General features: G+C 47.6%; 1 protein-coding gene and 1 long non-coding RNA gene across 2 annotated transcripts in view; one reads left to right on the top strand and one right to left on the bottom strand.

Annotated features, from left to right (window-relative positions):
- AUTS2 (activator of transcription and developmental regulator AUTS2) overlaps positions 1 to 2,246 on the bottom strand; it is a 773,410-nt gene extending 771,164 nt beyond the window's left edge. Inside the window, 2 exon segments of the mRNA XM_032130357.1 lie at positions 1,743 to 1,838; positions 1,840 to 2,246. Of these exon segments, the coding sequence (XP_031986248.1) occupies positions 1,743 to 1,838; positions 1,840 to 2,034 (291 nt within the window). The 5' untranslated portion in view covers positions 2,035 to 2,246.
- A 14,921-nt stretch (positions 2,247 to 17,167) lies between these two features.
- LOC116454120 lies at positions 17,168 to 37,856 on the top strand. Its single transcript, XR_004244013.1, has 4 exons — positions 17,168 to 17,180; positions 27,536 to 27,539; positions 34,397 to 34,401; positions 37,759 to 37,856. It is a non-coding gene; the product is annotated as an uncharacterized LOC116454120 (long non-coding RNA).
- Positions 37,857 to 71,662: the final 33,806 nt, after the last annotated feature.

The raw sequence follows: 71,662 nt of genomic DNA, 5'->3' as shown, positions 1-71,662 counted from the left end.
ACATACATACGGAGCTGCAGGAAAAAGCACCTAACAACGATTTTGTGACATTATTTCTTAACGCAGCATGAAATCGTTAGGTCAAAATGTGCCACCTATCACATGAACATTAAAAGTATGTCAAGTCTCAGTGTGCAAGCTATTGTTTTATCTGAATGTGATATTAGCTGGCAGAACTGGGTAATGTATCTGTGCTCCTTTTTAGTGATACAGGATTACAAGAGAATGCAAGTAGTAGCCATGCTTGGCTTGGCAAAGAGAAGAGAACACAGCAATTATTTTCAAGTTGAAAATAAATAAGAAGCACAATAAAGACATTTTCTAAAATGCCCTACCAAGTTCTAAACTTGCTCTTCATTTCCTCTCCAAAAAGGACTACAGCCAAATTCTCGAGTCTGTATTCCTATAAAACCCTTAAAGACACAAACTGGGGCTTTGTTTGAGGAAAACCAGAATTTTGTTCGGAACAGAAGCATACAAATCTCACTCCTGACAATAAACATGTATTCACACTTTTGGTCTCTCCAGTTTGAGCAGGGCACTTGTGGATGGGCTCACCAGGTGAGAAACGGTGGATAAATTGAGTCTGGACATTACCTCAGCATTTGTTCCTTATTTCTTACATGCGTCTAACACCAACCATGTGGAGGTTTGTTGGAGTGAACAAATCCTCCCTTAATTACACCAGAGTAAGTTCTGTTGGAGGCATAGTGTAGATGGATACAGGTGTAACCAAGGACAAAATCTGGCCACAAATCAAAAAACAAAACAAAACAAAAAACCCGAAAATGCCACTAAGTATTCCTGGCTAAATATTTAAACAGCTTAAAAGCTACACCGATTTTTTTTTTTTTTTAAACAATCAGCTTCACCTCTGCATTTATTCTGACGGTTCATCATCGTCCCAGTTGTGACTCCAGTGCACGTAAACCCAAATAAATCTGCTTTTCACTACAGCAAACTTCTCCTGGTCAGAACTTACAAACAAAGCCCTTCAAACACACGGGCTGGAGGTTCCCTTCCATGGCAGCATCACCACCACGACCCTGGCCGGGCTGACAGCGGTTCCACGGTCGCGAGTGGGTGGGTGGAGAGAACACGGAAAGGCGAGGCCGGGCCGGGCGGAGGGAAGCGACGCCCGGGAAGCCCCGCACGGCTTCGCCTCCCTCCGCCCGGCCCGGCCTCGGCTCTCCCACCCCCTTCGTTCGCACTGGGGGATGGCTAGAGCCGCCCACCGCGGGGCCCACTCGTGACATGCCAGCAGGGAGCGCGACAGGCCGGGCGCCCCCCGCCCGCAGCAGCACCACGAGCCGGGAGAAACACGCGCGGCCGCCCCCCCCGCGGCCCCGCGGACACGAGTGGGCGGCCCCGCCGGGCCACGGCGGCGCGAGAAAAGTTTGATCCGTGGGAGGGGAGGGGAAGCGCCGCCGGGGGACCGCGCACAACTCCCCGCTCCCCGCGCGGGGGGATGCGGGCCGGGGGGATGGCCCCAGCCCCGCCGCCGCCGCCCGCCGGGAGCGGCGCGCCGGGCTGCAGGTGTCGGCGGCAGGAGGGAGAAGGGAGGGTAGCGGGGCACCCCGGGGACGGGGAGGGGGCGGCGGGACCGCCCCCGCGGGCACCCCCGGCGGGCCGGCCCGGGGACCGGGGTCAGGGGTGGGGGGGTGTCCGGGGGGGGCGCCGCGGGGGCTCCCCCGCCGCTGCCCCCACACAATGAGGCGCACACAAAGCGCCGCCGCTCCTACCTCCAGCGCCTCGAAAGTGACGAAGCTGGACATCGCGAAACCGTCGATAATGTCCTCTTCGGCCGAGGAGGACTCCCGCCGCTTCCTCCGGGGGGGGCCGCGGCCGGGACGGCGGCGGGGGCCCATTGTCTTCCTTCTCCGAGCCCGAGGAGGAGAGCGCGGCGGCCCCGGGGCCGGCGGCCCCGCCGGCAGCACAGCCGCGCCGCCCGCCTTTGGCTCGCCGCTCCCGGTCGCGCTGGGACCGCGATCGCCGCTTCTTCCGAAGCCCGTTGCATCGCGCCGGGCCATCCATGTCTCTCGCCGGCTCTCCCTCTCGCTCTCGTCCCCCCCCGCCCCACCGCAGCCACAAATCCGGCTCCCCCGGCGGAATAACGGGGGAGGGAGGGAGGGAGAGAGGGAAGGAGAAAGGGAGGGAGGAGAGGACAGCAAGGGGGTGGGGGGGATGAAAGAATCCGAGTGCGGTTCCACCACCACCAGCAGCAAGCACCAAATGTAAGAGATTCCTATAAGCGAGCCAAGGAAAGTAATGGCTGATCTCAGGTCGCCTTTGTAAAAAAAAAAAAAAAAAAAAAAAAAAAAAAAACGGAGAGAAAGGGGGAAAAAAAAGCCTCACCAAGCAGGCAATAAATCAGAATAGCGGAATGCTTTGATCAAGGGGCTGGGAGGGCGAGGATCTTCGAGAGAGAGGAAAAAAGGCTGAGAAGAAGGGGGGAAAAATAAAGAAAGGAGACCCGCTGGAAGGAGGGAGCTCAGAGTATTTCCTTGCACAAAATTTATTTTCTTTCTTCCTTTCCTCCCCAACTAAAAGAAGTTCCAGGGGGGGGAAAAATATATATGTAGATGTACGGAACTCCCTTTCTGTCTGCGTGTGTGTGTGTGTGCAGGGAAGGGTGCAGCCTTCCCCTCCCCACCAACACGCACTCCTCTCCCCCTCCTCCTTTATCTCCCTGGATCAAACACAATAATAACAATAATAATAATAACGATGCATCCAGATGCAATTTTCTCAGGCACCGACCAGGGATGGACTCGGGAGTGGAGATCAGATGCCAGCCCGGCCCCTCCAAAAACAAAACCAAACAATAAAAAAGAAAAAAAAAGAAAAAAAAAGAAAAAGAGAAAAAGGGGAGGAAAAAGAGCCCCAAAACACGCCCACCCACCCCAGCTATTAATACGGATCAATCATGGCAAATTCATCGTATTAATTGTGGCGAGGAGGGGGGTGCTGGTGGTGGTGACAATAGATCCGAGCGGAGGGAAGGCGGCCCCCAAGGAGCGGCGGCGGCCACAACAACACGGCTGGAGCCCGGGAGCGCGGCGGCGGCGGCGGCGGCGGGCGCGGCGGGGTCGGTGCCCGCCCGGGCGGTGCCGGTGCCGGTGCCGGTGCCGGGGGGCGCCCGCCGAGCCCCGCGCGGGGCGGTCGCGGTGTCGCCCCCAGCGGCCGCGCGGCCCCGCGCCGCTCACGTGACCGCCGCCCCGCCCGCTCCCCGCCCGGCGGCGCGCGAAATGCGGCGCCCCCGCCGCGCGAAATAAGTCTCGGGCATGCGCGGGGGGCCTGCGCGGTGGGGTGGCCGGCACGCGCTGTGGCACCCCCGCACGCCGCCCCTCACACGGCTCCCCTCACACCGCCCCCGGCCGTGCCCGTCCCGCGCTGCCCCAGCACCGCTCCGTCCCTCGGGCCAGGCAGGGATGCCCCCGTGGGACCAGGCTGCGCGTGGAGGGCGTGAAGTCTCCCTCTCTGGAGACATTCCAAACCCACCCGGACGTGTCCCTGTGGCACCTGCTCCGGATGACCGTGCCGTGGCAGGGAGTTGGATTGGGTGATCTCCAGAGGTCCCTTCCAACCCCAGCTATTCTGTGGTGCCGTGGTTCTGTGTCCAGCCCTTGTCCCCCTGCGCGGTCTCCTTCCCTCAGGGTCCGGGGCTGCCTCTGGTGATCGTCCCTGACGGCCTCGGCTGCTGCCGGGCGCTGCCCCTGCCCAGCCTTGTGGTGGGCTTTGCTCCTGCTCCTGGCTGTCCTTGAGGGGAGCCCGCGCCCCTCTGCCCCGGGATGGCGGCTGTGGCCCTTGCCGGGTTGACCCTCCGACATGACTGGCACAGATGCTGAGGTTGCGGGCAGAACAACCTGTGGCCGCCCACCTGCAGCTCACCTGTCCTTGGCTCTGCCCTTCCCACGCCGTGTGTGGCCTTTTGTCTGCATCAGCCTCGGCTTTGTTGTCTCCCCTCTTCATGTTCCCGGATCCGTGGTATTAGGGCATATTGCCCGTGTTACCTCAGCAGCAACAGGGCTGTGGAACGAACAAATTCACTTTTTAATCTTGTTCTTATGGTCACCCTTCTCACCTGGTGCTTCTGTCTCCTGCCCAGAGGAACCCGCTGAGGGAATAGGCGTGGAAGGAGAAGGGCGTGTGGAGCTGTTTGGTCTCGCTTTGGGGAGAAAGCATTAGGAGCAGATCTCTGGAGGAATCGGGATATTTGCTAGGAAGGGAGAAGAATAGAGGAAGAGCAAGGAACAAGATGGGGAAGAAAACCAAACTCGTGGAGTCTCAGTGTTCAGAACAGAGAAGAGGGGCTCTGGAAGCACAGCACTGGTTTTCCTCCATCTACTGGGTGATGATGCTACTGTGTAGTTTGAAATACAGTGGGGGAGATTGGAAGGGCAGGTAGAAAAAGAGAAATAATTTAATACTCCTTCTCCACAAAGAACCTTCTCTACAAGAACCAAATCTGCCTCCTGCAGCTACTAATCATTCCTCCATTGAGATCCTCAGCAAGGGGAACACGCACAGGCTGAGTGTATTTTTCCAATATTCTCCCTCTGGGCTGCTCTGACTCGGGGGATGAGGCTCTGCTTGACTGTATAATACGTTGTTTACTCTGTACCCTTAGGCCACCAATAAAGTAATATTTTTAATATGTTTTCTATGAGTATTAAGTGATGATGTGAAATACTGGGAATCAGATACACCCTCTGTATCCAGAAGGCAAGTGACACCTTTGCCACCTCTCTGCACACCACATCTCCTGCATGGCACACAGTGACTTTTAAGCTGGTGTGAGCCAGAAGAGGAGGAAGCACAAAGCTGTCGGTAACCTGAGAGTGTGAGACCGTGTACCTTATAGAAGGCCACGTTGCTCATTGCAGAGGCACATGGCTAGTTTTTAAACATTCTCAAATATCAAGCTAGAGAACATCTCCTAGCTGACCTTAGATCTGCCCGTTCAGATTTTTTTGCTGTTTAACAAATGCATTACTCTATCTTACTTTGGGTTCTTCTGTCTCATAGCCTCCTGCCAGATCTATACAATCTGACTATACAGAAGCTGCACTAGTATTGCTGAAGTGATACAATTTGTGTGTACAGCAAGCCCAAATACTACAAGATCTCTGTCTTCTGAGAAATATTAAGCTGTGCTGTGTCAAACAACTGTTACCTGTTGGGTTTTTTTGAAAATAACTGTGTAATTTTCAGGGCAATGTAATTGATTATAGTTTCCTGCATATCCATCACCATTAAAGTGACTTAAGAGACCTGTAGTCGGATACATTTCTGCAGACATTCATTGCATGGCTGAAAGTCTGCTCAGTCTGTTTTCTTCTTGAATGCATGTATGTGGAAAACAGACACGATACGTGATTCATTTTGCATTCTTTGTAGAAACAAATCCCCAGACTTGCATGTCTACGGAAAAAAATAAGATTAAAACCCATCCATCTAACTCATCCTCCATTGCAATACATTTTTGTTCTGTGTAATATTTATGTCAAGCATTAGAAATCACAGGTCACCTTCTTGGGTATGATACAGGTGAATTATCCCTTTTCTGGGTCTGATCCAGCAGGAGCCTTTCCACCAACCTTAATTGATTTGGGAGTATCACACAGATCCTCGGGAAGTTCTTTCTCCAGTGCACTGTTGCCTCCAGCTGAGTATTTCAAGTCATCTTAGCAGAAAGAATACCACAGACCTCCATGCACATTTGTTCTTAGGCTGCCTGTTAGTTTTCCTCTAGAAATACATCTTGCCTGGCATCTGGTGTGAGAAAACAGCACATTTTTTTCCCCTCTTTTTTTTTTCTTAGGCTCTGGTACCTTGCTGAGTCACTGTTTTTGTGGTTAATGACTAGTGTACTCAACTGGATACTCAGTAATTAACGCCCATGGAAAGGGTACTTCTCCAGCATGTACTAACAGACCTATAATCTTCTGATTTGAGACAGATACTAAAAGCATTCTGTTCCTAAATAATGAAGACAGAAAGGTTAACACAGACCAAAAGCAACAATTGCAATTTCCATGTCACCATTAGGCATTGGAACAAAATAAAATTTGCAACTGTAAGAACACTAGAAGCAGTTTTCTTAAGACTAGCCCCTGGCATACCTAAATGGAAAGGATATTTTGAACTAATTTGAATATCAGGAGGTAATTCATTGCTTGAGGAAATGGCAAGAACCTTGCTTCTAGCAAGAGTAACTCACACCGTGCTCTGGCATTAAGCTCCAAAGATGGAATTTTTAAGTTCAGTCCACATAGGAATCTCAGCAGAGGCAAATATGCCTTTCTGAGGTTAGCATCCTTTTAGGAGATGGGTAGTTTAAAATAGCAGAGTGTCTGTCTTGCAGACTATTATTTTTGTTTTAGAAGGGGTTTGATCTGGGAACACAAAAAAACCAAGGGAAATGGGGAAAAGAGCCTTTTTGTTATTGTTTCCACCCTGCTCATACAATGCATTTATAAGAATAGCAAATAATGAGAACCAAAATTCTAATACAAAATAAAAGCCAGGGTGATTGTGTGGATGGCAGAGGAATTGAAAACAGTTCCATAAAACTAAACCAATTTTTTCCAAATTGAATTGCTTATCCAAATTGTATTGCTTATCAGAGAGGATTGTCTGGCTTTGTAGCTAAGGGCTGCACCTGTTGTTTTAAAAGGTGTTTTCCTAGAAGGTGGTTTGAAACAGAAACAGTTACGGAAGAAGGAGCATCTGAAGTGAACCAACAAGGAAGAAGAGAAACCCATGACCTTTAAAAAACCCAAATAGTTCAAGAATAAAGGTAAAGGCAGTACTGGAAGTAGTTGAAACCCAGGGGCAGGCAGGTTTCCAGAACAACATCAAGAGAAAATACACAGAGAAGAGACAATTGTTCCTTTCACAAATGAAGGAGCTAACCCAGTCAGTGGAACTCACTGCCACACAGCAGCTCTGAGGTCCAGAATAATGAGAACTCTCCAAGTAAGCAGAATATTGGTTGCAAAGTGGCTGAAGGGGATGTACATTTTAATGCCTCAGAACCTAGAAGAGTTTCTAAAACAAAGCAGGAGACAGGAGACTGAAGTAGATGGACCATCAGCCTGATCCAATCTGCTGGGTCAGGGCTGGCAGCTGAACCTGTGTTCACTTCTCTGGTGTTTTAGTTCCTGTGTTTGGAACAATGCTGTATCCATCCTCACTGGTATCAGGAGATCAGGGGGCACACATGAAAAAGTTGGCAAATTAACTGGTCCTGAAAAGTTGAAGTTTGGATTTTTGTAGCTGATAGAAATCATTGTGTAATGGGCAGCTATTTCTTAAACATAGCTTAGAGTTCAGGAAATCTGGGAACTGGGGGGAAAAAAAGAAAAAGCTGGATGGCATCAGTGGAAGTACAGGTTTTCCCAGAGAAGATGAAAAACTAATTCATCTATGTTTCTTGGTTTTCTAATTGGTTATAATACAATTCTGAAGTAAAAATATGACTAATTTTATCAGGAAAAAAAAAAGAAAAATCAGACCATCCAGGAGATAAGAACTTCAGAGTCCTGATCCATTCACTTGCGTGGATCTATGGTAATTTACAGCAGGGGAAAGCTTGGTCCCTGGAGAACAGGACAGTCACGAGCAATAAAGCTGTGCATGTTTATCTTGTATGGCCAGACAAACTCAAGAATTTTTGGATCCTGCTGGTTCCTTGGGATTTGTTAATAAACACCCTAAACTGACTAAACGTGTGCTTCTAATTGCCTGAGATTTCTTATCCCACAGCATGAACATCGGTGAATGGCAGCATTCATAAATGCAGGGTAAAGCAGGTGTCACTGGGTTTCAGGAAGCTTCGTTTGAAAATATGATTCCAAGTTATGTGGATAGAAAAAATACTGTATTGATTGTGAAACTGTAAAGGATGGTGATAAATGGCAAGATCAGAGGTTGCATCATTGTGGGTGGAGGATCCTGGAAAGTTTGATGCTGCAGCCCTGTTTTACTGAATATCTAATATCCAAAATATCAAATAAATAGTACATTACTGAAATTTGGAGACCACACTGGATTTGGAAGAACCATGAATATTCATGTTGGTGGAGGAACAAGTAGCAGTTTTTCACCAAGAACAAGATTTAAAAAAAAAAAAGAAAAGAAAAGAATCATGGAATAGAATCACAGACTCATTAATGTTGGAAAAGATCTCCAAGATCATTGGATCCAAAGTTAGACTGATCACTCCCTTGTCAACCAGACCAGAGCACTGAGCACCATGTTCTGTTGTTCCTTCAAAACCTCCAGGGATGGGGAAGCCACCAATTCCCTGGGCAGCCCCTTCCAATGCCTGACCACCCTTTCTGAGCAGAAATTATTCCTAAGAAAGGTAATTAATTATATTCACTGTGGAAACAAAGCACAAACTGCAAATTACAGTTCTTCAGTTACCATCCTATAAAGTGGACTGATCTTCTAGGATTAAATTCTGACCTCAGTTACATGTAAATGAGAAAACTATTATTTTCTTCAGGAAATTCTGATGGGTTTACAATTTAATCACAGGATTTTTTTTAATGTAACTAAGAGATTTAGGGGCATATACCTGCCCTTTGATCCCTGCAAAAATTGTTCACCGCAGCATATTGCTAAGTAGGTAGCATATGTCTCTGCCCTGAAAATTGGTCAGCTTTTACTACCAGAAAACACCAACTGTTTATAATTCAGTGATGCTGAGTTCAGATTGCACTATCACATTCTGTACCAGTTCTGCTGATATGTCACAGCAAACAACCAAATTTACATCTTTCCTTCTCTCCTACCTTCACCAAAAAGCATGTGAAAGAAACACAAGAATGGGGTTTTTTCCACCATTTAAAATCAGTGTTTAAGGGAAACTATGTTTTAGCCCAACACAGGTTATGATATAGGGAGAACTACATGAAATTTAATAGCCTGGGTTATCCAGAAGGTCAGACTACCTGATCCTGGTCTTTTCTGGCCTTTTAAGTCTACAAATAAATTAGAAACCTGATCTCTGAAAGTTTTAATTTCAGAGCAGTCTTTGTGAACAGGGGTGGAGTGGAATTCCTAATGAATTACATCCTCCTCCAACATTCATTTTTCTCCCTGAGAAACGGTTTCTTTTGAAAAACAGTGTTTAGCTCCACATCTTCTAAATTACAAAAATTTATATCTCTTTATGTCTTACAATGTACTGTGTGCCAGCACAGCAATTATTAAAGCATTTTTATTGATATTACACAGCTCTCTATGAAATGTGAATTAAATTTATCATGAAAATTGATTTTTAATGATAGCTCAGGTTTACATTTCTGAAGTTCATACCTTTCCACTATTTTTCGTTGGCACTAGAGTAGCACAGCTACAATATCTTTATTTGTCAGAAATTGATTAGGAAATATCCTGTAGTTTACTCACCTTTATTGGTGTGATTCTGCTGATGAAAACAATGAAGTTTTCTGTTGGAGTTCATGTGCAGAGATCGGAATTGAGCTAACTGGTCCAAATCTGCACACCCAAATACCCCAAGTCCCTCATCTGCACTTAGGCATTTATAAGACTGTCTTGATTTTTAAAGCTGTTGAGTGGGCTCAGCTTTCATTCTAGTTTTATGAGAATTATGGGACACCACATCCCTGGAATCAATCTGTCATCCTCTGCCTCTTTTTCTCTATATATTATCTTTCCTTATTACTAACGACATGCTGAAGGTAACTTCTGGATTAGCAGCCTGAACATGACACTGGATGCTGAACCAGTTACACTGCAGGGAATGCTGCTTTTTAATCTGCCTGGTTCTTCAGCTGCTCCAGATGGAAAGGGAGAGAGAATTTTCTGGGCTTGCTGTTTAACATGTTGTATTGGTGTGCTTTGATGCAAACAGTGGTCTGGCATGGAACATGCAGGAGCAGAGTCTGGGCTCACAGCATGACTAGGTGTCCTCTGGCCTTAAGTAATTTTAGGACAGAAAGGTACAATGTGAAATCAAATGCAATTACTGACTACTCCAAACAGTGTTATACCAACTGAGCATCAAGTGTGCTTAGTGCTCAGGTAGCTTCCAGAAGGAAATTAGGGCTGTATTAATGTGAGTTACTGTGGATAAAACCTTCAGCTTGGCAAAAATGTAATTTATGCTTTTTCAGAATTGTTGTATTTCTGTAAGACACATCTGTGCAGGAGTTGGGGGGAGGCGTGGGATGTTTTTCATTGGCTGATAGGGGAAGGATTATTGGTTGCTGTTAAAAATGATCCCAAGAAAACTTTTACAAGGTCTTCTGTGACTAATAAAACCTGAGTCTTTGAAAATGTACAACTCAAGTTGTTGTTTAGAGATAATTCTCTTTGATCCAGATGCTTCCATCTGAAGTGCAGTGCAGAGAACAGAAAAAGGGAGAAGGAAATTTCATGGAAAGTCCCTGAAAGCAGAGGGAGAAGAAATCTGCAGTTTCTCTCATTTTGACACTTCGTGTGCTGAACTTGGGCACTGAGGAAGTCCCCTGGCCAGTGTGCTGAGATCTGGGAGGAGGATAGTCTTGTCCTGGCTGGGTGGCATACTGACACATTGGAATTTCTTCTGGAAAGTGATATCAGACACGGTGAGGTTATCTTGTTCTTGGTATAATCTCTGTAACAGTGAATACATGGTCATAGGTCTGTGAAAGTGCCTAGGAAGAGCCTGTCTTTACAAGAGTGCCCTGAGATTCAGGCAAAGGATTTTGATCATCCTCAGCAGGTTTGGCATATTCTGTAGATATAAAGGGCGGTAAAATCCTTTCCTCTATGGATTATATTGTATATTTCCAGACATTTTTTCACCTCTTCTTACACTCAGACCCAAGGGCCTGTTCATGAGCAAATGAGTGAGACAAGGGGTAAAGGCATTTTCTCACAGTCCTGCAAGGTGTGGTATGGCTGCTGCTCTTACAATGATGCAGCACCTCCCTCCAGGGAGGAATGAACATATTTTCCTGGCATCCCATCTCTTAGGTTTTTATCTCATTTTTGCCAATCTCTCTGCTCTTCTATCAGTGCTCTCCTGCATCTTGTTCATGACCACTCAACTTTGCGCTTTGCTCTGGAGAAATGGAGATTTCAGCCATCTCTGGAAAAGCAAGTTTGTTTGTTCGTAAACAATAAATCAGGACTGGCAGCTGTGTGTCAAGGGACACCAAATCCTTCTAACTACAAGAGAGAACTGGAAATCTAAGGCACCTTTAAAAATCCCAGAATGGTTTGGGTTGGAAAGGACCATAAAACTCATCTTGTTCCACTACCTGCCATGGGCAGGGACACCTTCCACTAGAACAGGTTGCTCCAAGCCCCATCCACCCTGGCCTTGGACACTTCCAGGGATCCAGGGGCAGCCACAGCTTCTCTGGGGACCCTGTGCCCAACCTACAGATCTGATACTATTGTGCAGATAGTGTACAAGCAGCCTCAATATTTACAGAACTTCAGTGATAATATCCCATTGTTTACTTGCCCAAATCTAAAATATCCCATCAGCAGACACTGTATATATTCTGATCTGAGAAGGCAATCCCATTTTATCTTCCATGAATTTGAAAATATACCATGCTCCTTGAACAAAAAATAAAAATAACAATGAGGCAGGCACAAGCAGTATAAATTAATATAGCACTATTGATGTCAACAGAGCTATGCAAATATATACTCACTGAGGATGACACATAAAATCAAGCCCTAACTTTATATGGAAAGAGATAGAAACCACAGCAGCAGTATTAACTACACTTTTCAGCTATGCTTAAAATGGATTGTGGAATAAGTCATAGTTGTAATAAGTAATTTGAGAGAGTTGTGAATTCTTCTGTGAGCTTGTTGTGTCAGGAGACAGAAGAAAAATCAAAGCACAGGCTTGCAAGTAACATTCTCCCCGATATTAACAATAAAACTGTAACATTTCTTGGTTTTAAAGAACAATTCTAACCAGTTTTTGCAGGTTGTTGTAAATTCTGCTCTGCCCCAAAAAGTCAGGGTTGCAAAAGTGCCGTACAAAATGCCACTGCAGGTAAGTGATTTGCATCAGCATGGGTCAGCTTTAGAGTTTTACTGAAAACACCATTATTGCAGAAATCATCTCTGGCTGCAATGAGCATTGTGGTCGTAGTGCAGGGAAAGTTCCCAGTGAGGTGCTGGGTCACTTGGTTAAAGACCCTAAAGACTAAATACTGAACATACCAGTATCATTAGTGCATTGCTACTCTTTTCAGCAGAAGAAGATGTTTTCTTTCATTTCTTTCTTTTCATTAAGCTGCCAGTCCAACACTGGTTTACCAGCACAAGACTTATCATATGTGTGAAGCCACTTAGTGATCTGATGAGCTCCTCCTGACACTAAGGTTCTCTCCTCTACTGTCAGAACTACCACAGAAATGGGTAAACAAAGCTAAGAACAAAAGAAAGATTACTAAATAAATCAACATCTTAGCAATTAATGCATGCACCTACCCCAGAAGTTCATGTAAAAAAAACTTGTATGAGTTAAATATTCACCTAGTATTCATTTCACAGATGGAATTATACCTCATGCCCATTAACAGAGATAATTACTGAAACACCAAGATCAGCTTAGCTCCTGTATCCTGAAAAGAACAAAAGAGAAAAGAAATCATTGCTGCAGCAAATTGTAGAAGTGTTAAAAGGCTCAAAAGAGTGTTCAACTAGCAGACAATTTTAAGTAAAGCTAATAAAATATGGCCACTTCATTATTCATTCATGAGGAAAGGCTGAGTTCAGACACTGTTTCAGCGGAGAAGCTGCTCTATAATATCCTGTCTCTTGTTCATCATTCCCACAGTCTCCATGCACATCTTGTTCGTGTAGCAATTCTTTCAGTGCACTGAACACCAACCAACCCAAGGAAGTCAAAGAAGAAATCCCCACTGTTTCAATAGACTTTAAATCCAGTCTCGATCACTGTCTTCCCAATTCTGGGATGGAGCACACTGCACAGTAGAGGAACCTCATGCTGACAGCATTCTGCTTTCCAGGGAATAACCTCTCCCTTGTTTCCCTAAATTCTTATGAAAATCCTGGGTCTGCTCCTCATGGATTTAGTTGCAAGATTCTCTTTGCCTTTGATTTGTAGCAGAACAGTAAGATCAGATGAAGAGCCACATCAAGACATTTATGATCTATTTTCTGGCTCCGGTTCTGACACGTCATGAACAGTGGTGTGCAAATTACTCCAGTCATTTGTTCTTTACTCAGATGGTCGTGGAAACAAGGATGGGATTAATTTCCCTGTTTGCAAAGTGTCTCGACACCGCTCACGAGAGCAGAGGTGAGCCAGGGCTGTGGTTCTGAGGACAGGCTGCCTCAGGCATGGAGGGCTACGGGTGAGCAGAGGTTTCCAAAGTCAGATAATTTGGATACAACCTATGGGAATTTTCATAGGCATCCAGATCACCAAGACAAGTTTAAAATATCATCTTTAAGCATCACTAGCCATAATCACTCCAGCATTTTGCCCCAGTCTTTTTCCCATGCATACCCAGGTCACCGCTTTCTCTTTGCATTCTTCCTGCCTCTTTTCAGGCAGAGACCTTCAAGCCATAAAACTTACAGGAGTGTAACCTACTGTAAAATGAGGCAAAACACCAAATAATTAAGTAAACAAGGAGCATCAGGGTCCATTGAAGAAAGGGTTTGGTTGGGCAGAAGCTGTTTTATAATTTTACTGATCTGATGCACCTTATTTTCATCTTCTTTTCCTGTCAGAGTGTTCTTGCATTTTGAAATTTAATGCCTTGATTTGACATTTTCTCCTGTCCTCCATGCCACTTGCTATAATTACTCTTTCAATTTCCAATGCAGCTTCTTTTTTTCCTGGACTGAAATTTACTTGTAATTTCTCAGAAAAAAAAAAAAATCTCCTTGTTAAAAAACAAATGCCATGGATAATTGAAGAGGGAAGGGGAGGAAAATAGGAGTGGGAGAATTATTGCTTGTAAGGGCATAGTTGAGGTAATAAAGGAAAACAGAAAGTTCCAGCTGTAAGGGTTGGTCATATCTCTCCAACACCAGACAGAGGGGATCATGAACCCCTTGAGGTGAATGTAATCCATGTGTTCTCACTGCTGGGCACTGTGCAAGCAGTGGTTCTTGCTTGGGGCCATTGCTTCTTGTAGTCCATCCCAAACCAAATAATAGCAGCAATACCTTAATCATAAGCACATATGGACCATTAGATCATGACAAAATGGTATATAGGCCTTTAGAGCACACCTGAGGAAGTTACAGTAGCAGGTGGATGAAGGACCAGCCTTCGAAGAAGCCTTTCTGTGAAGCCTTTCACAGAGCTGCCAGAGCTGTGTCCCAGCCCTGGGGCACCACAGAACCATAGAACAATTTAGGTTGGTAGAGACCTTTAAGATCCTTCAGTCCAGCCATTACACACTCATAGAATCACAAAACCACAGGATGGTTTGGGTTGGAAAGGACCTTAAAAATCATCTCATTCCACTCCCTGCCATGGGCAGGGACACCTTCCACTAGCCCAGGTTGCTCCAAGCCCCATCCAGCCTGGCCTTGGACACTTCCAGGGACAGGGCAGCCACAGCTTCTCTGGGCACCCTGTGCCAGGGCCTTACCATAAACCAATGGCTGGTACTACATGCACTGAATTTCTCTGGGAATGCCACAGCAAACCAGAGTATGGAAATGCTAGACACAGTTCCAGTAGAAAACATCCTTTCTAACTTCCTAACTTAATAGGGCTTTATTATTTCAGCCAACTGTAAAATCAAAACATGACTCACTAGCCTGACAATGTTATCTTGTCAAGATCCCAATTTCTTGACTGTCGGAGGGTTTTTTTTTCTTCTTGTTTTCTATCTGCTTTTGGTTTATCCTCAATTCTCTTTTCGTTTCCGTGTGTATTGATTTGCAATCTTCCTTTCTGCTTTTCACATTTCACACACTTAGATTTCAGTGATTTGGTTTCTTTTCTTCCTTCGTTGGTATACGTGCATTCATCTCCATGCTTAAACATATGGAGTCTCAATATCTTATCAGCTTCTCAAAACTCCCACCAAGACTTTTCTTCTTTTGTTTTTCCTTGGGTCACACTAATGCTGTTCTGGAAGCTAAATGGTGGGACTTCTTTTCAGCTAAAATTAATCAAACAGAAAAGTAGAGTACAGGGGTTCCTTTGATAACTCTCCTGGTCTTTAAGCAAGTTCACAGGCTCAGAGATTACAGCCATATTTATAGCACTGAAGAAGTGCTGAAGAAATGTTAGGGGTTTTAGCAGAAAGTCTTATTCCTTTATTTATTATTAACATATTAACATAAAGGGAAGTACAAATGCAGGAGTGTGAAATATGATTGTCACTGGGCTCGGCATTTCAAATGGATGCAATATTCATGGGCACAGCTCAGAAAAGAGAGGGTGCAGCTGTCTCCAGGCCTGGGGTTTAACACAGAGCAGCTGGGCTTGCACAGGCCTTTCCATGCAGCAGACTTTGAGCTGCTCTCCAGATGCTTCACGAGCGATGTCAGCTTCAGGCACAGCATTTCTGGGACTGTGGGACGCTGCCCACCCTTCTGTGTCTGTCTTGCCCTCAGCCATGGGCATGAAATTGCAGCCCAGAAGGGAAGACATCATAGCCCCTCTGCGTAGTGCCTCCCAAGGGGCTAAATGGTGTTTGTGGTGTCCTCCAGCGCAGCTTGTACCCAGCACCACAGCTGGAGGGGAAAATGTACCTCCTCCTCCTCCCAGGATGGCATTCAGGAAGCTGCTGTATGCTGTATGGTGTGTAGTACCAAGCATTTAAAACTAGGTTATGGTAAAAGCAATTCTACATCTGTTTAACCTTGCTGCTATGAGAAATCCCATTTCATAGAATCCCAGAGTGGTTTGGATTGGGAGGGACCTTAAAGATCATCCCGTTCCACCCCCTGCCATGGGCAGGGACACCTTCCACAAGAACAGGTTGCTCCAAACCGCATCCAACCTGTCTTTAAACACTTCCAGGGATTTCAATATTTGAATCTATGTGATTAATCTGAAGCAAAATTTTCAGTGTACAAATAGGTGTGGGCTGGACCAGGACATTACAGTTCAGGCTGAATTGTATTGGAGGTGTTCAAGAAACAATGGGATGTGGCACTCAGTGCTCTGGTCTGGTTGACAAGGTGGACATCAGTCAAAGGCTGGATTCACTGATCTTGGAGTCTTTTCCAACCCTCATGATTCTGGGATTGTGTGATTCTATGATCCCCTCACTGCAGTAATCTCTGTCAGAAGAATCACAGCACACACCTTTGCTGAGGATGAAAGACTGTGACCGGCCCAGGTATTTCTTAGATTGCCATAACCTCGGGAGAAGCATGAGTTTTTATCCAGTCTGGTTTTGGTCCTTTTATGATAAGTTGTTACTTTTGTTAAACAGCTTCATTTAGTCGTTCTGATAGTTTCAACTAAAAATGGAACACCCAGTTTAAATGAGATCTTGGCTTTGCAGAGTAGGATATGATCAGCTCTTACTTCAAAGCTTTGTTGTCCATCTCCAGTATTTCTAGCATGACAGCAGCTGAAGACAAGTGGCTGTTCAGTAATCTCAGCTTTTAAATAATAATAGGAAAAAGACACTAGCCTTCAGCATTTTGAAAAATAGTTTTACAAGCCTACAGTATGTAGTATACGAATCACATCCTTTCACAATCACTTGTTCAACAACATAGTTTTCATAAATCAGTCCTGTAATTTTGCTTGCTGTTGCCTTGATTTTAGAAAATTTAGATTTCAGAGTTTTGAGAGTATGAAATAGCTATATCTGTAATTACTGAAAACCCATTTTTTTAAAAAGACTGATTTTTTTAAATGGATATGAAATCAGTCTACCTAGGTTGAGTCTCAGAAAATTAATTCTTTGTTCACAGAGTTAGTAGAAAATTTGGGGAGGATTTGCTGTTCTCATCATACAAATGAGAGTTAATAGCTGTTTTGAGCACAGTGTGGAGCTGCAAAAGATCCTGAAGATCTGTATTACAAAGAGGTTTGGGTCAAACAACATGAATTTTTATGTCACGTTTTTTTTCCATTTTCATTATTCAAATCCTCATAGGCAGTATGAGATGTTGCATTTTGCCAGGAAGCTCTTTCAGAAACACTTCAGACATTGCTGTCCATGGAAGGAGCTGTTGTTTTCTAGGAGTAATTCTCCATCAGTGGGCTGTAAACACAGCTCCAGTTTGGGTAGCTTGGCTTGACTAAGGTTGTACAAAACAAAGTTTTCACAAGATGATTTATTGACTAATGTATCATTTTTCCCCAGAGTAGAAAAGATTATTCTGCCCAATTTTATCTTGAAGAAAAATCCAGGAAACCTCTCTCGTAAGAATCTAGAACACCCCTTTTTGTCAGTGTGTGGGAGCACTGGGAACACTGCCATTGCCTCTACAGCTCACAGTACTCCTGGAGAGCTTCAGGAGAGGAACTTCATTCCTCCAAGGAGCTGGATGCTCCTGAGGAGACAAGCTGATCCTTCCAGAGCTTGGGAGTGCTATAATCATGGGAATAAATGAACAAAAATGACCAACCTTGAAGCAACCAAAATTTGGGGAAAGCCAAGACTGGACTTTTGTTTATGTCATAAGCAATAATGATGTAAAAATCAAGAGAGAGTGGCAATATAACAACCCCAAAAATAATCTCCAAGCAAAATACTGTACATTTTAGACAATCAAAATGACAACCCCTGGGAGTACAAGATTAATTAAACTGAATAAGAAGTCAGTAATTTCAAAATTGAGTGAGAAGACATAGTTTGAAGAATCTTGAATGATATAAAAGACATAAAATACAGGTATGCCAGAATGTCAAGCTCTCTACTTGCTTGACTTAACTGGCCATACTGCCTGCCTGGAGACAAAAGGAAAGAGAAAAAGTAAGGCAAAAAGCAAGTGGTTCATAAAGGAAACCCAAGCTGAACAGGGCTGTGTTTTCTCCTCTTCTGCCCTTTCTCTAATATCCCTTCCCTCCCCCTCAAGCTCTGTTTCTCTCTAGGGGTTGATGAAGGCCTGTCTGTTTTGGGTTTTTTTGTTGTTACAGTTTTATTAGGAGTTCAGTTCCTCCTGTGTCTGAAGCATTCTGTGATAGCTGGAAAATAAGTTAAATGTGACACTACATAAAATAAGAGACTTGAGTAACTGCAATAGGAAGAGATTTACGATCGGAGTGTGTAAAGCTTTGTGGTGTTGTTTTTTGTTAACACTTAATTTCACTTCTGTGTCTGGACTCACATTTTCCTGTATTAAACCTTCACCTAGCTTCTCCCTTCTGAACTGGGAGAGCTGGAGAAGTGCATATCTTGAGGTATCCCACTGAAGAATTAACATGTGAGTGGTTTGGCTGAATCACTGGGGCCCAGGGGAGAAGCCTGGGGACAGAAACCCCAGATGATGGGCCAAGGTCAGAGTGTGGGAGCTGTAATCACCCAGGCAAAGCACTGACCTGCAGAAAAGTAACTGCAGAGACAACAGCAAGTCAGGACAAATTGTCCCCACGTCCCACCTGGAAGGTTTCACTCAGTGAGTTTACTCTCAGCTCTCAGTGAGGATGCCGTAACACTTGTAGTAAAAACAGAACAGATCTGTACCTTTTTAAAAAGGGGTTCCCTCACCCATCTTCTCCTTCCATCACCCTTTAAAGAGCTGTCAAGCAGCAGGTGTTATTTTTGCTGAATCCAAGTTTAGAGTGTGAAGAAACAAACCAACCAGGGACACATTTAAGAGAGACTGCATTTTCTGCATGGTGCACAAGCAAACCTGTCTCACTCTGAACACCTACATGCACCACCATCTTTTCTTCCCGCACCTCTCTGAGCTGTCACCTGAACAAGTTATGTTCTGGCAACAGAGAAAATAAAACAATATTAATCCTCTATGACACGCTAATAAAGCGCCATGTGGCTCCCTCCATTCCATGGGCCAGAATCCAACAGATTCCCCTTGCAGGGACGGAGTAGGTGCCTCCAGCTTGCTGCCACATTACAGCCCCATCCTGCCTCGTTCTTCACGCTTCCCTGCCTGCGTCCACTCCCTCACTCTTGTTCTTATCAGAGCAAGCATTCCAGGGCTGCAAACACTCTGTGTTTTACATGTGCACAGTAGCAAGTACAATGCAATTCCTGCCCTTAGGCACTCACACAGAACAAATCTTAAAAGGAGTATTACATTTTTGCCTCTCTATATGGCTGTGTGTGGAACATGGCTCTGACCCTGGCTTGGCCACAACCATCTTCCCTGTACAAACAAGCCAGAGGGAAGCAAGTCCATGAGAGCTTTAGGAGTGGGTAAGGAGAAGGACTTCAGGGTGGTTGCACAGAGTTCTGGAAGGCTCCTTGACCTGGCGTGACTTGTGGAGGAATTTCGGCACCAAGGGGAGATTGGATGATTGAGTACTTGGAATGTTGGACACTGCTGAGCAGTGCCAGCACCTGAGACCTTGCTGTGTCTAACGTCAAACACAGCTCCAGTGAAAAGCTGAGCAGAGACAGTCAGCAACCACCGCTGCCCCGGGGCAAGAGACAGCAAGAAGGCTGTCAGAGGCCACCACTTGGGTGATTTTGACAGCTGACAAATATCCTGGTGGAGAATGACCCATTCATCAAAGGCAAAATTAATTATGGATGAGATTTGAAGGAAACGTTCAGGAGTGCTGTGTTTGATTGTTAGGTACTGGTGGTCCAGGCTCTCAAGGTCACCACTAAAGGGGATGTTTAATGCCCAGCTGACACTCCTCTTTGATTTCAAGCTCCTTTTAAAATTAATCTGCACACTTCCTAGCCAGCTTACTTACTTACTAGCCACACTTCCTCCAGCCAGTTACCAATCCAGCCTGGATTGGTAACACACACCACTGCTCCTCTCAGCTCCCTCTCCTTTCACTGCCTTTGAGTATTGCAACTTCTTCGTTTGCTCTTGCTTATCTGAGATTTTCTATCTAGCTGCGGTGTTTTCTCTCTTTGCTGCTCTCATTTCCCTTCTCTGCCCCTCCACATAATCCTTATCCTTCTCTGTGCTTCGTTTAATCCTGGCTGCCCAATTATGCAAATCGCACATTTACATTTTGACAGGGCTCCTCCACCCCTTTTCACGTGGTTATTTGTAATACAAATCATTCCCCCTTGCTTCCCCCAGTTCCTAACTGCCTCTCAGCTTCCTCACTAGGATGTGGTGTTAAAAGCATGGGGCTCAGACCTAATCCTTCCTGCAGCCTTGTGCTGGGAGCCATAACCCCAGTGCTGCACTGCACAGGACAGCTCAGAGGAGCACACTAACCTCCTTCTGCTGTGCTGGCTGAGAGGAGAATCATGGAATCACAGAATGGTTTGGGTTGGAAGGGATCTCAAAGCTCGTCTCATTCCACTCCCTGCCATGGGCAGGGACACCTTCCATTATCCCAGGCTCCTCCAAGCCCCATCCAACCTGGCCTTGGACACTTCCAGGGATCCAGGGGCAGCCACAGCTTCTCTGGGCACGCTGTGCCAGGGCCTCCCCACCCTCACAGTAAAAACAGGTCTCACCTGGCCACTCCCAGCCATGAGGTGCTGAAGGGCTGTAGTTGCAAGAAGCTGAGCTGGGAACCTTATCACATGTAAGGTAACCTGCCTCTCTCTTCCACTTTGTTCCAACTGATGCAGGTTCCTAGTAATTGTTTTCAGAAAGTTGTGGTTTTACATCTATCCCCAAAGATTAGCTGCACTTGTCTACTGCATGTCTAGGGGAAAAGTCATAGAATCTTAAGGAGTTGGAATGGACCTTAAAGATCCCCTAGTCCGAACCCCCCATGCCATGGGCAGGGACACCTCCCACTAGAGCAGGCTGCTCAAAGCCTTATCTAACCTGGGTTTGAGCCCTGCCAGGGTTGGGACATCCACAGCCTCCCTGGGCAACCTGTGCCAGTCTCAGCACCCTCAGAATGAAAAATTTCTTCCTGATATCTGACCTAAATTTCCTCTCTTTCCATTTGTACCCATTCCCTCTTGTCCTGTCACTCCAGTTCCTGATGCAGAGTCTCTCTCTGGCTTCCCTGGAGCCCCTTCAGACCCTGGAAGGTGCTGTGAGGTCTCCACACAACCTTCTCTTCTCCAGGCTGAACAGCCCCAACTCTCTCAGCCTGTCTCCATAGGGGAGGGGCTCCAGTCCTCTGATCAACTTCCTGGCCTCCTCTGGACTGGCTCCAACAGTTCCATGTGTTTCTTATGTTGGGCATAGCAGAACTGTGTGCAGGACTCCAGCTGGGCTCTCACAAGAGCAGAGTGGAAGGGGAGAATCGACCTGCTCCCTCGACCTGCTGGCCACGCTCCTTTGGATGCAGCCCGGACTCTGTTGGTTTCCGGGCCGGCTCACGGTGAGGTTTTCCATCACCCGCAAGCCCTTCTCCCAGGGCTGCTCTCCATCACCACTCTGCCCAGCCTGTGGGTGTGTCTGGGATCGCCATGACCCAGGTATAGGACCTTGCACTGCATTTTGTTGAACCCACAGCATCTTTAAAGACAAAGTTCAGGTAGAGAAATTAAACTCCCAAGATTTTGCAATAGCACCTTCAACCTTAAGCTGCATTTACTACTACTGCACTCTGAAGCAGATATAATATTCCTTCATCTCTATAGCATATAATTTTTTTCCAGTAGAGTAGCATCGGTTTCTGCTTCCATTCCCTCTCTGGCTTGGAGGAGATTTGTTTCTGCAGACTAGTGTTTTATTTGGGTAAGGCCTTATTTATCTTTATTCTAAGTACATCCTGCTCTGCGTTTACATTGGAGAAGACAAGGTCAGGGAAGTATACATCTTATTTAGACTGGAAAGTGCTGAAGTCTGAGGGCTCCCAGTGAGAAGTCTCCCAGCACTAGGCATTACTCTTACTGCTCTCTCAAGATGACCTTCATTAGCTCCCACATTAGTTCATTACCTCATCTCCCAAGAAGCTTCATATCTGTGACATGTTACACAGTGGCAAAAATTATATTTAAAAGTACAAAAGCCATCTTAGCTTCACTAAACTGGGGCCAGACTTACACAAAACACCATTGGCATCTCCAGTCTTCACCATCCTCACAACACTGCCAATATAGAGGGATTATTTTCATGTTACCTACAGACGTAGCAGCACAGCCCCAGGAGATGATCATCACCAAAGGTCAGAGAGGCAAAGGCTGGGAGTGCAGCAGCATCACCCGCAGTTTACAGAGGCATTCTAGGTTAGCCTGAGCTCAGCAAGAAGCCCTCAGGAAAGCTGGCAGCTGAGCCCGGGCACACTGAACCACTCACCATGGAGTTTGCTGTGTGATTTACATACATAGGAATTTTTATAACCAGAATGTATTTTTCTTCTTCTTTCTCTGTCAAGCTTGAGTGAGCACATGGTTACAAGACAAAATTGCCTTTGCTTCCCAGTAGTGCTGTCCCTGCCTGTTTTCCATTGCTGCCCTCACACCCATTCTTCTCTGTCATTTCCAGCCCTGTTCCAACACCACATCTTTGCTCTTCTCCTCTTGGCCAAGACAACTTGGAAAACTCACACTGCTGAGGGTGAAGTGGGTATGTCAGAGTGCTGTCTTCTCTCCCTACAGTTTCCTGTGCTTCTAGAACACACATTTACCTTTGAACATTTGTTTTAATCTCTCTTTTATCAATCTCTAGATAAAGCCCCGTTGGTTTTCTATCCAGTCCAGCCCCTCATTTGAATTCCCGGTGCATGGCTTTCTGTACTAAGATTCAACTTCCTTCCCTCTCTTATCACCCCTCTTATCTGCTACCTCCAGCTTAGCATCTTTTATCTCCTCCTTTTCCTCCCCCTCTCCTTTTTCTGTCCATTTTTAAGTGAACTCTTCATGCACCACTAAACCCAGGCCATCGCAGCAGTGCCGTCGTTCCCAGTCCGGAGCTGCGGCTGGCTCCAAGCCTCCCTCGCTGCTGGAGCAGCGGCTGCATCCCCTGCATGCGCGGCTGGATAAATGGCCAGCATTAGGAATGTTCTGTGCGACGGGAGCCTGTGGCAGTGCTAATGTGCCACCACTAGTGCATCTCGCTGCCGTCGTCACATCAGTCCTGGGGGAAATTACAGCGAGATGATCTACGGCGCTCGCCTCCTGTTTTAATCCAGGCTGCTTTGCGTCCTGCTGGAGAGAAGTACAGTCAGTGGCAGCTGGGAAGGAGCGGCCTTTTAACACAGCGTTGCTGTATCATTGCTTGTGCCGCCCTGCCTTGGCTGCCATCGCCTGCTCCGCAGCCGGGCCGGGCAGCGGGGGCTGCGCAGGGGATGATGAACGCTGATGGCCGGGACCGGGGAGATGAGGCTGATAATGGCTCTGCGGTGCTTCTTCGCTAGCAGAGGAGGGCAACAGCCATGCGAGAAAGGGAAAGGTCACACACTGAGGGAAAGAGAAGATACTTAAAGCTAAATGTCAGAACATCAATTTGGTGAACTAAGGAAATGTTTCCCTCTTTGCAGAGGGCCTTCAGAAGGGCTTGGAATGGATTGGGGTGCCACAGTGGCCCCTGCTCTGCTCCCCAGCCACCACAGGGAAGATTTGTCCAAACAGTTCCTTGGCATCACTCAGCACGAGCACTGAGTCACATTTAGGCAGGATTGCTGTCGTCATGGATCACTTGCTTATTGAAACTTAGGGGTGAAAACCTGCCTGTAATGATTCCCTGTCACAGCCACTGTCACCGCCTTTCGCGCAGCTGTAACCATTTTGTCTGGAGCCGTCAGAGTTAAAAGCTCAGCTGCAGCTGCACCTCGGGCTGTTGGGATGTGGGTTCCCAGCGCAGCAGTCACGGGTCAGGCTCTGTAGTAGACACATCCCAGGAGGCTGTGTGTGCGTGGAGCCTGAGAAATCCTGGACACTGCTTTGAACTTCAATTATTAATAGCCACCTCAAGGCTTTCTGAGAAGATGAGCTGAAAACCACAGTCTGCGCTTCACTCTGAGGATACTCCACCTTTATGTTTGTGTCAAAACAGGGGACTTCCACAAATGACTTTGTTGCCAGGGGCTTGAATTATGTACAGGGAACTTGGTGCTCTGCTGCATCGCAGTAAACAACAGCACATTTCTATGGATTTATTAATTGCTTTTGTATGCATTTATTTTTCTGTAGTGGCTTAAGCAAATAAAATGCAGTAACAAGAGGATTTTTACTGAGTTAATTAAAGAGGAGAGCAGTTCTAGGCAAGCGTGACATTAAAGACTTGCCAAATACCTCTTTTCTGAAAAAACTACCAGCCACTTTTAAGTCTGCTCCAATTCTTAGGCTTTAATGGAAAGTCCTTTCCAGACCAACTTGTTTGAGTTTCAAAACAAGTTGGCTGTTGGCAAGTTTGTAAAGGAGAATGGGCAGGAGGAGAAAGGGGGGTTATGGGGAAAATAGGGAACAGAGTGCATCTGAGATAACAGTTTAAAAGTTCTACGAGTGTCCTCCTCCCAAAGCATTGTCACTAACTTTGTTCTGTCTGAGGCTCCCAGTTCAGGGACTGTGTGGTGAACCAGCCTCAGCAGTTTCAAAACTCTGGCTGAATTTGGCCCTAGATGTCTAAAATCTGTTTGATTTAACATTCTTTGCTCTTTCCCTAAGTTTTAAAGTTCTGTCCTGCTGTGCTGGCTTTGACAGGAAGCCCAAATCAGTCCTCGGTTTCTATACCCAAGATATTTGCCACAAACAGCTCTGTATTAAAATCAATGAGAGATCTGACCTGTTAATTTCTGAAGTAGCCTCTGGTATGCAGAGAGGCTCTGCAATATTGTCTGGCTCTCAGATGTGAGAAATGGCACTTTGTATTGCTCACCGGGTGTTAAAAATGTATAGATGTGAAGTAGATTGGGAGGTCTGCCAGTACAAAGTTAATGGAAGTTCTCGTAATTTCCCCAAGTGACATTAGTGACCTGGGCTTGAAGTGAAGCCAGGTCTGGTTTCACATCATCTAACATTTCACTAAATGTTAACCCATTGAGATAGAATTTTTATTAGGTAAGCCAGAATTTCATAATTTACCACAACCTCTAGGTATATATTTTCCTTTTACTGTCCAGAAGATGTTTATTACTGTCTTTTGAGAAGTATTAAAGGAGCGTTAGTACAAATAAAGCTCCCTTCCTTAATCTCCAGGCAAGCTGCAAAAGCAATTTAATCTCAGCACACTGGATACCCAGTGTGCTGCTTTAGCACATAAGGATCCAACAAGTACACTCCAATGCTCTCGAGGGCAGATGTTGGATGACAGAGCTGCTGCAGTGGGAGAAGGCAACACAAGGATGCCGAGGGGAGAAAGCCCTTCTCAAAGGCAGCCCACCAACAGAGTGTTATTTTTCAAAATGTACCCACTCAACCCAATGGCACCCACAGCGGGGAAACATAAGGTAAATTAGTGACCTTTCAGGCCCAGATGTTAAGAGAGTAGAATAGCTGAGAAATCCAAGGGCTAAGGTCAAGATAAAGAGTGCTGCATAAATGCAACAGCTGTAAGGCACTGAAAAGGCATCAGAGACAGTGAGCACCAGGAATATATAAATCACTCGGAGCAATCTGCTGCAGCAAGGCGTGCTGGGCTAGACAGCCTCTTTAAACTATTGCCAACACTTTCCAAAAGTGCGTGGTTAAAATTAGGCTTTCCAAGCCCATATTTAGAAATTGAAAGGCACCAGAAGTACTGAGCACCCATCGAAACATATGGGCTCACAAACCCTCTGGAAATCAGGTCACATGTTTGAGGCAGAGATTTCTGTGCTGAGTTGCCCCTGAAGTGAGAATGGTCTTGGGCTGAGAGCACTGTTACCTCCACTGCTTTTCAGATCCAGCCTAAAGAAACAGCTAAGACTCAGCTTCTTTATTATGAAAAGCTTTGACCTATATAGAAAACTCAAGAAGCCTGAGCAGCAGAACTAATGAAATACGATTTCCAGCAGTTCTGTCCACCTGGGTTTCCCAATACCCATGAGGAGTGACTTATAACAGGGTCTGTCTCTTTTATATTCCCCTAATTTTCATAGAACTTGCATAACTTTAGTGTCTTCATCAAGGGTGCTCAGAGTTAGTCCGTGTATTCAAACATCTCCTTGCTTATTTGGAAGTATTCTCAAGGGTTTGGGGACCCTGTCACTTACAGTACAGGTTATACAAACCACACAGTGACACAAACTGAAGGGCTTTGTGTTGTTGATGTGTCTGCAGCTTCTCTAATTTATTCCAGGATTGTTACAAAGTAGGACTTTTTCCAAGGGTACATGTGTGCTTACAGAGACTTGTTGGAATCTGGTTTTGTCAGTCTTTTTGTTTTTTTGGCAACAGGAGGAAGCTGATTTGTGCTAAAATATGTACTGTTTTCTCCACTTTGCTTTACTGAGAAATTTACCTGAAACATTCTAAAATCTGAGAGGTGGGAAAAAAAAAAGATAAATCACCTTTAATTGGTACATATGGCCAAAAAACCCCCAACAAAAACCAGTTAGTTTACAAGTCTCCTTGTTTACTCACAGGCCAGAATTAACTCACAAAGGATGTAACTCTTCATCTCGGATGGGACATAAACAAACATTATTCCACTGGATTAAGACACACGTATCTGTAAACAACACTGAGTATTCCCTTTGGTAGATGCAGTACCTGTGACCCCAGCAGCTCCCGGTGATCTCTGCAGGCAGAGGCTGCAGCAGGAGTGTGCTGGGTTCACAGGAGCAGCAGAAACAACACTGAATAATTTGGGCACCAGAGAGCCTGAGCTTTATTGCAGAAGACACCAGGCTCCATGTGTAAAGCTGACCAGCAGAAAAATCTCATGAACCACTGGGCTTTTTCCTGCACCAGATCCCAGTTTGGTCAGGTAGAGTTCTGATTTATTTATTGCTCATCAGTTTTTAAGACTCTGATTGTATAAATGCTCATGTGTTTGTGTTTATTCCTATGTTTCAATTTTCCCCAAAACTGTCGCACAAAGTTCAGTTGCTGTGTTTGTCTTTCTTATGGAATCAAGTCCTATCAATATGGCCTATTTAAAATGAAAATTAGGCAGCAATTAACAACTATTTCCCAAATCAAGAGGAAACAAAAAAGCCCTATTGAGACAATACAAAGCTTTGTGCCTTCTGACAAATTTCTATGTTCCCCAGTCCTTATCACATTCAGGCTTTACTGGTAGAAAGAAGAAACTCATAAAAATACTCTTGTTTTCTCAGAAAGGTGTGTTTTTCCATTTAAAATAGCTTTGAGAAAATACCCCACCAGCAACTTAAAATTTGTTTTCTCAAAGCAAAAGAAAACATACTACAGCTCATACATATGTGCATATAAATACAAAGAGACATAAACAAAACACTTATAGAATCCTTGATTATTAATATGTGTGTTTTGTAACATTACTGGTTTCAAGACAAACTTAGCTCACCTGAAGGATCTTTGCTGCTCTGACAGATGCTCAGAGCAGCTGCAGGGCCTCTGCAGAGCCCCTGGTGCTGGGCTTACGCTCACAGGTGAGGCTGTTCAAGCCCACCGTGCAGGAGGGTGTCAGGGGCCCTGGCTGCTTTAAAGAGCCTGGAGCAGGGCAAGGAACTACCTGCAATAGCCCTGCTTGAAGCAGTTTCACGGGGTTTGAGGTGTGCTCTTGTTTCAGAGTTGCCCAAGCAGCTGAGGCCCGAGGAGGGGCAGGGTTCTGCTGGCTCAGGCAAGGTCGGTCAGTGCTGCAGCGTTTGTCATGTGTGTCTCTCCAGCAGCTGTCAGAGCACAGGGAGGCAGCCGGCGCAGCCACGAGCTAATGAAGCTCATCTGGTACATTAGGTACAGGAGGTGTAATGCAGAAGATTGCATGTTCAAGCCCTACTATTAACTCATGCAAAAGTTGGCTGTGTGTTCTTCCCGAAGATGGAGTGGAGGCTTGCAGTGTCATTACTGGGAATAAGGATGATAAATGACAGTTGCTTTTCTAACCATGTGCATCTTTTCTCTGCAGTGTGACTCAAGTTCCTCCTGTGATCCACTTGGGGCAGCTACCACTCCAGGTTTTTTATCCTCATGCCTTTTACCAAGCCACTTGAAAGCATTTGCTCTTGGACGAGAGCACCTCTTTCTTTGTATGCCCAGTGGTTTACAATTCTGCATGTTCCTGACTGGGGTGCGGAGGCCTGTGGTGGTTTTGTATCCATGTGTCTGGACCTGGTTTATCCTCCCCTGTGTATACACCAGGCTGTAGGGCTCTTAACTGTGCCTCAGGGATTGTGCAGGGGCTCTGGCTGATTTGGGTGAAACCACTGAACAGGAGCACTCAGTATCTCTTACTCTGTGCCCTGCTGCACATTCCCTCCTGGACCAAGAGCAAAGGGCACAGAGGAAGGAAGGATTGGGGTTTGAGCCCAGAGCCTGCACAGAGCTGATTCCCAGGGGTTCAGCTCTTGTTAAAGCAGATCCTTAGCAGACACAGCCCTCAGGAATATCCCTGCTGATGGGAGAGCAGGGTTGTCTGGAGAGCTCAGCATCTATGCACTGAACTCTTCTGAAACCATGGAAGTTCCTCCTGCTGCTCTAATCAAAGCCAAACTCACTCTGCCATCTATTCCTCAGTGTAGGGAAACACTGGCCGTCATCTCTCCAAATGAAATCCTCAATCCACTGAACTCAAGAGGACTTTTGCCTTGAGCTTTGACTGAGCAACAGGATTTCTCGCCCTCTGCCTCAATATTCACCAGTGACCCTGGGAATGTCATACATCTCCTTCTGTCACAGCTGGGTTTGGAGCTCTCATGTCTGTGTGCAGCCACAGTGTCTCTGCTCCCAGGTCTTCTGAGTATTGAAAGAATGAAAAATGCTTAAAACAGTCACTAACAAATTTATTCTTTTCATGGGAGTCCTCAACCAGCTCATGGGATTCTTATGGGAGACTGAATTTCTCTGTAAATTAATCCACAAAAATGCTGATCCCCCTGGGGTGTTAGTGATACCATTCAAAAGTCACAGATAGCATCTTTGCCAATGTTCTGTAGTATCAGTGCTGTTGTCTATCTTATTTCCTCCCTTATAATTTCTTCCTATTGGTCTTGTACGTGGAACTAGCATTTTTGTCCTAATTAGACAATTGCACATTATGATGCACTAATTTGTTAACCTATGTTCACAAATCTTTTAATTACAGCAGTCGTCTTTGATGTGCTGTTATTATTCAGCTACAGCAGTAAACAATTCAACAGCTAACTGGAAGGAACTCATTATTTTCTGAGAGACGTTGTCATTATTCTTTAAAGTATTTTTTTCCTAAAATACAGACAGTGAAGAGCCAGAGAAATAAACAGAGAGTCACTTCAGAAGCCAAACACCTCATTTCACCACGTTGATAGTTATTATTGAAAACACAAATATTTTTAAAGCGTAAATAAGTTGAGGACTTATCCTTCACACTTGTAATCCCCAGGCTTCCAAGCTCCCAGGGTGACTAGAAAGGCTTCTCTAGCATCAGCACAGCAACAGGTACTGGATATGTGAGCCTTCACGGTGCATCCAAGCTCCATGTAAGCACTGTGTTTGGTGGGACACGGCCACATGGCAAAGGTTTTTGCTCATTTGTAAAGGTGAGGTAAAGATTCCACATGCTTAACTCCCCTACGTACCCTTGAAGAGAGGGTTTAGCCCTTCTTTCAGCCTTACTTCTTGCTTCAGCAAAACATAGCCAGGTGATGCATTTTTTCTCTTCCAAATTACTGTCATTGAGCTGCCTTTAATCTTTTAAGGCTTATATTAATATTTTCAAGCATTTTTTTCCCCTCTTGAGGCTTGGCATACAGATTTGGATTTTAGCTGGAACTATCAAACTGTGGAGGCTTGTGTTTTATCACCAAGCACAGCATGAAGACACCACAGTTGCAATGTACAGATTGCCAGGAGCAGACTGTCTTTCTTGAAGATCAGGTTGTCCATGTGAATATTTGCCAGCTGCAAAGGCCAGATTCGAATTTCTGGATGCTCCACTTTCCCAGGCCTGGGAAAGACTTTCTCCTGATTTTGCATCCCTCAAAAGATCAGCAACAGCTGCTGAGACCTCTTAGAAGAGTAGGAAGGGGGAAAGAGGAGATAACCAGGCCATCTGTTGTAAAACCACAACTCCTGATTGATTTCAATAGACTATTTTTGGTCCAAACAGTTCCAGCACACAAGCACCCACATACCCTTTCTGCTGGCAGTAGAAAGCCGTGGCTGTTACTGAGAACAGGAGGGTGAATAGCACAAAGTAGCATTGGGTCTCCACAGCAAAATCAGCCACCCCTCCTTACTCCTGGCAGATGTTTCCCTAACCCCTTCTTAAAGCCTTGTAATGATGGAGGTGTTATGCCCTTTCCAGCAATCTCCTCCAGTGCTGAACCCTTCCTGCCCTCGAGTGCTTTTTCTAATGTGAAATCTGTGTCACCTCTGCAGCAATTTAGGGCCATTATTTGTTGCTCTACCCACTTTTCTGGAAGAGAGGAGCAGAGCAGATGAGATAAGAGTGAGAGGAAGGGAAGACATCCGCTGTGTTTCCTGGGAAGCAAGCCTTGCCGACCTTTCTGTGGTTTTCAGCCTGTCTCATTTCTCATACTCCAGTTTCCACTCCATAAAACCCAGCAGCGAACGTGCCGTGCTGTGATGATTGGGGAGAACTTCAAGGGTTCATTTTGTCACAGTTTTAAAATGTCAGATTAGGCTGCACAGTCACATTAGTACCGTTAGCTTTAATATACTCGATACCTAATCTGCCAGGGCTTCTTTATTGACAGGCTGCATCTCTATTTGAGCTTGAATAAACTTGTGCATAAAATGTTATCAGCAATGACAGCTGAAAAGAGGTCTATTGCTCTTTAAATTTTTGATGGGAGGCAAGCATTCTGTCATTTGTGATAGCATTATATGTAATCCAACATAACAACTTGATAGTCTGATGTAACAACATTCCAGCTTCCCTGCTACCATTGTAAAGAGGTGCTGTGTACAAGCTGCTCCTACACGCAATAGTATCAGCACTGACAGCTGGTAAAAGAGTCAAGCTCCTCTCTTTCAATTTCTGGGGAGCAACCCTCATCTTTAGTGATTTTTTTTCCTTGGGTGTGGATAACATCTTTGCCCAAATGTCCTGGAGAAATTTTTCTGGTTTGGAAATTCATTACAGGACAGAGTTGTCTCATGAGATGCCTTTATTTCCACAAGTGCTGCCTTCAAGTGTGGTACAGTGGGATGGAGTTCTGTCCCAAATCACAGGACAGGAGCTCCTCAAAGTCTTTGCTTCCTGCATGTATTTCAGTTCCATCTTCCAAGTTCTCTCATCACTGTTGGTTCCACTGTTGCCCCATCCTTCGAAATGTCCAAGGCCAGGTTGGATGGAGTTGGAGCAACCTGGTCTAGTGGGAGGTGTCCCTGCTCATGGTAGGGGGTTGGAACTGGATGAGCTTTACCCCCCTTCTAATCCAAACCATCCTCTGGTTCCCTGCCAGGCTGGGACTAAGTGCTCACCCAGAGCCCCCATCTTCCCCTTCCTTTGTTCTCAAAAACCCCAGGATAATCTCACCCAGCAGTTCTCAGCACAGCACCAGAAGAGGTGTGCTCTGCCACCCTGCAGGGACTCTGCATCCTGTTCCTCCAGAGAACACCTTTCCCTTCATGCTGGACGCTCCCTGCATTCACACTCATGTAAAGGAAGTGTAATACATGAATCAAATACTTTGACCACTACTGGTTTGTTAATTGAATTTTAACTTTTTATATTGCAATATTTTAACTGCTTGAGGTCAGGCAATTTGGAAATTAACTTCAAGTTAGTTCTCGCAAGAAGATCAATACACAGGATAAAAGATATCCATTGGATTATGAGCAGTTCATGTCCTAAAGAAATATCTACTCTGCTTTTTCTTTAAGTGGACTTGATTTTCACTCTTTTATACCTCCTCCATGCTTGTATAATTAACTTAAGTCAATGAAAATCCAGTGGAGCAATGCAGTTTCATTTAGCTGAGCTGCACCAGTGTGAAACTGGTATGGAGGAAGGATCAGTGCTGGCTGATATGGCAGCACCAGCTTTGGCAGTAGTGTCCAGAACCAGTCCATTTTTTTCACATACTCCACTCCACAGTGTAGCAACATCAGTAAGCACCCAAGTGACACTGAGAGATATCCAAAGGTACATTCAAATGAAGGAGCACATTTTAATGTTATACCATATGTTGCTAAACGAGCTGTCAGGCAACACTTATAGGCAGGTGGATACCAGACCTGTACATAAATAGCTGAGGTGTATTTTAAGGCACAGGTTTGTGGAGGAGGCTGTGCTTCACCTGATTTCTGGTTGGCAGGGAACATTGTGATAACCTCACCTGACCCTCGAAAGAACAGGAATCACAGAATTTCACGGGGGGTGTTTTACCCTTCTGTTCTCATTTTTATTCCTGTCTGTACATGTTAAAGCATTGCTTTCATTTCTGGTGAAATTTCTCAGCACAGAATCACAGAATGGGTTGGGTTGGAAAGGACCTTAAAGCTCATCTCATCCCACCCCTGCCATGGGCAGGGACACCTTCCACTGCCCCAGGCTGCTCCAAGCCCCAATGTCCAGCCTGGCCTTGGACACTTCCAGGGGTCCAGCCACAGCTTCTCTGGGCACGCTGTGCCAGGGCCTCACCCCACTCATAGTCAAGACTTTCTTCCTAATATCTAATCTAATTTGACCACTTTTTATTTTAAAACCCTTCCCCCTTGTTCTATCACAACAGGCCCTGCTAAAATGTCTGTCCCTATCTTTCTTATATGTTCCCTTTATGTGCTTGAATGTGCTCTAAGGCCTCCCTGGAGCCTTGTCTTTTCCAAGCTGAACAATCCCCATCCCAGAGCCTTTCCTCACAGGAGATGCGCTCCATCCCTCTGATCATCTTTGTGGCCTCCTCTGGCCCTACTCCACCAGGTCTCTGTCATTCCTTCACTGCAATTACAAAATACCCTTCTCTTGTGCAGGAGCACCATTGCAGATGTTTGCCTTTCACTGCCCATGCATGCAGAATTGTAGAACCAGTTAGGCTGGAAAGTACCTTTGAGATCACCAAGTCCAACAGTAAATCAAACCCTGCCACATCCACCACCAAACCATGTCCCTAAATACCATAACCAGAGAAACATCAGGGTCAGGCTGACACTGCTGCACAGGCAGCCAGGGCACACAAGCCAGGGAAGAGCAGGCTGCCTTTCCAAAGCATCTTACACAACAACACTGGTTCGCTCTCCAAAGGCAGGGAAGTGCTGCTCCTGTTGGCAGAGGGGTGAATTGAAGCACTTCTGAATTCAGCTGTGAGTGTTCTTCCTGGTGCCCGTAGGGCTGGGCTGGCACAAAGCTGGGCAGAGCCCTGGAGTCAGTGTCTTGTCCTTGGGTAGCCTGGGCTGAGACCTGCTCACTCTCTGTGCCAAGGCAGAGACTTAATCAAACTGGACATGGTGTGGAGAAGGTGCTATTCCCTGCAGAGCTTCATGAAATAAGGCCTTGAGGCAACAGTGCTCTGCATATGATACAGACTGGAAACCTGGAGGGTGAAGGAATATCCCAAGAGTGGGTTCTCCCAGCCCTCCAAACACTGGTCCTGCTGCCGTTGAAAATCAAATGTGGTTTTATCTTGATCAGTTCTCCAGCAGGAAGTGGTGGGAAGATCAGAGCTTCTTGAATTAATTGGAGATTTTATTATTAAAACAGAAGAGTTTATACTGGGCATAAAAAAAATCATTTTTGTGATGCATTCTTTTCCAGAGCTTCCCGAGGCTGTTGCTAAGATAGGTAACTGTTAACACCTTTCTATTGCTTTAATTCATAGTCTCCAGGCAAGCTTCTTAGGTTCATACTATGGGAACACAAACGTGTATGTGATACAAACTAAATGCATAAGTGTCAGCAGTTAATGGGGTAAATTAATAGTTAATTGGACCACACATGTACAATTAGTTCCAGGTTCTGCAACGAAAGTAAAAAATACTTCTCTTCTGAAAGAAAAATTGCAGTTATTAAAGAATTCCCAACATGTTGTAACCAAACCCTGGGCTTCTCTGTCTCACTCACAAAGCCAAAGGCCAGAAGCTGCACCTGACCAGGCTTCACCAGGGGTGGCATCAGGCTCCTGGGCAGCATGGGCAGAGCACCACATCCCAGGTGAAGCTTTGGGGGTTGGACTCTTGGAAGCTCTGCTGAAAGGCTGTGATTGTGGAGTGAAGGTCTGCTTGGGTGGGTGGTGGGTGCTGATGGCCGTGTCTCCCTGAACGGGGAGTCTGGGGAAGCTCCAGATAGGGCAGTGGTCTCCTTCCCCTTTGGATCATCTTCCAGTCACACACAGAGAAATCCCTCCTGGCATTAGCTCAGCACCACTCTCCTCATGGAGTGCTCGTTGTTGCCATGGCTCCTGCTGGCCCCCAGCAGCCCTTCTCCAAGAGCAGTGGCCAAGCTGGTGTTTGGTACTGGAGCTGTTTGGGTTGAGGATGCACAAAGTGAATCTCTGTGAACTAAATTGCTTAACCGAAGCCCAGGGAGGGCCCCTGCATTAAAATTATATCTCTATTTAAATGTCAGGAATGTGGCCTTTGCTGGAAGATCAATAGAAACACGGGAGGAGTATTTTCAGTTTTGCATCCTTCATTCATCATGATCTTCCTTACTTGCCTTGCTTGTGGGGCTGCCCCCAGCCAAGCAAAAGAGACACAGTCTGCCATTCATCTTTTGTCTCTTCTCTGAGGTGCAATCCATTGGTCTTTCCCTGCAGCCTGGGTGGTGTGAGGAGCGGTTTGTGCCAGGAATGATCTCTGCAGGTGGAGGAGTGCTCTGGCAGAGATGGGAGCCCTGGGCAGGGGGGCGAGCCTGCACTTGCTGGGGGAAGCCAAGTGCACTGAGATACCCACTAAGGGCAGATTTTTTGCCATAATTTGTCATCATTGTTGATATTGAAATGTAAAACAGGAAAGCAGAGTGGAGGGAGGAAGTCAGGAGAGCTGGAGCCATGCAGCGACTCCAGGCTGGAAGCGCCCTGCCTGCTAATGAGGCGTGAAACACCACGCGGCCTGTGTAAGGCACAGCTCAGAAATGGATGGAGTTGGACAGCTCGCCTTCACACAGAAAGCAAAGTGGCAACTGTGAAGTAAAGAGGGCGCAGGAGTGAGTTTAAAAAAGGAATCAAACCAGTGTTAGGGGCATAAGCAAACTGGATTAGGAAAAGGCCTAATGGAGAGTAGCGTTACTGAGCCTTAAAGGCTGATGCTGTCCTCATCAGAGCAAATCCACCAGCTCCATTTGGGGGAGACTTCATTTTACAGATGGGATGGTCCCTCCTTACCTAAAGTCCACATCTGTCCTACCGCTGAGCACCTCGGGGTGAGCTGAGATGACGCTTCCTCGTAATCTAACTACCTTTGACAGCAGCTAAGAGAGCTGAGAGAGAGGCCAAAGATATGTATTAAACTGTAGACAGCTTTTAGTAGTTCATAAAATGCCTTTTCAGTGATAACTTCGATCAGAGGGTCAGAGAAATGGAAGGAATCCTGTGATTTTGCTCCTCTTAGAGTGCACCAAAGGCAGGCTCTGAGGGGACAGCCATTGCACCTTGACACTCACGGGTTAATTGAGTGCTGCTGCTTTAGGTCTCATTTATGCCGTATTTTTTCAGTAAACACACATCAACTCTGAAGATCTTAATTAGAGTCTTTGGAAAAACCCAATATGCTATAATTCTTCCACTGAGGTCTATATGAAAAACAAGGAACATATTTCAAATGCAATGGCAACAAACAAACAAGTGTGCATAGCCCCAGTCTACAGACTCAGTACATACACACACACTTCCCTAATATGCTTGCTTAGGCTTTACAATCTGTTTATTAATTCGTGAGTAAACTTGATATGCCCTCTGGAAAAAATACTAAAATAATATCTCTCAATTGGCTTCACTGTTAGCATGCCTCTAATTAAGTAATGTACACCTCCACTCGCTATTAAACAGTTCCATGATTTTTAACACCAGTGTTGTTTGGTGCCAGCTATAAAAATTTTTAACAGCTCTCCTGTTACCACTCTTCTCCTAAGTACATGAAAGTGGCTTTACATATTTGACCTCTCCCTTCCCTGTTCCCACATTTTTAACCCTTCTTCCCCACTGCAGCAAGGAGCTGAAGCCTTGAAGGTCTCATGGAGATGAAAGATTCCCCCCCTGCTTGGTGCAGGAATTTCCACCAGCATGCCTTTGAGGATGGAGTCCTCTGGGCTTCCCCTGAGATTGCCAGGGACTCTTTGAGGAGCAAAGTTCTGATTTTGTGAGTAAAACCAACCCATAGAAGTAAATCTGATGATCCATAGCAAAGGCCAGGAGAGATGCTCTGGCAGCATCTGTATGCCAGGAGCTGTCAGCCTGGCACTAAACTATCACTTTAACTCCAAATAATACAGAAACCCTTTAGCCACCCCACAGCCTAACACCCAGTAATCTCCAGCAAAGCAAGAGCAAATCCATGGGATTATTTTCCTTTTCAAGGTAAGCAGGATAATGTACTCAGCTGGAGTTGGGCCACGAGGCTGACAAATCTGGGGATGAGGCACACCCTGCAGTTAAGGAGAGACTGAGACTCAGGTGGATCCATCCAAGGATCACTAAATGCAAAGTGACCCTCTGGCCCAGTACTGAACCAATGGACTACCAAAAACGTCATCTGGAGGAAAAGCTGCTGTGTCTTGACCAGTTCCTCGTGGTCAGATAACCAAGGAGGACCAAGGCAGTAACAGCTCAGTGTGGCTGATGAAGCTGCAGAGGCTGCAGTCTGGAGGGACCTGACTCTGGGCCATGAGCATTGTGTGTATTTTCCTCTTACAATTCACAGATAATGAGAATTCTGATTTTTACCCATAAATTGAAGAAAGAAAAACAGATCTGTGCCCTGTCCACAGGGAAGCACAGGCAGATAAGCAGTTTCTGGATCATTCTCAAAACATCCAAATGTCTGATCTCTAAATCCAGCACTGTGTGATCCCAATCAACAAGTCAGAGCAACGATTGCCCGTGGAGGCTGCTGAGCACCCTGCTCAGAGTCCTGCCCAGAGCATGCCGAGTGGGAGATGATACCAGCAGAGCAGGAGCAGGAGCAGCAAGGGGAAGGTGCAGCCTGAGCCCTTCTCCTGCAGCCCCAGGCATCAGCCCTTCTTGGTCAGTAGCTGCACGTCTTCTGCAGCAGCTACTGGGTCTGTGAATGATCTTACCTGTCTGTAAAAGCCTTTGTAACATCCTGGGAACATCACAGTTTAACAATGCAAGTGTGAAAAACCCTCCTTCTGTTCTCAGCAGTGACGAAGTCTGGCAGGAGCTGAAAGCACTTGAAATTAGATCCTGAAAGCCTTTTGCCAGCAAACCAGCATCCATCCACCCCAAGCAGCAGTCCCTGGCTCTCTGGTCAAAAGTTGCAAATGGCTCATGGCAGCTCTGTGCAAAATTACTTGTCCTGGGAGTTATCAAGCCATGCCAGATCCTGCCTCAGACCTATGGAGTGTCTTTGTGGCCTTAAAACAATTTTTCCTGCATAGTTTTCACTTCCTAAGATAAGGAGAGCTTAGTGTCACAGCATCTGTCATGACACTGCTTGCATTTGCTGCCTGCTGGCCTCATGCAGGAGGGCTCACCGGTGTGGAAGAGCCTGTCCTGGTACAGCCCTGCCTGTGCTGCTTCCCAGAGCTGCTCCCTCATCAAATTATCATCTGAAGTGCACACAGGTTTATTACCACAGGCCTGAGCCCTAGGGTACATCACCGTGTCCTGCAGCCGTAGGGAGGAGGAGGAGAGAAGATCCAGCAGGCAGGAATTGTGCAGCAAGATTGATTTATTTAATTATTTTACAAACTCTTTTATAGACTTTTTTCTTCATAGTCTAATTGGACAAAGGACCAGCCACCCCTTGGGGGTGATTGGCTAAAATCCTAAAACATCCATTGTCCAAATATTTTCTACTATACCATAAACAAGACTTTTCAAGGTTGCAGGTGGCTTGGTTGTTTACATTCCCTGCTACCTCTTCTGTGAGAGAGAAAAATCTCTCACGGACTTAGAAAATAACAAGAAAATCCTTGCTAGCAGCATTTTTGTACCTACACAGGTTTGTCTCAGCAAAGGAGCTCGTATCTTCAGAGGAGAGCCAACACGTGGGGAGATAGATGATCAAGGGACCTACACTGATAAGCAAAGGAGGGCACAGGAATACTGAGCAGCACAGGCCCAGACGTGTCCGTCAGGATTCCTCAGAGGTCACTGGAACAGCGAGGGGCTGTCACACGTGCCAGGGATGGCACTCATAAATAACAGCCACCTGTGACAGGCGGGAGGTGTAGCTGTTTGTAGGCAATCGCATGTGAAACAGGCAGACAGGTGTCATCAATCCAGCCGAACCCCAGGCCAAGTCCTGCCGCTCGCTCCTCGGATCAGAGCGTGAGTATCAGCTACAGCCTAGAACTAACTGCCATCCTTAAAAGCCAGTTCTGAATGCAGGTTTTGGTTGAAGGAATTGCTGCGTCCCTGCATTGCCACTATCGCTAGAAGAGAAGTGTGCCTAATGGGGGAGAAGGGTAATCTCATTTGATATGAAATTATATTAGTGACAGTTCATTCCTGGGGCTGCTCAGAGGGCTGGGTGGGTTGGATGGTGCTTTCATGGTACTTACTGATCCAAAAGTAAATAACTGAAGAAGCAAATGTCACCAGGGTATGGGCCATGGGGAATGGGGAGAGAGCAGCAGCAGGAGCACATGGGGATGAAGTCAGGCACCATCAGCAGTCCAGCACACAGATGGGAAAAGAGAAAAAAGGGCAGCTATCCCCTAGGGCAGGGATGAAAATGAGCACAAGAACAGGAAAAGGAGGAGTGGACAGCAGCAGGGCCTGCTTGGTTATCCCAGGGTGAAGAAATTTCCTGTAGTGGCTTTGCTGCCCTCAGAGCCCATAGCTCAGAGCAGGAGGGGGCTGGCACCCACTGCCTCTGCTTAGCCCCAGGCAATTGCCAGGCTCCAAGCAGGACTAGCACACCACACATCTCTATCCTGTTGCATTTCTGCACAAAAGACTTCCACCGAATGGAGAGTGAGCAATTTGTATGCAATTCTATAGGGGAATCAGCACTGTAGAATTGAATATATACACCCTGACAAAGACCTCATAAACAGCCTACACCAGGACACTGCCAGATTTCTGAAACAAAAGCTCATTGTCTGGTGCTTCATCATGTAGTACCAGCCTCATGGCAGGCAGGGCCAGGATGAGCAGAAAGCACAGGCACACCCCATCACAGGACACCTCTGGCTTCACCAGAACTCCAACCCAGAAGTATGGGTGCACTGGTGAAAACTGGTGCAGGTGTTCATGGCCAGCCAGACACATCTCCATCCCTGCAAGGCTGCCAGCAAGGCTGCTGGAGGTCTGAGCCAGCTCAGAGATGATGACTTTGCAGCTGGGGACTGGCCATGAGAAAGATGCTCCCAGTGCAGAGGAGGAAGAAATTCTGCTCTTGGGTCCATGGACTGACCCTTGCCTTGTTCCTGCTATCAGAACATAACACCTGCACTGTCATCTAACAAACAGATCAATAATTAGTTATTTCTGCTTAAAAGCAGCAATAAAGTACATTATTTGTGTTTTATTACTTACAGTTAGTAATACAATAAAATAACATCAACTGATGGTTTAAAGATTTTGGGAGCTGAGGTTGCACAGACAAGAGTCCATGTTGCCCACTAAAGTGTTCCAGGGAGGGGGAAATGACACTGGTTCTGCCTTCAAGTGTCCATGGGGGCAGGAGGCCTTGTGAAGTGCCCTTGCCCCAGGCTGTGGTGGTGGTGCTGAGCTGCAGTTCATGGCAGAGCAGCACATTCTGGGTTACCTCGCCTGGGTTTGGGTTTGTAGAGCTCTCACATCAACTGCTTTGTTGCAGGAGGTGGTGAAGCAGCCAAACGGACTGAAACACAGCCAGGCCTGGCATTCCCCAGGAGCAGTCTCCCACTTTCTTTTCCAGTCTTGTCCTTGCTGACAGCTCTGCTGCATCACGTGCTAGTGTCAGAAATGTCTTGTTTTCTTCTGCTCAGAAAGGAGAGGTTTGCTTTGTCCCATCCTCTTTCCACTGCTCTCTGTCTCCTCCTGCTCACTTCAGGCTGACTGTGGTCAATAGACTCTTTCTTTCTTGTGGTAGCCTGACTTACTTTGCCACAAGCCCAACATACAGCCCAGCAAACAAAATGGGGTAGATTTCTTTTGGTTAATGCCTGCAACTGGCTCAAAGGGTGTCTGAGGACCACCAGAGCTAGCACAGGAGAGCATCACAGACCTGGTGTGGTTTCCACTCAGAAAGCTGAACACACACTGTACCCATTTTTTCCCTCTGTTGAACGGGCTGGTGGAGGAAAAGTCACTTTCCATTTCCATTTCCAGGGTTATGTCCTGTTGAAGGCACAGCTGTGAGACAGTGGCTCACCTGCCTGCAGAGGGGACAGCTTGGTGTCCACATTCACCCTGTGCCACTGCCACAAAAGCTGCCAAGTCCAGCTCTGCCCATTCAGCCACTTCTAAAGCTCACAGAGCTCTCTCTCTGTGCCTTCATGCAGAGCTGTAAAAGCTGGATTTGTTTTTTCCCCTGCCCCCACCAAGGTGACAAATAAATCTCTGCAGAGGGTGCTGTCCCTCTCGTTGGGCATGCAGAGGTCAGCCACAGCTGTGGTTCCTGTTTGTAGAGCACACTGAACATGTGCTATGGAAGTGATAAGCATCAAAGAAATTATTTTTAAAAATGTTGTTTGTGGCATGCCATTTCAGGACAAAGAGGTTTTTTTCTTCCTCCATGTTATCACAGATATCACAAGAGGAACAGACCAATTAGGGCTGTTACCTGAGCCATTCCCTCAAGGGTTTTGTGCAGGGCAATGTATTACAGGAAAGCAGCACTGTTTGTACTCTAAAACACTTGTACCTGTGTTGAAATATTACTGAATTAATTCCTTGTGCTGGGAACAGTCCCCACATGATCCATCTGGGATACAAGGGCATGTGGAGGGACCCTGAGTATCAGGCTCCTGGTCCTTGCCATGGCCTGATGTTTCTCTCCTGCCATCACAACATCCTCGCTGCAGCATCATGACAAAACACCTCATTCTGATCACATTCCTCTACCAGAGACACCTGGGGGAATTCTTCTGTGGCAATTAGAGAGGGACACCATGATTTTACTGTAAATTGAAGCCAAAATATCTACAGAAAGTGGAATCCATTGGGGCAGAAAGAAGGGGGCATGCTCAGGTACGTTATTAGGAAAGACTGGTTTCGCTCATCCCAAAGAAATCAGCTGCATGTGATGTTTCACCCAGGTGGCCACGAGGTGCCCTGTGGGGTTTGCCCAATGCTGAGGGGTTTCATCTGGGGCATGCTCAGCCATGGCCAGGTCTCTGGACTAAGAGAAGATGAGTTCAGTGTGTTCCATCCTAAAACAGGGCTTGGTCCCTGCAGGGCTCAGCAGTTCCTTGCAGGAACCTCCTCTGCTCCAGCAGCAAAACCCCATCAGCTGTGCTGTGCGTGGAACACCCTGAGCCTGTCCTGCGCCAAGCGGAGCAGAAAGGCAGCTCTGACCTGAAGAGCTTAAGAATTGCATGAGGAACGTATCTGCAGGCCACAGCAGGGCTGGATTAGGGTATTTATGGTTCTTCAAGGCTAATTTCACAAGCAGAGCCAGCCAGCCAGGCAGAAAGAGCCTTTACAGCACCATGTAAGCCCAAAAGGCCCAGAGCAATGAAAAGGCGGATGGAAGGCACACAGTTGCTGTTTGGATGGGGAAAGGAGACTGCCGTGTTGAAACAGGGGTGCAGAGGAGCCAGGCCAGGCTGAAGGTGTCCCTCAGCCCAGCTCAGGATGGTGTTTTGGATCTTGCTGGGTCCTGCAGAGACACAGTGTCGAGGAGGGGAGGATAGAAGGCTTCACACCCCACTTAAGTGCCTCAGCAGTGCCAGAGGCAGGGCCCATTGGCCACGACACCTCCTCATCTCTTTTCACAAATAACTTGCTCACAGTTTGGGATGGTGCCACTGATCTCTGTCCTGCTCACCAGCAGCTGCCCCACGTACCTACTCCCATGGGGTCACCCCCAGCACCAGCCACATTTTCCTTCCACAGGCACCAGGCTCTTGCAGGGTTTGTGCCGTGTTTTTAATTACAGGCTTTGATATTAAATGCTCCTGAATATGTGCTAGAGCAGCACTTTGCTCCCACCCCCTTCCAGCCTTTCTTGGTATCAGAGGCCAAACCACAATGAGGGAAATTTTTTGTTCCATATCTTTACGGTGCTTCTTCCAGTAGCACATAAAACAAATTAGCCACTTAGGCCATTATTAGGCACTTATGGCCTTTTGATGTTTATGATTTATAACAGCAATTTGCACTTATGTAGCACATTTCAGTTGAGGCTAATACGGCAGTGATAGTGCTTTGCATTGCAGTCGCGTCCTCCCTCTCCAGCTCTTGGAGAGCTTTGTGAGACCACACTGGGCACAGCAGCAGGGAGCTCCTCCGAGGTGCCAGGGGTCCTGTGCTACTGGGCATCTCCCCATCGCCCCAGACTGGGATCCATGCTCAGAACCAGCCCAGCTGGCCGGGCATCACAGCCCTGGCAGAGGAAAATGCTGAAGAACGGGCTGTGCAGTCCATGAGAGCTGGTTCAGCTCTGTGGTAGACACAGGAGAGTCTGGTTTTCCCTTAGCTGCTGTTTTTTAGCTGCTCTTCCAGCAGCAGTAACAAGCTTGTTTCTTCATGTGAGCAGAGGCATTGCTCCAGCCCCAGGCTGGGCAGGGAGTGTCAGCCGGGCACCCCACGGCTGGGCTGGGCTGCAGAGCTCAGAGCAGAGCCAGCAGGTCCAGGGGCACCGCTCTTCCCCTGCATGTGGCACCTGGGATGTGTTCCTGGTGTTTGGCTCCCCAGGACAGCTCAGCACGCAGGAGCCTTGTGCACTGCTGAGCCTGCAGTTGGAGTCAAAGTCCCCTGGCCTCTTCAGAGACAGAAGCCCAAAGTCTAGTGAAATATGGCAGGAATTCTTGGCTCTAGGCATGGTTTATATCCTAGAGCAGGCTGAGTGCTCCCGTACAGAACGCCAACCCCTGTCACCTACAGCATTTCCTCTCTGTGGATTTACAGGTGACTTGGAAAGAGTTATCTGCCTGTCCTAGGATCTTATTTTCTCTCTCAGTTTTGGCATCTTGCTGCAGCTTAATTTAGCTCAGTGAGGAGACCCAGGAATGTGTGTTCCCAGCTGGGGCACAGGGAGGTGGATCTGGGCTGTCTGCTCCAGGCTTGGCTGCTTTCCCCTGCAGAGGGGGAGAGGGGGTGATTTGTCTGGGTCTTGGTTCCCCCAGCTGAGAGATGAGTATATCCTCATTTCTTCACGAGGATGCTCCCACTGGTCTTGTTACTTCTTTGTGAGGTTAAAGCCTCACAAGGTTCTGTCTGAAGGGCAAAGCCAGCTGGAATTTGCTGCAGAGGACTGAAGATGGGAGGGCAGGTGGAGGATGCTGGAGCTGGGGCTGTTTCTGGCACTGTCCCCACATGGGCTGGGAGTTGCAGGTTCCTTCACAATCCATGGAGAAATGTCTCTTCCCAACTCACAGCTGCCCCTCTGTTACGTGCTGGGCATCCCCTTGGCTGCCTTCCCTCCTAGCACAGTCATGGGGAGATGCTCAGAGGCAGCAGACACAAAGATGTTCTGAGCCAGTTCTCCAGGATACAGGTCTGACAAAAACTGCTAATGATGCAAACTCATTATTATAACATGCCCTATTTCTTGGAGATGTTTTAGAAAATTAAATATGCTGTTGACTCAAAAGTTTACCATTATGCAAATCAAAATGTCAACATCTGGCAAGAGGACTCACGGACTTTTTTCAGACTGTCTATAGCAAGGGGCTGCCTTCTCTAGTTTGGTTTTGCCGAGACACTAATATGAGAGACACATAATCATGCTAAGCACATCCTGAAGTGATTTTCCCGGTAAAGGCAAGTGTAGAGAGCTAAGCATTAAATGCTCTTTCAAAGCCACCAGGAATATCAGTGTTTGCTTGTTTTCCAGTCCGTAACAGATGCTGGCATTCAGCATTTGGAGTGCCTCCGGAAAAAAGGAAGAAACAAAGATTGCCACGACAAGGTTAGCAAATGACAGTTATTTGTCAGTAAAGCTCTTCCCCTGCAGTGAGGCTGCTGTTTGTGAATGGGAGCTCCTGGCTCCTGTGTGCCAAGGCCGGTGCCTGCACAGAGGGGACGCGGTGGCACAGTGTGACAGCACAGCTCACTGAGAGCCACCACATCACCAAACAGCTTCACAGCACAAGGTGTGCTGCTCAGACCCAATCCACACTGGCAGCCTTTGGCACACTTCAAAAGGCAGATGGGAGGGATCAGTAGTGGTTGGTACTGCCTGGGACAGACGCTCTGCTCACTGGCACTGGCAAAACCACTCACGCAATGTAATCTAAGATCAGCATAACTGATGAGTTTAAGGGAGCTTTAAGAGATATTTAGGAGTAGGCATGTTCACCCACACACACCTGCACATTCACACAGAGGATCCAGCGCCAGGCTCTGCAAATGTGAGGCCCTTCTCTCTGTGCCCAGCACAACCTTCTGGTGACCGACCCTGCACGGGAGTGATGCAGCTGTCCCCAAACATCCCCCCTTGGCCTCACTTGCTCACTGGGGGTGTTCTCCTTCCACCCCAGTCCTGTGCTATCCCCTCCTCCTGTGCCCTCCTGGATTTCCTTCTCTCCCTCTTCTGTAGCCTGGGAATTTAAAATGCCAACTTCTGAACAGCTTCCTTCCCTAAAGTGGGTCTCAACAGCTGCTTTCCACAGCTCTTGCCTCTGGATTCCCTCTTGGGACAGACCTGCTGTTGGCACACTGAGCTCTCAGTGATGCCACGAGCACCAAGCCCTTCCCACAGGCTGTGCTCCACTCGTACTCTGACCTATGGGAAATGCAGGGGAAAGCAGCTCTTCTGTGCTGCTTGGCAATGTGCAATTAGCTTGAAGCGCTGACGTATAAATAAAAAACAGTGGATGTGCACATAAACAAAATCTATTGCATCTTCTGCTTTCTGGAGTCAAATGCTATTCTGGGAAAACATTGCCTCTTCATCAAGTTTTATCTCTGGCAATCAATTCATTGGGCCAACCAAGAAGCTTTAGAGGAAAGACACAGATTTTCCAAGTTTTGTTTTCAGAGCTGGTCAGTCCTCTCCATCACCCTGACAACGGGGTTCTGAGCAACACTGGGAAAATGCAAACCCAGTGGGGCCCAGCAGAGCCTTGGTGCTCCCTCCTTCCCCCAGCACATCCCAAGCCTTACCATGGGGTCCCAGTCGCATTCTTGCCTCCACTGGCAGGACAGGACATTGCCAGCCCCGACAGTGTCCCCAGGCTGTATGTCAGCAGAGGGTTTAGTGCAGAAGAACTGCGACTCCTGCAGAAGGAAAAACACTGCTGCAGAGGGTTCACAGGCTGGTGTTTTGGTAGCGAGAGTGTTATTTTTTCCCCTCATGGCTATAAATCTATAGGTTACATTCTTCTCAGTACCACGGGGAAAATGCTCTTTTATGAGAAAGGCAAAGAGTGGAGTGAGTGAGCTGATGAGGGATATTACCCTTAAAGGAGTCTGGGACACACTGGCACAGGCAGGAAGCCTTTGGGCCAGCTGCAGAATTGATTTTGCTTTTCTCAGACACAGAACAAGCTGCAAACACTGGCTGGCTGTTGGCTGGGCATAAACTGGTTTCACCAGGAGAAATGGAGGTTTGCTGCAGAGCAGAGGATGCAGTGATGTGCTGCAGCCCTGGCCACGAGTGCTGCCTCTTTCACTCTTCTCCAGGCTTTGGATGTCAGTCCCAGGCATCGTGGCTTCACTGGCCTGGCCTGAACGGCCCCTGTGGTGACTTCTAACAGGGAACTTTTGGGTGGTTTAGGTCAGAAGAAGGCAGAACTGGCCACACATCCCCATTGGCTTTGCCAGAGTTCCTGTGGCTTTGCCAGATCTGATGGTTATTATTGATATTGGGTCATCCTCCAGCTGCCCTCAGAAACTCCAAGTGAGTGCTGAGCTCAATTGTGCTGAGGGTTTCTCACCCATACAGCCACACCACACGTGCCAGTATCACCTGGGGCTTGGGCTGAAATGGGAAATGATTCCCTAGTTCAGAGATCACCGTGAAGTGTCCCCAGCACTGGAAGGACACAGCTGGTGGCTTCCTCAACATCATGGATTGCTTCCTCATCACCCCCAATCCTTTTCTTCCCTAAGCATTGAGGTTTGGGTGAGACTGGTGAGCTTTGATGTTTTTTCCCCAAAACCTGAGGATGCAGTCCAGTGACAGGTTAAAATTTCTCTGCAACCACAAGAGCTGGAAGAGGGCTTTGCTCTGCACCACCTGGTACAGTCCTGGAATAACATGAGCACAGGTGCTGAAACGGTAAGAAAAAGCATTAGAAGATATCACAGAGCAAATAAACTGCAGGAGAAGATGAGGCAGGAGCTGCAATAAGCAGAGTTTGAAGGACTTCCCTTCTCCAGCAGCATGTATGTCCCAGCATTGTGCTGATCCTGATGCTGGCTAATTCCCCGATGGATGATTTCTGTTGTGATCAGAAGGCAAGCTCCAGACTAACCCACTGAACTTGCAGGCAGGCTTCAAGCTATCTACCATATCAGCTTAAGCAGTGAAAGCTGACTCAGGGGGCTGCAGAAGAAGCCAAAAAATGATGATACCCATTGCCAAAGAAATATATCACAGCACACAAAGCCTCTGCCAGATATACCTTGGGCTGGCCACAACCAGGAGCTGCAGAGCTGGCCCCGTCACAGGAGCTGCTGACAAATTACAAATCCAGACGGATGAGGAGGAGGATCAGCAGCCCAAGCCACAAGAGAGGCCACTGTGGGGCTGGCAGGGAGCGCGGGCGCGCGTGCCAGGCTCCTTTGTCACCCTGCTGCCACTCAGGGCAGGGACAGAAGCTGACAAAGGCTCATCAGTGAAAGAATCATCTCTCTATGTGTGAAATGAAGTTTGCAGTTGTGCTGGGCTGATGGGATTCTAATACAGCTTGTTGTACCGACATTCCAAATAGAAAGCTTTGCAAGGAAGAATTCTTGAAATACTTAATTGGAGATATTGTGGCCATCTCCCTCCAAGGGAGGTGGAAGATGAGGGTGGCTCAGGAAGAGGGGTGAGGAAAACAGAGGCATAAAAGAATTCTATTATGCAGAAACTATATCCCTGAAAAGTCTGTAAACTAAACTACACCCCAGAAAAGCAAGAGACAGGCAGTTACCCTGTGAAACCCTTCATTCTGCATTGTGTCAGGGTTAAAACTGGAACCTTTAAAGTTTACCTGTCTTCTAGGAATCAAGCTGGGACACAGCTGGGAACCTGTTATGCTTAAGACTTGCTCTCTTTATGGCCTGGGTCTCCAAATCACTCAGAGCAAATACTTTTCTATCCACATATGATAACACTCATAAACATAAGATTGTGATTCTTCTGCTGTTTTGTTTCAAGCAAGGAGAGATTGTACCATGGAGTTTAGCAGAGTTGGGCTGCCCCTTAGATTGTAATCCTTCCTTTGCTTTATGCTCAGGATGAACGTGGTACTGTTCCCAGCCTTGTGGCAACCTTGGTGCTCAAGGCTTCCAATTCTGCAAAGCACTTAAGCATGTGCTTAGCACCAGGACTAGCACATCAAGCACACGTTCACGTTCCCTTGATTTAGCTGAGATTAGCACGTGCACTGAGAGCTGGAAAGGGTCTGAGGAGGTGTGTGCAGTGCCTGACTGTGAGCTTGTGTCAACAGGCTCTGCAGAGCAGGAGACACAATTGACCACGTGCTTCAAATTAAGCATGTGCTCAAATTACCTGCTCAAATTCAAGCCTTATTCTATTACTGCGGAGCAGCAAGAGACACGATATCTTCAGGCAAGATCCTGAAATAGCAGGAAACCAGCCCCAAGACCAGCAGGAGGCTCAAGGAGAGCAGGGCACGGTACTGGATTCATCCAGGGGATGCTGAATACAAAAGCTCTGTGGGAAGCTTTGTTACTCAACGTGTTTAATCCCTCTTGCAAAAACCTCCTCTCTCTGCAACTACAGTAGAAGCTGATCCAGACCATCTTTTGCCCTTTCTGAAGCTCAAGCTTGGTTTACTTTGCATTTTCCTGTCTAAAAGCTGCCTAACATCTTAGGTAATTCACAGATTTACGGAATGGTTTGGGTTGGAAGGGATCTTCAAGCTCATCTCATCCCACCCCTGCCATGGGCAGGGACACCTCCCACTGTCCCAGGCTGCTCCCAGCCCCAATGTCCAGCCTGGCCTTGGGCACTGCCAGGGATCCAGGGGCAGCCACAGCTGCTCTGGGCACCCTGTGCCAGGGCCTCTCCACCCTCCCAGGGAACAATTCCTTCCCTATATCCCATCCAGCCCTGCCCTCTGGCACTGAGAAGCCATTCCCTGTGTCCTGTCCCTCCAGCCCTTGTCCCAGGTCCCTCTGCAGCTCTCCTGGAGTCCCTTTAGGCACTGGAAGGGGCTCTGAGCTCTCCCCAGAGCCTTCTCTAGGCTGAACAGCCTCAACTCTCTCAGCCTGTCTCTATAGCAGAGGTGCTCCATGATAGCTTCTGATAGTTTCACCTTGTACTAACTTTTACCCCAGACATAAAATTCACATTTAACCACATGTAACCAGTGCCATAAAGGCATCAGCCTTCCTTGTCCACGTTTGCCAACCATGAGAGCTAGCTGTGGGCACCAGTGTCCCTGGTGCACCTCTCTGAGCTACTTTTGTGTGTGTTGTATTTTTGTGGTTTTGGATGGCTTCAAGTAGAGACTTCAAATACCAGAGTAGCACTTTCTAGCATTCTGCTCTGTTTGATTTAGAAATAAGCTGTTACATGACCCATAAAACACATGAAGCCTGGTGACCCCTCACCTTCTCCTGTGGGGACGCTTTGAAGTTTAATTGAAGCGGAAGTTGGAGCCTTTCCCTTGCTGAGCAGATTAATGCCACCTCACTTCTCTGCGTGTCTACCTTTTTTTCATCATGTAAGAAACTCATACATGTGAGTGTCCCCATCTCTCTGTCAAATTTAGTAGAAATTGGCCAGTGGTCCTTGAGGCAGATACACAGCGTGTGGTATCCTGAGGCTGGTTTTCTCAAGGAATTGGGTTAATAGACAGGGGGAAGTTGTCACTTGTTGGGAATTAAGCAGACAAGCAGAAGGCAGCCCTGGTTGGGGCTGGTGGGGAGGAGTAGGGTCCTTGGGACACACCTGGAGCTATCCCATGAACAAGCAGGAAAGCCAGCTGGGAAGCTTAAAGCCCTGATCTTGTCTGTGCAATAAATGACAAAGACACAGGAATAGCAAGAGGTTCTGCTAACAAAGAGACTCCCTTCTCCTGACTTTGAAGCCTCCACCTGGTGTCTAGGGAGGAGCTGGAGGCCCAGGAATCCATGGTGGGAATCCCCCTTTCCAGCCACACTTGGCTGTACATGTGTATTTCTGCATCCAGCAGTGTGAAAATCCAATGGTATCGACTGGACAACGCAGGAAGTATGGTGTCTCAGCCCAGCAAAGCCCAGATCAATCAGCTAATTACTTCATAGGGGGTTTGCACCAGGCAGCCTGATGGTCACTGACAGACCCTCTCAGCAGCCCATCTGCTGCCAGGCTGAGCGTTTTCGGCTTTCCTGGAAAACCTTTAGTGCAGGCCCTGGGGGGATCTGCAGGCTGTGAGAGCTGTTCTCTCATGTCATGGCCTGGGTGGATTTGCTGGTTGCTTCTCTGTCTGCCTCAGTGGGCTCAAGCAATCTCACAGAATCTGTTCTTATCGATTTAGGAAAAGGCTTTGATTCTGAAAACTGCAAGCTCTTACTCACGAAACTATGACAACTTGGTATTAGCTGCAAATCAATGACCTTTTTAAATGCAGTCTAAGCAACAAAACTCACTTACTGCTAAACCCTGATAAGCCTGGTTCTGGGACAAGTCAAACCTTTATCTTAACTGCCATATGATCTTTTCCAGCTTGATAGTTCCATTTACTGTATCAATAAGGATTATAACCCATCTGCAGTGAGATTTTACCCTCCCTGGAAGCTCTTGTACAGCAGATGATATTGAAAAGGAAATATTTTTTTAACTTTCTCTTCATACCAAGTATTTCCCAATATATTATTCTTATTCACTGTTTCCTTTCCAGCTCCTTCTGTCTGCCTTCCTGGTCTTGGCTGCTCCCAGGCCAAGCAGAAACTGTGAGCACACCAGAGAAGGTTATTCAGTGTGACAGAGCTGTGGTTGGGATGGGACTCATGCTGCTACACGAGTGGTGACCATGGGCTGTACTTGTCCACCTGCAAACACCAGCCTAGGGACACTTGTGGCCTCCTTCCCCCTGGGGTCCCTTATCCACACTTCCTATCAGTGGGTGGGAATAATCCATCAGGAGTGGCATTGCTGGGTTTGGGCAGTGACAGAAAGATTGGCATCATCAGGTTAAATTCAGAAGTGTTTTTGGTGAAGTGATCCATAACATAATCCCTCCTCTCTGAATTGTGTTTTCCCCCCCATGTGGGTGCTAAGTCTGTCCCCCAGTGAAAGTCCCATCGGGCTCCTTCTACCTGGGCACCTTTTGGGTGGCATTTAGGTCCCAGCTCCCTGTGTAGGCATTTGGAATGAGATACCCAAACACCTTCCTAGTGTGGCAGCTTCAGCTCAGCAGCTCAGGAATTTGGGAGGCTGCTCCCAAATAAGACGCTGGTGCAGTCAGATGTCACCTCAGGCCAGCTGGGTGTCACCACAAAGCAGCAAGGGAAAGCCTGAAGACTGGAGGCACTGGATCATCCCCACCCAGGCTCTGCAAATGCCAGGGAAGCTGGTAGAATAATGGGCCCATTTATTCCCCCAGGGGGGAAATGTCAGAAAACACTGAAATGAGAAAAAAATTGCCTCTTTGTTCTGCAAATGGTCGTCATTGTGAGAAAGTTTATCCACCCTCTGGGAATTCATTTAGCATCATCAAAGAGAGGCTTTACAAAAATGACTTCTTATTTACCCACAGTCATTTTACTGAATAATTTTTTTACTGGAAGGAAGGTGGAGTTACCCCCACTCTGTCTCTGCTCTGCAGAGGTGTGAGGTACGTCGTGGTGGAAGCCTGCTCCTGTTCAGGAGTGATTTAAGCCACCGTGAAATGCTGCAGGAGCTCCCTTAGCCATGGCAATGTCCTCACAAGGGTCACGTTGTTCAATGGAGTGTTTCTGCAGATTTTTCCACCCTTCCCGTGAAAGGCTGGTTAACAAGATGTTTGTGTATACAGGATTTAACAACTTTAAAATGCACTGGCCAGCCACGACCAGCCTGTGGGAGGCCTCAGGGACAGCACGGACCAGCCACGTGTTCTCAGAAGGATGTTTTATTTACGGCGTGCATGGCTGCTGCCATTACAGGCCCTGCTGAGATCAGGCCTTGCTGTGAATGTGTATTCACTGAGGAAATAACTCTGGCCCAAAACCTTACACTGAGCACCTCAAACAGACGTGTTCTCATGGAAAGCATTTTCCTGCTCCAACAAAGTGTATGGTACTGATTTATGTAAAAAAACCTCTCTTCTTTTTGCCAGATTCAAACCTTCACACTTAGAAAAATTATTACATTGAATCCAACCAAGCAAGAAAATAGATGTTTTTTCAGCCTTGAAGATTTTAATTTTTTTAAGCTTTGAGGCTGCATTATAGCCGAGAGTTTTCATCAAACCACAACCCCACTTCTTACAAAAGAGCTTCTGGGACAAACAAAGGCTGTAAAGTCAGCCTTCCTTGGGAATAACCCCACCTTGACCAGCCCTCCCACACTTCTCCAAGACATACATCAGTCCCCCCTGCAGTCACCCCAGAAAGGCACCGGGAATGACCACCCCAGGGCATGTGGGGTGCCACAGAGAAGGCTGCCCAGGGCTGTGTTGGGCCAGATGGGAGTGGGGCTCCTTATACAAAGCCAAGTTCACAACTGGGCTTCAGACAGACATTAACAAAAAGTGACTTATTTTCCACCCTGAAATCAAATGCAAAGGGGGACACCCCCCCTCCAGTCCTGAGTAATTTTGCAGCTTAGGAATATTTCACATTCTTCTCTCACCGTAATGTGAAGGCCAGATATAACTTACTGATTAATGGGGGCCATGGAGTGCAATAAATGCAGCTTTAAAGGAAATTCATTTCGCAGCAAGTACAATCAGTCTTTCAGAACCCCACCCCCTGTATGCTCTGGGTATTTTTTGCCTGCAAATTTAAGAAGCCCTAAGGGAATCAGGTACCCAGGTCCCATCCAGAGGCTGTGGGGTTTGGCTGTTTGGTTCCTAGAAATGCCTCTATAACCCTCAGTCCTTGGGGGTGTGTGCCAGGCTGCCCTCTCAGTTTGGGCTCTGGCATAGGTAGGCTCCCTAAAATACTCATAAAAGCTTTTCATTCGTATTTTTTTGGGTTTTTACTACATTTTACTAGTGGAGGGGTGAGCTGGGGTCCCACAAGCACCATGTGAATGCTGTGGCTGGCCTGAGCTCCCCAGGGCATCTTCACCCGTGGCCTAAACAAACCAAAACCAGGAAGGGAAGCACTGCTGCTGAGGAGCACGAGCACACTTGTTAATGAAAGGTGTTTTAGTGCCTGGGGAAGTAGCTGGTGGGACATGTCTGGTGGTTCATGAGAGGAAGAAGTGACTTATGGTATAAGGGATGAGAAATGTCAGAAGAGGAGCAGAAATTGTGCACTATAAATATTCACTGAGAGTCACACAGCCAGAATTGTACCCCCAAGCTGGTTGGATGAATTAATCAACACCTCAAATTTACAAAGGTCCTGTGAGCTTCTCAGGTGACTAGTGCACATGTGGGGGAAACCAGACCAGTGCTGCTCACCCAACCCTGGGTGCTCACAGCACTGGGGGGCAGCTGAGCACCTCACCTGGTTTTATGTACCAGGGCATTCGAATGTTCTTACTCCTTGGTGAAGTAGAATGACAGAATCATTTAGGTTGGAAAAGCCCTCTAAGATCATTTAGTCCAACCACCCCCCCAGCACTAACCCATGTCCCCAGGTGCCACATCCACAGGGTTTGTAAATCCCTCCAGGGATGGTGACTCCATCACTGCCCTGGACAGTCTGTTCCAAAGCTTTACAGCCTTTTCAGTGAAGAATTCTCCCCTAATATCCAACCAAAATCTCCCCCGGCCCAGCCTGAGGCCGTTCCCTCTCCTCCTGGCCCTGTTCCCTGGCAGCAGAGCCCGACCCCCCCGGCTGCCCCCTCCTGTCAGGGACTTGTGCAGAGCCACAAGGTCCCCCCTGAGCCTCCTTTGCTCCAGCCTGAGCCCCTTTCCAGCTCCCTCAGCCGCTCCTGGGGCTCCAGCCCCTTCCCCAACTCCGTTCCCTTCTCCAGACCCACTCCAGCCCCTCTGGAGGAATGCCTTTTCTGTAGTGAGGGGCCCAAAACTGGCCCAAAACAGGATTCAAGGTGCAGCCCAGGCAAGAGGTTTTAAAGAAGAACTAGGGGGATGAAAGAAGCCAGGACATTTACCTTTAAATACTGCACTGGAAGCTTCTGGTCACTGAGCACTTGGGCAGGAAGGTTCCTCAGGCAAGTGTCAGGTCCCTGCCTGCTCTGGATGAAGCCTCTTGCATGAAACTCCTGCCTTTGAAACCCCAGGTGCTGTTTTGAGCAGTAACCCTCTCCTTTCCTCAGCAGCAGAGGTGTCACACACTTAGGCCAAGCAGTGAAACCACAGCACTCATTCTGTGTTCAGGGTCTCCTTGAGAGGCCCAGCTACTGAGGCCCCAGCTGACTGTACAAAACCCCTCAAGACTGGGCTCACTCTGACAGGTCTGAATCATTGAGATGTTGGAGAAACAGCTGCTGCTCAGTGAGATGAATTCACTCCGTGGTCCCTTCTGACAAACAGGAGTGCTTGGGTCATGTTTGAAAGCAGCAGTGTGTGCACAGGAGGTGCCACAGAGCATCCTGGCCCGTGTTCAGTCAGGTCTGTCCTCCTTTGGGCTGCAGAGCAGCACTACTAGTTCAGTTCTTCTATAGCAAACTGGCACTTACTAAAACCTGGTTCCACGCTGTATAATTTCTATGGCTTTTATTAATGCAGACAGTATAGGCTCCATAAAGAAGAAAAATTACCAGTGGAAGATAAAACTAAAATACTAGTTGCATTACAATCACATTCTAGTGCTGCAATAAATTGCATGAAGCCAATAAAGCAAAACTAACTGAAGATATTTGACACAAACCAAAAATGAAATGAGAGTCATTATGCAGTCTGCTACAGGGACCTGCCTTGATGTAGTTAAAGCAATAAACTACCTGGGAGTAATCTTTACTTATTTTAAATTGCATATTCCAATTGCAAAGCTGTTTCTGGCATTTCTGCCACACTTACTTTACTCTGCGCAGAAAAAGAATTACATGTCTGGATAAGTCATGTCCTATTAAATGTGCATCGTATCTGCAGCACTCATAAGTCACTTGAGTCATAATATTGTTTATTCTAACATTAGTCATTATTTTCTGTCATAAATTAGCTATTCTCCAGAAGACTGGAAACGAGACAGAGCCAAGGTTGCAATTATTTCCTACATCCATGTTGGCACACGGAATAGATTAAGTGGCTATCTCTACAGAGGAATTATCATCGTCGGGCCATGGGTCAATTATAACAAATGTATTCATGCCGTTAGCCCCCAGGTATCTTCAATAATAAGAGTTTGCATTTCTTTCCCTCCCTAATTATTCTCCTCCATGGTCTGGCTGACCCACACATGTGTCAAAATAAGCAGCAGCAGCGCCTTCTGCAATATTCAAGGTTAAACCCTCCCAGCCATCATTTCCTGCCAGCCCCCTCTAATCCTCCCTGCCCACGGGATATTTGCATGCAAATACGGTGCACGGTGTGTCTTTGCCATGCAACCAGTCCTGCTGCTAATTAATTGTCTGTTGTGCTGCCTTTTCTGCGGAGGGAGCAGCCCTCCCCTCCTGCTGCCAGAGAGCGAGGGGATGTGATTCCGCTGCCTTCCAGTCACCCCAGTTCCAGTGTGGCTGAGCTGGTGCTGGAATTCCCGTGCCTCTGAGCCTTGGTGTGGCTTGGAGCAGGACCAAGTCACATCCCCATGCTGGACCTGCGCAGACCCTGCCTGGGGACCTGCCGTGCTCCACCAGGGGCTCAGGGCCCCGGAAACACACCCTGATGGAGCATTTTTGGTTGTGATGCATTAAGTCTTGTTTGTATACAAACCCCTTTTAGTTAAAATGGAGTGTTTTGCCCCAAAGGGAGCAGGCCATTATAGCAGTGAATGGTGCTTTATAAGACAGCTCATTCCCTCAGGGAAGAGGCAATCAGTTGCCCCAGCTGAAGACACATTCATACTTGAATTAAAAACCTTCAATAGCTGTTCTTCTAAATTGCCTCTCATACAGATCGAGATGCCAGGCTCAAAAAAAAAAGAAAAACAAAGAAAAACAGCCGACTTGCACATCAGTTTGTTCCCTTAATAACATGTGTATCCTCCTGGGAATCTGTGCTTATGGAAAAGTAGAGCTCTGTTTCATCAAGGCTTCAGGTGCCCTTCACCCATGTGGGACCAATTGTGTAGAGAAAAGGCTGGGCTGCCTCGGACCCATCGGCCTCCTGTGCCAGGATCAAGTGAAAAAAACTCTTTACAGAATCACAGACTGGTTTGGATTGGAAGGGACCTTAAAACCATCTCGTTCCACCCCCTGCCACGGGCAGGGACAACTCCCACTATCCCAGGTTGCTCCAAGCCCCGTCCAGCCTGGCCTTGGACAATTCCAGGGATCCAGGGGCAGCCACAGCTGCTCTGTGCCAGGGCCTCACCACACCTTGCTCTGATCTGAGCTATTTTTGCTCCGTCACACCCAGGCTGCCTTGCTAAGGGGGCATGAACAGGTGACTGTTCCATGTACTGTTCCCTCCTGCTTTCAGCATGATGGGAAGGACCAGACGTCTCTATAATCTCCAGTTTTGGACACTGACTGAGAGCACGCATCTAAAAGAGACTGTAAATCCAGGGCGAGCCCATATTCCATGTGGATTCCATGTGGGATTCCCTGCGCAGTCTCTCCACATCTGGTGATCCACAACTTCCCACCTCCAGAGACACAGATAATGCCATCACATTTAACAGCTGTCAACAGATTTTTGTCCCACAGGTTCAGAGTGTAACTGGATAAAGCTGTGTCAATATTTTGTGCCCAAGGTGTTGTGTGACAGCAGTTTCAGCTCAGCTACAAGCGAGGAAAAGCAGCACCTCCAGGGGGATTTTGGCCCTGCCTTGGCTGGTGGCTCCATGTCCATGGAAAAGACCGAGGGGAGGGACACAAGCAACCTATGCAAATGTTAAAGATTATTCTTTTAGTCTTTTTAAAATAAAGCAGCTCTCAGGCACTGAAGTAACACCACGAGTCCATGTCCCAAGGACATTCCTTGCCCCTTTCTCCATGGAACCTGACCTTGCTAGACTCAGACTCAGTGCTCACTGCCTGCCCTTCCTTACCCCCCATTATAACAAAAACATAATAAAAATGAGAAAAAAGCTTTTTACACCTAGAAAATACCTTCTCTAGTGCCTTACAGAAAGGATTTTAATGTCCTGTTTATGCAGTTTTGTTTGGTTGGTGGGAATTCAGAACCACCCTTGTTCCCACTGGAACCAGTGGCAGGACACGAAGCTGCTCCTCTGGAAAGCCCCTGGCAGAGCTGGCTAACACAGCTTGTGAGCTGATGGGAGCCAAAAGAAAAAGAGAAAAACCAAGCAAATTTAATAAGAGAAAAACACTGCTTTTCACAACCTCTCTACTTGCTTCTTGGTGGGTTTGCTGATTTACATGTAATTTCCATACAAACACAGGTATACACAGACACTGCAGGGAGAGGTGGAGTTTGGGGTTGGGAAGAGCCACATTTTCTATATTTACACAATATTTCCAAACTGTCTGAACATGGGCTCTCTGTTTCAAGGCTGGGGCTTGTTTTACCTGGCCATCCCCAGCCTATGTTGTGCCAGGCCTCACAGCTGCAGCTGCACTTGGAGCTGTTGGAGGCTGAAACCACCTCAGCTCCTGGTAAATCAGTGACTGCTTGTGTTATGAAAACATTTGCAAGCACACAGCTATTCACCCCACTTGAAGCTGTCTTGTAAGGTGGGGGAGAGCTGTGGGTGCACTGGCCAACCTGCCAGGAGACCCAAAGTCCCTCTTTGCTGCAGCACATCCTGGCAATAGCAGCCACTCTCCCTGGGAAGCAAGTGGTTCTGGAGTTTTTGCTTTCTGTTTGCAGAGTAAATAAGAGCCAGAAATGTGCAATTCCACTTCAGTGTGGAATCAAGAGGTCTCATCTTGTGACTGAAGCATTCACAGTGCTGAGCACAGATGCCCTCCTATTCACCTTTAAAGTCTGCATCCTTTCTGTGCTTCCCACGCGTCCTTTGCCTTCACCTCCAGGATGTCTGTCTGGCTTTTGAAATATCACTGCTCTCCTACTGTTAAAGTATGTGGAAGGATGAATCTTTTATCTCCCTTTTCTATTTGGGAGGTTGATTCTGGGTTCATTGGTTAGTTTTAAGATGTTACAAAAGCTTCTGCCTGGTGAGATTTAAAGATGACAACCCTCCAGTGTTATTTCAATGTAGGTAATGGCAAGCAGATCTCCCTGCTTTCTTTACACCCTGTTCGGAGGAAAAGCCTGTCTGGAATAAGGACGTAGAGATAAGAAGACATTAGAGATTCAAGCTGAAGGCAGCTTGCTTGCATGGAGAGCACGGGGAGCAGCGCAGCTGAGCCCAGCTCTGCCCTGGTGGGCAGCCCTTCTGCAAATGATGCCCCAGAGCACCTGTGGCTGCACCTCCCGCCTTTGGAGGATGTTCCCTCCAACAGGAAGGCTCCCTGCAGCCCCCTGGACTGAGCCCTGGCTGCAAACCCTGGCCTGAGCTCCATAAGAACATGAGGACCACTGCTTCTGTTACGCGTGGAGACAGGTCCACCCCAGCCAGGCACGGTTTGGGCTGCAGGCTGCCCCCCAGGGAAGCTGCTGTAAACCATCCCATGGACCTTCCAGGAATGCTTCCCACTGGAAAAACATGGGGTTGGATTGAACTGAAATTTCTCAGAGAAAGCTGGAGAGATTTCCATAGCATTTCACCTATTTAAAAAAGGACTTGTAACAAAATCAATTATTTCTGAAAAATGCTGATGTTGTTTCCAATGTGGTTTTTTGGGTGTAAATTTTTCAGTTTCACCAGGTTGCTTGGCATAACTCAGGAGCTCTGCAGGTCTGAAGCACCAGCCTGACTCAAGCTGCACAGCTCACTCCTGAGAGCCTTCCCACACCCACAGCTGAGAGCATCTCCTGCTTTATTCTCCTCTGCTTTGTTTCTCAAACACTGAGGAGAGCTCCAACTTCATATGAAGTTGAAGTCATCTAATTTTCTGGATCAAAGTGTCTCCTGTTTTTGTTGTAATGAAGCAATTTGACACTTTCAGTAACACAAACATTCCCAACTCTAATTAGAGGGGCAGCTGTTCTCAATATCTCCAGAAAACTCTTCCAGATTAGCACAAGAACATGGCCAAAAATCACAGGACACCAGAGGATGGGAATATTTCCTTCCAGCAAGGCTCTTCTGTCTGTTCCAGTTCCCTACCTCCCTGCTCCATACTGACAGAGGAGCTACAAAAATTCCTCCTTTTTGTGGTTGCCAAAGCCAGCAGTGAGGCCATTGGGGAGTGCTGGTGCAGGCTGAGGACCAGCATTGAACTGGTCGGTCCCTTCAGCCTCTGCAGAAGAAGAGCAGGGACCCAGTGCCAGGTGAGCTCTGTGCCGCTGCCCCAGGCCTGGGACCCAGCAGGAAAAGAAGCAGATCCAGAGAAGGGAAGGTGAGGCTGGCTGCCTTTGTGCCATGAAGTTGAACTGCCTGAGGTTTCGCCCTGCTGGGCTGGGGCCATGTGCCAGGACAGGGGTTTGGCTGTGGGTCAGTGCTTGTCACACTCCGGAGCTGCGGGGGGAGCAGAGCCTGAGCTTAGCCTTGGGCAGGAGGGAGCGTTAAGGTTGTGCCAAGACATGGAGCTGTGAACCCAAAATTAGAGACAGACAGCTTTGGCTCCACTTTTCCATGGGCTGGTCAGGGACCAGCAAGCTGCAATCCTGCCTCACGTCCCTCATGGCAATCGGGGGGACGACAGCAGATTTATGAGAGCTGCTGTGGCAACAGCTCGGTGGGGCTGTATTCAGGTGTGTCCATCTTGCAGAGACTGGGGAGATGAGCAAAGCTCCCTCCTGACCCTGCAATGCAGGAAAAGATGCTGTATCCAACAACTGGCCAGGCAAGGGCTGGATCCAGGCCGCAGGCACCGCGGGCTCTTGCTCACGCCTGCGGTGCCGAAAAGCAATTTATTCATTTTCTCTCCTGAACAAGTATTAAGATGAATATCAAAACATAATTGTCTCAACAATCTTTAGGCTTTTACTTATCAGCTGATGATAAGGCTATAGAGGGGTATGTTCATTTGTCTGCAGATCTCTGTAATCCTATTAACTCTAGAGTGATAACTGTTAGACTGTACATACACACAGCCGTGCACACATTTGTTGAGGAAAGGCTTTAACACACATACACAGGCACACACTCTCTCAGCACAATTCCCTGCTGCACATCCAGGCTAAATGCCTCTGTATGGACAACCTGCCTCGATTAGCCTCGGATCACTCAGGGTCAAAGATCCCTCCTAGCAAAACATCAGGAATGCTGCTGGAACTAAACAGCTCCAGCAAAAAGAAAAATATCCCCTTGTCTTTTATTCTGAATTTCCTTCAGAGAAGAGGGAATTTTCCCGGCTCTATGTTTCATACCTGGAATCTGTGCGCTCACCTGATGCTTAAATCTACCACTGGTGCCTCCATCAGCACTGCCCATGGGACTGCAGCACCCCGGGACAAATCCACGAGGAACAGGAGCTTTCTCCTCTCTTGTAGGCTGTATCTAAATCAGGAGAGCCCATCTAGGAAAAAAACCCAGAGATTTTCACCCACCAAAAATAAATGTCCTGGGCTTCAATAGCAAAGGAAGAGCAAGGCTCATGCTTCAGCCCCAAACCTGGCAGTGGCACAGGTTGGCTTTTGCTCTAAAAGCTGGACTTCAGTAGCTGCTGCCCAGGTGCAGAAGTGTGGTGCAGGACAGCGTGGCAGCCTGTGGGCAGTGCGTGGCCCGGCGGGGTGTGACACTGCCCACGGGGACAGGGACACAACCCTGCTGTGACTCAGCCCTGGCGCTGCCTCCGGGGCTCGGGCACTCACCTGGCCGTGCTGCCACCGTCTGAGGTGTCTGGAGCTGACACACCACTGCCTCACCTCCCTGCTGACCTCTCCCGACACTGGAAACAACCCCCAGCCCACGGAACCATTTCCACTTGGTGCCTCTCTGTCCTGGGAATTCATGTGGCACCAACCCAGTGCCCCTGCCCTGCCCTTCCAGGGAGGTACAGCCACACCACAACTCCTGTTTACAGCCAGTTCCACCCCCTGCCCCTTCTTTGTGCTTATTCTGGAGTACTCTCACACTGTGCAGGCACCCAGCACTCCTGCAATACCCACCACAGATCATTTTCTGCACATTGCCTCCCTAAATTACTCTGAATTCATTTTCAACAGTTTTTCCAGATACCTTCTAGCATTAAAAACACTATTTTCAAAACAAAGGTATCACAGCCAACAAGCTGGGAATAAGGACTCACATCCTGAGTTTCTCCCTCCAAAGCTTTGGCTGCTGCATGCTGAAGGAGTCGGAAAAGCCTTGGGAGACCACCCAGCTAGCACACGTCCCACTCATGGAGCATCTCCCTTACTTTCCAGGCTTGAAATTTGACTCCAGCTGGGCACTTTTCATAGAATCACAGAATGGTTTGGGTGGGAAGGCATCTTTAAAGGCCATCCAGTCCAACCCCCTGCAGTGAGCAGGGACATGAACTAGACTGGACTGCTCAGAGCCCTGTCCAGCCTGACCTTGAAAGTGACCAGGGATGGGGCATCCACCACCTCTCTGGGCAACCTGTGCCAGTGTTTCACCACCCTCCTGATAACAAATGCCAGTGGCTTCCCATTTTTAACTCTCTTCTGCCCCACATGTGCACAAATGTCTGCTGTGCTGTGGCAGCTGGAGCTTGCCAGTGCCTTGGGGCCAGGAGCATCAGCAGCAGATGGTGTGGGACACTGAATTTTGGACATCAGTAAACCTGGTTGTGCTGTACTTACACCACTGGTAAGCCTCTGCCCTGCCCTGAGGTGGGAAGGGTGCCTGGGACATTTTTCCTTCTTAGCCCAGGCTGAGAGGCACAAAGGCACCCAGAAGGGAGTTGCCTTGACTGAGGGGAGTGGGGCTGTCAGGAGGCAGCCAGGACGGGGCTCGCTCCCTCTTGGGTGCTGGTAGAGGAGCAGAGGCTTCTCCCTAACTCTTGTTAAACACTGAGCTGAAATGGTGGTGGAAAAATATAAGGAAAATAAGGCAGGAGTTAGCATTAGATATATTGATAACTTGGGCAAATCACTCCTGTGGACCTTCTTTGATTACGTTATCTGCTCAGTCTTCCTTACTAAGTGCTGCTATCACACAAGCATAATAAAACAAGAACATATAAATGGAAGGAATTAAGAGCCATCCTATTGGGACCAATTTAATCTTTGCTTCATTTAAAAGGAGAACATGGCTCCCTTATCTAATGTACATAAAATTGCTCTTTATTCCCCAGGTTTACATAGAGATGACAGATCTATATAAATATGGATCTGCTCCTTTTCCCCATTCTGTTGTGAGAAGAGCCACTTTCCACCACATCTCCACTCTGGACACTTGGAGTCTCCCTCCTGCTCTATGGAGTTTCTGTGAAAGGAGAATGAGGATATGGCAGCATCCTTTGGAAGACACAAGCTCCAGCAGTGGATGTTTGAAGGAAAAAGGCAACGAGACCAGTCGCAGGTAGGTCTGGCTCAGAGGCACGTGGTGATGGTGGCAGGAATGGGCTGAAACCCACCCAAAACAGCCCCTCCCAAGGCTGCTCCACTCCCACCCATCTTTGCTAGCTTTGCTCTTGGGGAGTTACAGAGCAAATAGGCAGAGGTTTCTGTGCTGTACAAGACAGGCAGGAAACCACAAAGTCTCCTGTGAGCTGTCATGCTCAGGCCACTCAGAGTGAGGAGGAAACACGGTTTTACTGGGGAATTGCCAAAAGCAAAGAGGTGCCTGCCAGGACAAGGGTCCTGCTGAGCTGCCATGTAGGTGGGAGCAGCCCTGGACTTCCTCCTCAGGAAAAGCTGAACCATGGTCTCAACCATGGTGTTGGGAGAAGATTTAGAGTAATCACCAGAAGCCATTTCTGTCTTCACAGATTCAGGTTTTTAAGTTAAAACTCAGTTATCACCAGAAAACAGACTTTCCCACACCCAAAGATACAAACTAAAGCTGGAATGTGGATCTCAGTCAAGCACAGTGTCCCTGCCAAACTTCCCACTGGTCCTGTTACCATCTCTGAATAGGACCCGATCACTTGAGTTCACATCCCTGCCCAGATGAAATCATGTGCTTTTCTGTAGGACACATTCAGAAATGTGGACTATTTCCTCTCTTCCTCACCTCTGAGATGGGAAAAAAAAAAGAGGTATTTGTGCTTTCTAACATGCTGAAAGCATCAGAGGACTCCCTGCTCTTTCAAACCAACTATCATAAGTGCAATTTCAAAGTATTTCTCTCTGCTAATATCCAGTGGCTTTTAAAAAAGCAGCTGACAGCAGTGCTGGAATGGCTAATGCCTAATTAGCTAATGGGTAATGATGCTCCTGTGAACAAGGCTGACATTTCACTCTGTAATTATCATCTAGGCTGGTATCACGTCCCACAGTGGGCAGTGGAGGGTGCCTTGGGACAAGCCCATGGAACAGCAGGTCTGCAGTGATGCTCCCAGGCTGGCCTCTGGGACAAGGACACGTGTCCCCTGTGCTGGCACAGCCACGGCCGCTGCTGCCACCCCAACTGGAGCAGCACAGGCATGGCTTTGGCATGGCTGCCCTTCCCCACACACAGCCTCATTCTCCACCCCCAAGTTTATATATGTGAGCTCAAAAAGGGGAATTTTGCTGGGCCTCGCAGCTGCCAGGCAACCTGTGAGCAGCTCTGCCCTGGTTCACAGGTCTGCCTCCATCCAGGAGGCCATGGAGGAGCTGGAGAAACCACTCTGCTTCGCTGGGACTCATCATGAAGTCATCATCATTTGGTGTAACACTCTGAGGCTGAAGGCTTATGTGCTGTATTAACCCTAAAGTGTCAAAGTACTCTCTTTGAGAAGATTTGGGGTTCAGGACACTGTTAGGAAACATCTACTTATACCATGTTTTAGCCTCCACACTCAACTGTCTTTTTTTCTTTTACAGGAGCAACTCAGTCTTTTTCCTTGGGCCACCAGAGAATGAACACCAATATAGATTTCAGGGGGGTTTATTCCAGTGTGTTTAAGTGCAAAATCAACCCCTCTGGAGTCTCTGCTTTGCTTTTCCCCAGCCCCTGCCCCACCCAGCACACTGGGACACCCTCTCCAAAGACAAGCCTGCAGCCTTAGGGTCCATCTCAAAATCTCCTTTGCCAACTGCAACTCTTAGGAAAAAAACATTACTAGAGGATCTGTTAAACAAAGAACCACCACTGGAAACTTTCAGCCAGTTTTAGGGATTTTAGGGATGCCAGCAGCCTCGTGGTCCCCCAGTTCAGGGAGGCTGTTGGGGAGCTACTCCAGGTGCTGAGAGAGCTCCCACATGGACACAGCACTGGAGGATCCCTGGCAGGTTTTTCTCCTATCAATCTCCAAACCTTTGCTTTCATCCACTGCAAGCCTGGCTTTTTAGACATGCTAAGTGCCCCCAGTTAAAGGAACTTGCTGGAGCTGAGCATTTCCAGGCACAGAAGGGAGGCACGCACGAGCTGTGACACTGAACCAGAGATGCTCCTGCATGGGGAAACCTGACCCAGCTCTTCCTTCAACAACCCTTGGCAACAGCACCAGACACACCCCCTGCACACCTCTGCTTTGCCACTTTCATGTTTCTGCAGAAGGTGGGGAGATGTGCTAGTGCTGGCAAAGGCTGCTGGCGTCAGAGGGTATGTGTGAAAACAGGAGTTCCTGCAATACAGCACTCAACTGGCGCATTAAAATAATAATAATAATAATAATAATAATAAATATGGTTATTAATGAGCAGAAGGAGCCCATGGAGCCCTGGGAGACACATTAGCTGTTTGAACAGGCAGATATTTCTGTCCCTCCCTCCCTATGTAATCAATGTGTATTTATTTCTTTATTTAGCTCAATGCTCACCCTTTGAGGAGAAGATGAAAGTGTCAAGATGATCCTCTCCTTATCATGTCCCGCACAAGGGAAAGCTTTGAAGATACAATATGCAGAAACACTGGGCTCTCTGGTGACTTCTCCAGATTTAATTAGCCCAACCTTCTGTATGGATCCTGCCTCCCCCTCCAGACAGCCCTTTTTTCCCCTCTCCCCAGCCTCAGACAAGCTTCTGGACTCACTGGCAAAATAGCAGCTGCTCAAGCCCTCCGTTTAATTCGGAGCTTGGCTCTCTGAGATGAGCTAAAAAAAAATGCCACCCCAAAGATGGAGCTGCTTTTAGCATTATACACGAGCTGCAACTGCCAAGGAAAGTTTATCTTGGAGCCAATGTGAGCTCTGTTGCTCCAAGTTAAATATTTCCATTTAAAAAGTAGAATGAACTATACTGTAGGACTTCCAATTGCTTCCTGAAATATTAAGAAGGAATATCTTTAGACATTAATATTTTGTTACAGTGCTGAAGCCTTTCTAAGGGAGGGTTATTATTTAGAGCTGTGTATTTTTCTCTGCATAATTGGAGCCTCTGATCCGTGCCTGTATTCTGTACTCCCAAAAATCACTGCACACCAGCAACCTTCCTTCCACAGCACTCAATAAAAATCCTTCCTTTTTCTCTTCCCTGCTATTCCTGCTGGTAGGAGGCACATGCCAAGGGCACCTGTGTTTGAGCCTTTGAGGTAGGTGCCCACCATGTGCTGAACTGCAGTGACCCCACAGGGCTGCCGAGAGCCTCGTCCTGCTGGTTCTGCTGCACTCACATCCACTGACACACCCACGGACGTGCTCCCGCTGCCCATCCCACGTGGAACAGCAGTGGGAGCTTCCAGCCAGCCAGGCCTTCCCTGTGCTCCCAGCCCATGGCCCACCCATCCTCTCTGACACCAGGGAAGCAGCTACTGAAAGGGCAGATCAGGAGAGCAGATTTAATGCTGCTTTCATGCTGGGGAAGGGAAAAAAAACTAAAAAAAAGAAGAAGAAGAAGAAAAAGAAAAAGAGAGAGAAAAATTATGTTGCTTCCAGGCCATTTACATGTTCATTTCTCAAGAGAATGTGACACTTTATCCTTTTTCTCAAATTAACTTCTGTGTCACAGGCGGAATAAAAAGATTCGATAGACGGGAACTGAAACATAGCGAAATGAAAGACTGGGAGCCAGTGTGCATGGAGCATATGTTTGTGATCTATAGGAGCCAGGGGAGGGACAGCAGTGCAGCCCTGCTATGTCAACCATTGTCAGCAGCTTGGTATGTTGGCTTAATCATACAAGGTCTCTCAGAGGTCTTTTTTTCCAGATTTTTTTCTCGCCCCCCTTCAGGGCAAACAAAGTGCTTTCCTGAGCAGGCAGCTGGAGCTGTTAACTGTTCACATTCTCATTGAGAGAGTCCTTGGGGATGAAGGGCTGGTCCTCAGCTGGATGGTCAGCTCAGAGGGGACATCAGGGGCAGCAGGACAGCCCCAGCACTCGCACTGGAGGCACGGGCTGGTCCTTGCCCACAGGCTCAGCACGGGTTGGCACCAGAGGCACAGGGAGCAGCGATGCAAAATGTAGCAGAAAGAACCTGAAAAAGGATTACAGAAACGAGGTGTTTGTATGATGCACTAGGCAGGATGACATTGTGTGACACTCAGTCAACTTCACAGCTGAGCTGAAGCTCTGGTTTCCCACCAGTGATACCCACAGGTCCCATCCAAGCCCAAGGACCCATCCAGTGACAGCCTGAGAGCGTGGGGGTTGTTTGGCCTGCAGAAGAGTTTGAGGAGACCCTATGGCACCTTCCAGTACCTAAAGGGGCTCCAGGAGAGCCAGAGAGGGACTTGGGACAAGGGCCTGGAGTGACAGAACAAGGGGGAATGACTTCCCACTGCCAGAGGGCAGGGATAGATAGGATACTGGGAAGGAATTCCTGTCTGTGAGGGTGGGGAGGCCCTGGCACAGGGTGCCCAGAGCAGCTGGGGCTGCCCCTGGATCCCTGGCAGTGTCCAAGGCCAGGTTGGACATTGGGGCTTGGAGCAGCCTGGGACAGTGGAAGGTGTCCCTGCCCACGGCAGATGAGTTGGAATGAGATGAGCCTTAAGGTCTCTTCCAGCCCAAGCCAAGCTGTGATGATCCCATGGATTTTGCTGTCCTTGGCTGGCTATGTGCCCTTAGGGTACCTTGCTGGAGCACCCATGGCCATCACCTTTGATCTGCTGGGACACCCCAAATATGCTTTCTGCAAAATGAGCCAAGTCCTGCTCCTTCAGTATCACTGCAAGGGGCAGCCAAACCCCAGCTTGGACAGTGGAGGCAAGCCCTTAACCCAGAGAGTTCCTGGTGTAGTGAGTATATATTGCTGTTAATTAGTCAGGTAAGTTTAAAAAATCAGAGAGATTCTTTGGGCATTGGAGGAGGACGGGGAAGAAAGAGCAGAATGAGAGATCATTTCTTTGTGAGCTCTGACTCCCAGCTGGCTTAAGCACTGACCTCCACAGCTGTGCTATGGGGAAGTACAGCTGGCTTCTCTAGGTCACATATGGTTTGGGTCTGGCGTTCTTTGGAGGGTTTGTGGTTTGTTATTTTTTAATATTTTGCGGGGTGGTGCCCTCAGAAAGCAAAACTCACCACCCTGCCTTCACATTTCCCTTCTGCAGCAGCAGAGGGAGGGTGTTAAAGCCCATGCCTCCAACTTCACTTGAAGCTTCACAAACTGTAATACCCACTTCAACTCCATTCCCATTCCTGGTCAAGATGGCTTTGGAAAACCAGAAGTTCTGAGACAGCAGAAGCCTGTCTGTCCCTCAGGCATCCCCATTCCTTGGGAATGCAGCACTCTGGCTGTGTTTAGGACCCCATGTGTCAGTGTTTTAGAGACCTCCTGCACATCCAGCCCCAAACCCTGTGGGCCAGGTGTGAACACTGCAGCCTGGTGTGAACAGCCCAGCCCAGGAAACCTGTGCAGGAGGTGACAACGTCGTCGAGCTGCCGTGGGCTGACACACAGGGCAGGACACCCTGAGGCACAATGGGCAGCTGAGAATAATTTGTCTGTCTGGGATTGCAATTAAACCTCAAGGGCCAGAAGCATTCAAATGTTTTGGTTGAGGGCTTTGTGGTTTCTGGGTGCGCAGCCGAAGGGACCTTTGACCTTGATGGTGCACTCAAGGAGGGAAAAGGGATGTCATTGTCCCTTCAGAGAGATCCAGAACACACACATCACTGCAGCAGTGGGATTTATTTCGCTTTGAGTGTCCATAGCGTATTTAGCTCTATCAGATTTCACCCTGATCACCCCTAAGGACCTGGGGGAGTGTGGGTGTTCTCAGGACATGATTCCCCTCTCATAATATGGACGTGTGACGTTGGACAAGAGGACTCACAACCCACATCGCCTGTTCCTCCCCAGCACTACTGAGGCTGCAGGACAGCCCTGGCTGAGGATCCCACTCCACAGGGTCTCTGTCAACCTCAGCCCCAGCCTTCACTCTACCAGCATAAAAGGAAAGCAAAACATTATTAATTGTAGTATACAGACTAAAGAAATTTGAGGACAGTTTCCATTTTGAAGAAGAAAATGTACTTGCCACTACAATAGCATTATTCTAGTTTGATATTTCAACTCTTTTTTTTTTTTTTTTCAAAAGCTTGAACGAAAGAAGCCAGAGGAAAAGAAAAGCTCTTCTTCCCAGCTTCCTGCAAAACTCAAATGAAGGACCCTTGCCTTTCCCACCAGCTGCAGAATGTAGGTCAAGTCCTGTCTGTGCTTTCAGGCACAGGATTTACTGTGTGGAAAATTGGGCAGCGACAGCAGACGAGGCTCCCAGTGCCTCTGGTTAGGCCATCCATCAGGAGAGGACACAGGACAGGCTCTGTCCCTGCCCTGACACCGATGGTCCCCCCACACTCGGGACCTGAACTGCTGCAATCACAGCGGCCTGGAAAACAGCCCAACCCTGCCCCAAGGCAATCACAGCCCTGCTGGCTAAAAGGAGCCACGAAATCTTTTCTCCAGATCAATTTCAACTCCTAATCAAAGACAGCTACAAAGATAAACTCTGAGTTTAAAGCAGAGCCTGAATCCACGGAACCCTGTTCAGCTGGATGGCACTGTGAGAGTGGAAAGTGTTGGAGGAGCTGGGGAGCAGCTGACTGTGGTTTGTGTCTGCCCCGTGTTCCACCTCACCCGTATGGGGCAAAGGGCTTTCTGCATCTTCACCTGCTAAAAATATCCAAGGCTGGAAGTTAAAAGAAATTAAATATTCAGCAGTTGCATGAAGGCACCTTGGGATGAAAGTGCATGGATACAAAGCTGTCATCCCTTCATCATCATATTTTTTATGTAGCAGATGTGTCTTGTCGGCAAGGCAACTTTTGTGTTTTAAATCAGCCTCATAAATCTCATTAAGATGCCTTTTCTAAACCATCCATGCCAAAAAACCAGGAACAGACACCCACTGGACATCACCCCAGGTCCCTTAGGGTTCTTCTCACCAAAGCTCTCAGCAGGAGCTCATTGGACACTTCCCATTGGGACGTTTTGTGGTGCCTCCTGAGATACCCACAGCAGGACCAGCACACACCTGGCTTCACTAGAAAGGCTCCTGCAGATTTTAAACATGCATTGGGTTACATCCAGAGTTTCCTTCCCCACTATAAACACAAGAAAACAAACCCATTTTTCAGCTTGTGGCCACAGAGAGCTGTAACCTGGCAAATTCATCTGGGCTTAACTCCAGCTGGGAGGCTGGCAGGACAAACAGGAGATGTGTCTTGCAAAACCACTCAGGTTTAGACCAGCCTTACACATGCAAAGCAACAGCCTCATCTCTGGGTGTGCCACCAGAACCTCCTCCTCTGGGAAAGGAGGGTGGGCTGGACACCACAGGGTCAGGTTTTAACCAGATGCTTTGGCTACCTTGAGGCAGAATGAAGTCAAACATCACTGGTTTCCTGGCAGCAGAGCAGAGCTGTGGGAAACACACAGTTAGGATATATATATTTTTTAAATACACAATATTGTATTTCTGGGGAATCTTTAATTCAAACTGATTAAATAATGATCCCCTGTAGTGATTTACCCTTTCAAATACCCACTCAAGGAGTAATTCAGCGTGCTGGCAGCACTACAGGCTCACTGCACATCTCACACGAGCTTGCAGGACTTTGACATACTCTCACAGGGGCAATGTCTCCCTCTTCAATAGCACAACCAATTTAATTTAGTGCTGGCTTTGCTGTCCCATATACACTCTCCTTTTTCAAGCACGCCGCCTCCATGACATTTGGTGGCATCTGGCCCACAGCTGCTTCTCAGGGGGTCCCATCGGCCTCTGGAGCAGAGATATACCTCATTTTCCTGGCAGCAGAGTCCGTGGGAGCCACTATCAGCCTTGTCCAAGTGTGGGAAGGGAGGGATGGAGGGGATGGATGGAGTCCACGCTGCACCCCCAGGCAGCCCATTGCTTGCAGTGTGTGCATGGGTTGTTTTCCAGACAGCTGCCTCCCAAATCAGCATGACCTGCTGAGCCTCTCCAGGGCTAAGGACAGCATCTTCACACCACATACAGGTCTGCCAGGGATCTCCCTGGAGCTCCCTGACCATACACTGATGAAAATAGTCCAGAAATAGGGATTTGGGGGCAAGGAAGAGGAGCATTTGTTTGAGTGGACACACTCTGTCCACCCTGGATCTGTCAGGAGGAGGCATTTCCATCAGTGAGAGAGGCAAAGGAGGCAAAACACAGACCCAGTGCACAGGGTTTGCTCTGTGGGGCAGGCCTGGCACCTCTCTCTATCTTGCTACACTCTGGCCACTGAGGCAGAAGGAGGCAGATTGGGCAGTAAAGGGAGGAAAAGTGGTGCTGTTGTTCAGTTGCTGGTCTCCAGCCTCTCCAGAGCCCCCGGGGGCAGAGGGCAGGGACACAGCAGCAGTCTCAGCTCTGAGCTTTCCCCTGCCCATCCCAAGTCCTTGTGCAGAGACATCAGCAGAGCTGAAGGGCCATGAAGGGCCACGATTCCTCTTTCCTGGTGAAAGCAGTTTTTCCAGGCCATGAAAGACAATGCTACCAGGCTTGATTGGTGAGGGGCATTCGTGTACCTGTGCCCAGGGTCTGGTGTGGGTGCAGGGCCCCTGCCCTCACTCACATCAGTGGCACACAGGTCTGATGCCAGTGGGTTTAAGAGGCATGTGCAGGGCCTGGTGGCCAGCAGAGCTCCTGAAAGGAGCATTTGGAGGCCATTTATCACATTAATCCAGCTCCTTCCCAGTCAGCAGCAGGCACAAAACACATACCCCCACAAATGGCTTTTGGAAGTTGCCCTCCCCCTGCTCTTCCTGTTGCAGGATTTAGCAGGTCCTGAGAGGTCAAAGTCACTTTTAGGGACACCCTCTGGGAGACAACAGTGGGTTTACTGTTTTTCTCACCAATTTTATGTGCCTGGGAGTGAGGTCAATTATTTTCTCCCACTAGCACAGGTAGGATGTGGTTTTTGGAGGAGAGGAGCCTGTTCACACATCCAAACTCCTGCCCTTTCCACAGCAGCAACACCCCATGGCATCCAGAACCTCACACAGTGACACAGGAATGCCCAGGTCACAGTTTGTCTGCAGAGGCAGCCCCCAGAATTCGGAGATGTGTCCTGCTGAAACCCTTCACGTGGCAACCCCCTAACTCCCTCTCCTCCAGTTTTCCTGTGTTTCAGCCCAAGAGCATCCCTTGCTGCTTTATTTATTCTGGGCATAAACATCCCTGGCAGCATTCATCAGTGGATAGACAGGTCTCCCTCAGTTCCTCTGCCCAATTAGTGCCACTCTGCCGCGTGCAGGAAGGAGCAGCAGCCCCCCCCCGGCCACAGAAGGCAGCTCAGCATCGCCCGTGGCTACATAATGCATCACACCTCGCCTGCCTCTCACTGTCTTGGGTTAGCTGAACCCAATGAATATTTCAATAGGCTCTGCTTGCCCAGGATACTATTAATTTTGGAGTCCCTATAATCCAATTCCTTTCCCTCCAAGTGGGTGGTGATTATTAATTTCACAAGCTATGCTTCCACTAGCTCCTTCCCAGTCCCTTGTGGCTAAGGAATATTAATCCACATTCATCCTGTCATTCAGCTGCCCAGGAGACTCTGGTGTGAAC

The sequence above is a fragment of the Corvus moneduloides genome, chromosome 20, assembly GCF_009650955.1.
Source record: "Corvus moneduloides isolate bCorMon1 chromosome 20, bCorMon1.pri, whole genome shotgun sequence".
In the NCBI taxonomy this organism is placed as follows: Eukaryota; Metazoa; Chordata; class Aves; order Passeriformes; family Corvidae; genus Corvus; species Corvus moneduloides.
This window is presented reverse-complemented; position numbering and strand designations above follow the sequence as displayed.